The sequence below is a fragment of the Humulus lupulus genome, chromosome 4, assembly GCF_963169125.1.
Source record: "Humulus lupulus chromosome 4, drHumLupu1.1, whole genome shotgun sequence".
Classification (NCBI taxonomy): Eukaryota; Viridiplantae; Streptophyta; class Magnoliopsida; order Rosales; family Cannabaceae; genus Humulus; species Humulus lupulus.
The window spans coordinates 30262640-30334728 of NC_084796.1; the positions used below are offsets into that span (position 1 = coordinate 30262640).

Below are 72089 nucleotides of genomic sequence, written 5' to 3' on the forward strand. Positions count from 1 at the left end.
AAAGTACTACAATTCAGCTGTCATTGCTTCAAGGGTCGAGGAATTCGCTAGTCTAAAGCAAGGAAATTTGACGGTAGCAGAGTATGCTCGACAGTTCGACCGATTAGCTAAGTTTTCATCTGAGATGGTTCCAACTGATTTTCTGAGGGTGAACTAGTTCGTTAGAGGACTTCGACCAAAGATCGAACTAGGGGTTAAGCTAGCAAACCCGGGGAATACTACTTATGCCGATGTTATAGAAACGACAATAGAAGTGGAAAGGCTTCAGGCAAACGTTAGTAAAGAGGAGGCTAGTAAGCCTGAGCCTAAGCAGCAGGGTCAACCCCAGAATGGTCGGAACAACAACCACAACAACAACAACCAGCAGTCCAACAACAATAACGGTCAGAAAAGAAGGCATTCTGACAACAAGCAGTCCGACAACGATAAAAGGGCGTGGACGAACAAGGGAGGAAATAGGCCGGGTTATGTAGAGTACCCGCAATGTGCTAAGTGCCTAAAGAAACATCCTGGTGAGTGTCGCGCAAACACCAAGGGATGCTACAACTGTGGTCAAGAAGGGCACTGGAAGAAGGACTGTCCTCAGCTCAAGTTAGAGGGGAAAAAGGATGATAAGATGGTTCCTGCCAGAGTTTTTGCTCTCACCCAAGGAGAAGCTGACGCTAGCAATAAAGTAGTTACAGGTCAGGTTTCTATTCTCCATAATAAATGTTATGTATTATTTGATTCGGGAGTCACTCCTTCGTATATCTCGTTAGGAATGATAGAGAAATTAGACAAACCTTTTGAAAAATTTAGAACTAGGTTTGTAACAGAATTACCTTCGGGTGAAGTAGTCCTATCATCACGGGTAGTACGAGGTGTACCGATCAAGATAGAGGATGTAGAACTAGAAGGAGACTTGATAGAACTGGAGATTAAAGACTTCGACGTGATACTGGGAATGGACTGGCTAGCAAGGCATGGCGCAACCATCGACTGCAAACGTAAGCAAGTAATGTTCGAGACTCCTGACGGCCAGAGGCTATGTTTTATGGGAAAGGTTTCAGGTCTACGCACACCGCTTATTTCGTCACTTAAAGCTCAGAAGATGATAGAAAAAGGATGTCAAGCATTCTTAGCTAGTGTTACGGATGTGGTAAAGGAAATACCACTAAAGGTCGGAGATGTACGTATTGTAAGGGAATTTCCAGAGGTATTTCTTGACGACTTGCCAAGATTTCCGCCGACGCAGGAAATTGATTTCAAAATCGAGCTAGTACCGGGCACCGAGCCTATCTCTAAGGCACCATATCGGATGGCACCTACCGAACTCAAGGAGTTAAAGACGCAGCTACAAGAACTTCTAAACTTCAGTTTCATAAGACCGAGCCATTCACCATGGGGAGCAACGATTTTTTTTGTGATGAAAAAGGACGGCAGTATGCGAATGTGCATAGATTACCGCGAGCTGAATAAGGTGACGATTAAGAATAAGTACCCACTACCCCGGATTGACGACTTGTTTGATCAACTTCGAGGTGCGACCGTGTTTTCAAAGATTGACTTACGGTCTGGGTATCATCAGCTCAAGGTACGGGAAGAAGACATTTCTAAGACAGCCTTTAGAACTCGTTATGGGCATTACGAGTTTTTAGTCATGTCTTTCGGTCTTACCAACGCTCCAGCCGCATTCATGGATTTAATGAATAGGGTCTTTAAGGACTACTTGGATAAATTCGTTGTAGTATTCATTGACGATATCTTGGTGTGCTCAAAGAACGAAGTCGAGCACGAGAAACATTTAAGGTTAATCTTGTTACGACTAAAGGAGCATCAGCTTTACGCCAAGTTCAAGAAGTGCAAATTTTGGCTTTCACAAGTAGCATTTCTCAGCCACATAGTATCCAAGGACGAGATTGCTGTAGATCCATCTAAAGTAGAGGTTATGAAGGATTGGCCAAGACCAAAGAATGTGTCAGAAGTAAGAAGCTTTCTGGGATTAGCAGGCTATTATCGGAGGTTTGTAGAAGGTTTTTCTAAGAAAGCCACTCCGCTCACCAACCTAACTCGGAAGCAGAAGAGGTTCAACTGGAATGATAAGTGTGAAGAAAGGTTCCAGTTGCTTAAAGATAAGCTATGCTCAGCACCAGTACTTTGTGTACCGACACCCAATGACAAGTTTGTAGTCTATTGCGATGCGTCGAAGCAAGGGTTGGGTTGTGTGCTGATACAGAATGACAAGGTGATAGCCTACGCCTCAAGACAATTGAAGGAGTACGAGCAACGCTATCCAACTCACGATGTGGAGTTGACAGCGGTGGTCTTTGCGTTAAAAATCTGGCGCCACTATATTTATGGAGAACAGTGTGAGATCTATATGGACCACAAAAGCCTAAAGTATTTCTTCACTCAGAAGGAGCTCAACATGAGGCAGCGCGGGTGGTTAGAGCTAGTGAAAGATTATGACTGCAAAATTTTATACCACCCAGGAAAGGCAAACGTAGTTGCTGATGTGCTAAGTAGAAAGAATTATGGAAGTCTAGCAGCGTTAGCTGGAATAGAAAAGCCACTACAGCAGGAGCTGATCAATGCTGGAATAGAAGTAGTCATTGGTAAACTGGCTAACTTGTCCATTCAGTCAAGTCTGTTAGAAGATATACGGAATGGGCAAGTGCATGATGACACTTAGTAACACATATGGATGCAGTTAGAGAAGGGAAGGCCACGGATTTCTCAATATCAAGTCAAGGTTTATTAAGATATAAGGATCGGGTATGCGTGCCAAACGATCAAGGGATTAAGGTGAAGATTCTAGAAGAAGCGCACAATACCCCATACTCAGTTCACCCAGGGTCGACCAAGATGACTCACGACATCAAGGCAATGTATTGGTGACCAAGAATGAAGAAGGATATAGCGGAGTACGTGTCTAGATGTTTGGTGTGCCAGCAAGTGAAAGCAGAACATCAGCGGCCTGCAGGCTTATTGCAACCACTCAGCATTCCAGAATGGAAATGGGATGACATAGCAATAGATATCGTGATGGGTTTGCCTCGCACGAATAAGCAACATGACTCGGCTTGGGTAGTAATAGATAGATTAACCAAGTCAGCTCATTTTCTACCTATCAAGACTTCAGACACGGCTGAGCAATACGCAGATATTTATGTTCAAGAGATAGTAAGACTGCATGGAATCCCCAAGACAATAGTGTCTGATAGAGGATCGGTGTTTACATCGAGATTTTGGAGAAGCTTGCAACAAGATATGGGTACCAAGTTAAGTCTTAGTACAACATTTCATCCTCAAACAGACGGTCAGTCCGAGCGTACCATACAGATTTTAGAAGACATGTTGGGCGCTTGTGTACTTGATTTCAGAGGATCATGGAGTAAGTATTTGCCACTGATAGAGTTCTCCTACAACAATAGCTACCAGCCAACAATCAGGATGGCACCTTATGAGCTACTTTATGGAACGAGGTGTCGATCACCGCTACATTGGGATGAGGTAGGAGAAAGGAAACTACTTGGACCCGAAGCTGTTAGAGAAGCTTAGGATGCAGTAGCGCTGATTAGACAGCGTATGCTCGCTGCTCAGAGTCGTCAGAAAAGTTATGCGGATGCCAAGCGGCGTGATGTGGAATTCAAAGTCGGAGATCAAGTTTTCTTAAGAATATCTCCTATGAAAGGTGTGAAGCGGTTCGGGAAGAAAGGCAAGCTTAGTCCCAGGTTTGTAGGTCCTTTTGAGATATTGGACAAAGTGGGAGCAGTTGCATATAGATTAGCCCTACCGCCAGCTTTAGAAGATAGTCACAATGTGTTCCACATCTCAATGCTGCGTAGATATGTGTCAGACCCATCTCACGTCCTCAAGTATGATACGATAGCACTCCAGAAAGACTTGAGTTACGAGGAACAGCCGGTTAGCATCCTAGATAGAGGGATGAAAGAATTACGGTCTAAGAGTATTCCGATAGTCAAGGTCCTATGGAGAAATAATTCTGAATGGGAGGCTGTTATCCCCAAAAATGGAGATTGATGACGTGGCAATAGAGGTGACAAATGGCAGTACATGGTCCATAAAAGACACATTAAATAGTCAATAAATACATTGACTCCTCGGAGTTGTGATAAAGTGACTCGGTAGACTGGTGAAGAGTTTGGACTGCTTGAAAGATGTCATAACCAAGCCAAGTGCATCCTAGGAGATCCCAAGGGTGTGGTCCGAGGAGACCCCAAGGGGGTGGTCCTAGGAGAGCTAAGGAGAGTGCATCCTAGGAGATCCCAAGGGTGTGGTCCGAGGAGACCCCAAGGGGGTGGTCCTAGGAGAGCTAAGGAGAGTGCATCCTAGGAGATCCCAAGGGTGTGGTCCGAGGAGACCCCAAGGGTGTGGTCCGAGGAGAGCCCAAGAATTTGGTCTTTATACATATGTCCAGCAAGTGCATGGTTGCCCAAATAAAGAGTGCCATGGTAGAGGAGAGATATGGCATGCTAGAGGAGAGTGCCATGTTAGAGGAGAGGAGTGCATGTCCTACCACCATGCACTTGTCCGACCAACAAAAACATGTCCTACCACCATGCACATGTCCGACCAGCACTTGCATGAGTGGTCAGTAGGAGGTGGATCAACTAGCTAGAGGAGGACTAAGTCAAGATTCACAGAAACGGCTTCAACAAGATACGCGGGAATCTCTCATTCTTCCCACGAATGGGGGGTTTTGTTACATTTTGAATGTTTTTTGTAATTTAAATGTAATAAGTATAATAAAATATCTCAATTCTAGGGGATACTGTATGTATGACCCTAAGCCTATAAATAGAGGGCTTCTGCTTCTTCTTTCTAGAGAGAGAAAATTTGGGTCTGAGTATTCTAGAGAGAGAAAGTGCTGGTATTTGAAAGGATTCTTGTATTTTTGCAATCTGTACTGAAGAAACTCAGTTGGCTCAGTCCATCTGATCTTGAGTACAGATCTATAATCACAACTCTAAGTGGATTAGGCTATTACCGACTGATCGGGGCTGAACCACTATAAAAATCTTGTGTGTTATTTACTTTTCTTGATTAAATTGTTTGTGTTATTTAAATTCTCTTGAAGGTTTGTCGTATTTGACGTTCTCACGTCGTTGGCTAAAAACACAGTCAATAGAGGCAATGTGGGAGCTGGAGGAGGACATGCAAGCTCGGTATCCGGAATTGTTTGGTAAGTAAATTTCGGGGACGAAATTCTTTGTAGTAGGGGAGAATTGTAGAGTCCCAGAATGTTTACTTAGTTAGCTAGCTAGTAGTAGTTGTAGTATTTTAAATTTCGTGGATTTTGGTTGAAACCGGAACTTAGTTGAACACTCGTAGCAACACTTATAGATTTTATAAGTTTAACCTATAGTTTAAGAATATTAATTATAACATAAGGTTTGATTAATATAGCTGATTATAAAGATGTTATTTATTATACTATAAGGTTTAGATAGAATTATTAAGATCATGACACTTTTCGTGTGCATGTTTATTTAAGGATTTAATTGTAGTTTAAATAAAAGAAAGTTCAAGAAAGCTCTAGAATCTTCCAAAACCATTAGGAGCATGGCATTTGTCACAATCTTGTTTATTTGTGGATTAGATTGTTATTTAGATAATTAAATATATTTTCCGTAACTTTAAGGTACTGTAGCTTTCGACCTATTTTTAACTCAGTTATGTTATGAATTTCGAAAAATAATATTTCTAGAAAGTTATAGATAATTGAATTATTTTTCTAACGGTATAAAGATGGTCTAAATCGGAGTTCTATAACTCTAGTTACGTTGATTTTACTATAGGTGAGTTTAGAGTTACGAGATTTAGAAAGTTAGAAGTTAGGATTCTATTTTATTTAAATTTAAATTTGGATTATAATTATAATGAAATTAAATATATATTTTTTAAAATAGAAGAAAGATCTAGAAACTCTAGAACCTTCCAGAACCACTAAGAGTATGACACTTGTCATAATCATGTTTATTTAAGGATGTAAATATATTTTTTTACATAGGATAATTTCACTCCTCAAACTCTATAAATAGGACCTAGTACCCAACCCTTTCACTTACTCTTCAGCTGTGATCATACTCCAAGGTGCTCGTGAGAACATAAGAGTGATACACTTGGGTTGGGAAAGAAAAAGCTTTATCATTCTTAAGCTTTATCAAACACTTGGGAAGTAAGGATTAGAGTATTTCGGTATTGGAGTTAGGCCAATCCTTAAGATCAACAAAGGTACCCTTATTCTTAAGTTTAATTCTTTTGATTCCTAAGTTTCTTTAGTTTTCATTCAGGTTCTAACTTTTGTTATGGTTTTGTGGTTAGGTTTTTAAGTTCTTTGAACTTAAGGTGTCTTTTCGGTAAGTTTTCTCTTGGTGGTTTAGTTCTATTCTTTTCATCTTTTTCCTTTAGAAATACTCACTATTCTATTGTTGGTTTTAGGAGTGTTCTACGTCCCGCATTTGTTCTTATGTCCCAGTTTTGGTAAGGAAAATAGGCTAGATCTTGTATGTTTGTATGATATGTTATGCTTTTATGTTATGTTATGTTATGTTTAATATGTTATGATAAGTTTATGTTTTAATATGTTATGTTATGATTTACCCTACCTCAAATATTAGACAGGGGACGTAGATGGGTTATCATACACTACATGTGATCTAACCTACCTCAAATATTAGACAGGGGACGTAGATGGTTTATCACATGTCATAATGGCCATTATTAGTATAGTCTTATATAGTATATGTTATAATATGTTTATAGTATATGTTATGATATGTTTTTAGTATATGTTATGATATGTTTATAGCATATGTTATGATATGATTTTATGTGTATGTTTATGTTGTTAGTAGTTTTTCCTTGCTGTGCATTAGGCTCACTCTTTTTCTTTTAGTATGATGCAGGAAAATAGATGCAGAGGCGGAAGGATTCTTGGAAGCTTGGTGTGTGTATGGAGGTGAATGGAGTGGATGGGCTGCGTATCGATTCGAGGACAACGTTTTTTTTAGTCTCTTTAAAATTATGTTTTTATGTATTTTTTCTGCATTTAGCTTTGTAAACAATTTTATTTAAAGTTATGTTTTATTTTAAAACAATGAGCTCATTTATGTATTACAAATATTGTTTCTTTAAAGTTTTCAATAAAGTTATGAATTTTCTTATGTATGTTCTTTTCAAAGTTGTGCTTATGTCTAGTAGGTTTAATGACCTAAGTTTCATAGATAGTTGGGTCTTTTCAGCCAAGTATGGCTCTTGATCTTTAAGACTATTCGTTCATATCTGTTCGACATATCTTTCATATTTGTATTAGTTATTTGTTTTTTAATATAGTCTATATTATCTAATATTTTATTTTGAAACTCTTGATCTTTAAGACTAGGTTTAATAGTTTTATTAATCTTTATAAATTTTCTTTTTAATATTCTTATAATATAATAGATATTATATTGTATAAGATTTTGTGATTTAGCTAACTTATTTATCTCACAGTCTTTACTGGAAATATGATAAGTAAATATGATAAGTATGACAATGATTAGAAGAATATTTACTATTTTTATCTAATAAGAAATATTTTTTAATTATATTATTTGTATCTGTTTTCATAAATTAATTTTATATTATTAAAAATTTATAAAATCTAGACTTCTTTTCTTTTTAAAAATTGTAAGCTTGAAAATTGTAAATTTGTGGTATAATAAATACGTTCCAGAGTTTATTGGTATACTTTTCTATGTCTCTAGGTACGTTCATATATTCCTGGTATTTTTAGTTTATAAAAACTTCTTATATATAGTTTATAATTGATTATAAAAATAGTTGTTTTTATAGATATGAAAAAGACTTGGGTTTTGATAATAAAATTTATATTCATGTGATAGTAGAGTGTGGATGGAATATTTTACTGAAACTGCAATTCTTCTAAAAAATCTTCTTATAATGTACATTTATTATTTTCTCATATAAAAAGGTAACATATCTATGCATATTCATATCTAGGGTGAACTTCAACATAACTTTTTAACAAGCCTATCAATGGCATAAACAAGTTTAATGAAGCAATGCCTATATCCTATTATAAGCAATAACCAATGCTTTTATCCTTTTGAAATAATTTAAATACTTGGTTGAAGATCTTTGAGAAAGCTTGGAATTTCTGAAAAAGATTCACTATCCCCTTCTACTATCGCAAGGTGTTTAGCAATGGTAACCCATTTTATTAATAAACTTATAAAATATTATACAATATAAGAGAAAGCTAAGTTTGATGGTTTTCAAGACTTAGAGGTTTCTCTAAGTTTAGAGAATAAGATTTAAAAGGAAAAGAAGTGAGTCTACAAGCCAGACTCCTTGGCATATTTATATAGAAATAAAAAAGCTATCCTCTAATATTTTATTAAAGTGATGATAAGATGATAAGGTTCAACACTTATGGTATTTTGTTTTTTCTGAAAGGATAAGATGCGTAGCACTTGGGCGGCTACCTTTGGTCTTTGTGAAAAGAGCATCTTATCTTTAAATCAGACTTTAAATCGTAGTGCTTCCCATAGTAGGGTCCTCAAGTCCAAGTCGGTTGATGGAGTCTTCTGCATCATATGTCCCATCATATTAACTATTCCACTCCTCCATTTTCTGGTCGACAACTTTATTGATAAGAAGTTGTATGTCTTTAGTGGACATGGTTACTTGATTGGCGGTAGGTGGAGTGCTCTGTTGCTGAAGCTGATGTCGAAAGGCATCCACTTGAAGCTTAAGATTGGTAATTTGGTCCCAGCAGGCTTCATTTTCTTCTTTTAATTTGTTGTTTACTAAGTCTTTTTCTATTATTGTTTTATGATAATTAATACAATCGGGGCAATTTAATTCGGTTACTTTTTCTTTCCCCTTATCTTTTGTCTCATCATAATAATTGAGACCCCAATACATAATAGCAGTTTTAGTAGCTTCTTCATAATTTACTTGGCCTTTCCAAATGGCATTATTAAATTTATATACTATTTTCGGCTACTGAATGACATGACTTATATAATCCTGGTTTTTTCTCTCGAAATACTAAATAATAATAAAAAAATGTATTACTTTGGAAGTATTCTATTAGGCACTTTAATACTGCCTGAAAATATCTAGGATTATTAAATAGATAAGCGTGATGAAGATTATCTAATAAACATTGTTGTTCTTTACTAATGGCCTTGTGAGAGATATATTTGATTTCACTATTACCATAACAATGTAATACTAATTCTCCGAAGGATATTACCTCACCTTTCTCCATTGGCTGACTATATATTATTTGGTCTGCTGCTTGTATGTTTGCCATTTGGGCTCTGGGATGTATTCCAGGCCTATACATTCTCAGACGAAATGGTTGTTAGTCCAACTGTATTGTAAATTAATCAAGATAATACATTAGCATAATAATTATCTTTTCCTTTAATATGCTCAATAGCAGGATTAATCAATTTATTCTCATAATGGTTGATTAATTTGGTCATCCTATCAAATAAATGATTTAAAATTCCACATTCTAAATCACTTTGGCTATATGTGTATGGAATGGATAAATCTAGATATGCTTGGTGTCTAAAGTTATTGTTTGTAATATTTTGATTCAAGAAGGAATCAATTTAAAACATAAATGAGAATTTTAGAAACAAAGAGGTTTCTATAATTAATATTCAAGAAAAATGTTTATCTTGGATATTGAAGTATAAAATAGTGAGGGTTTTGATTATAGTATGTTGACTATAGTCAAACTCGCTATTTTAAAGGGGTAACTATTTTAATCAAACTATGGCTAGCAACAAAGTTTGAATAAAATAATGAGAGTGTTTAAGTATGCATACATGAGAAAAGAAATGACTCAAATGGAATCATTTCTACATCTCAAGGGATGAGACTTAGACTCCCTAAAGAGATTCACGATTGATGGTAATCTATCTTAAAACTAGTAACCAAACTAGTGTTAGGTTCAATATGTAATAAGAAGTCAATCAAGTAAATGATAGTAGTACTCAAATTTTGTCTCATCTGAGATATGAGTACTAGTGTGTTACCAAAATGAGGGTTAAACCCGAAAGGTCTTTTTAATAGAACTCGGTCTTGAAAAGATGAGTATTTTAGGGTAAGAAAATATTGTAAGAGTTCTACCTATATAGACCAAGGGGTGGTGCCACCCCTCATGAGAATTGGGAGTCATTCTCAAGAAAAGTCTATGAATGGAATGTGCACATGGTCATTAACGGTGCAAAAGCGAGACATTGAGGTCTCAAGTGAACATAGAAAATGTGTGTGTTATCACCGGTTTGTTATCAATGGATAGTGGTTCAATGCTTCGACAACCAAAATTTCAACAAACTTTGTGATAATTACACTAAGGTAAATTTCAAGTCGAAAGACATTTTACTTTATGCATCAATGCAAATGTTTCTATAGAGAGTCATTATTTAATCAAGTGGGGGAATATTATATTTTGATATAATGTTTGATTGATTAAATAAGTGTTACAAAAAGTGATTATTTAATCTAGTGGATGAATGTTATATTATTTCATATAATATAATGTTAGATTAAATAATGTGACAAAATGTGATTTGTCACGCCTTGTAACATATTATTGAGAGTCACAAAATTGGACACATGTGTGTGCCCAAATGTGACATATTTTGGAGTTATAAAATTAGTTACAAATTTGTAAATCTCAAATATTACCCAATAATGTGTAGATTGTGTGTTACACATTTGAAACAAAGCCATTATGAAATATGACTGTTGGAGACATGTTTTTAACTCCAATTAGGTGTTTGGAGATTACAAAATCATGTGGGAAATGATTTGAGACGTTTTGGAAAAATGACATTTTGTGTTGAAAATAGCATGTGGTCGCGACCACTGACATTCCTTGGCTGCGGCTTGGGGGGACAGAGGCCAGTGGTCGCAGCCATTGATAGTCCTGGGCACGGCCAGTGAGGTTGACAACCAATTTGTTTTTTTTCAATTTTTTCCAATTTGAACGGTTCTAACATCCCAAGTAACTCTCAAATCTCTATTTTAATTCCATAAATGTTCAATTAAATATTCGTAACAGCCACAAGGGTTGATGGAATTTGAAATTCAAAGGGTATCTCAATCTCTATAAATAGGAGGTCAATACTCACTTGTAAGACACATTATTTTCTATCCACAAAACACTTGACTGGAAAATACATCATAAAAGACTTGATAATTCCAGAGATAATTATTTCCTTGACAGATTGCTTAGAGAATATGGGAAATAAGCTTTTGGACAAATATTTTAAATCTTGTTCAAGTTGGTGATCCTCACTACTCTACATTTTGGTTATGTGAGAGTTTGTGTTTTTCATAGCTCTTTTCATTTTTTTTTCTTATTCTCATTTACTTGTATTATCATTGTTTTGATTTTGTAATCTTCTTCTTTTACGTTCTTCTATTTATTTGTATTTTTAGCAATAGATTTATAACACTCGTTTTTTCTATCTTGTGTTTTAAATTATTTTGCTTAGAGTTTTATTTTGATTTTACCATTTTCATCTAGTACAATATATTATATTCTCTAGCATTTTTAAGTTTGGTTTGGATGATTCATCTTAATTCAAATTGAGTTTGCAAAACATTTTGTACAGCCTTACAAAATAATAGTTGCTAAAAATTAAAGAAAAAATTGTTAATCAGAAAGCTACCATTGACAGAGAGTCGCGCACAGCTCGAAAAGGAAAAATAAAGAACAACAAAATCCCCGTCGTCTCTCGTTCAATTTCCAAAGAAAAAAATGGGTATCAAAATTGAGGGACAAATAGAGAAGGTGAATGGGAAAGAACTCAGTTACAATGAGTTCGTGCAGAGATACATGGAGAAAAATCAGCCTGTGGTGCTGACAGGTCTCATGGAACATTGGAGAGCTTGCACAGACTGGGTCACTCACAATGGCAAACCCAATCTCCAATTCTTCGCTACCCATTTCGCCAAATCAACAGTTCAGGTATGAACTTTGTTTATTTATTCACTGTTTTAGTGTTCAAAGAATCAGACGTATAACTGTGAAGGAATGTTGTTTTGGTGTTGGCACTGTTTTGATTTTTCTTTTCTCGCTCAGTTTGTGAAATTTGGCTTTTGGGTTCCTTAGAATATTTGTTATGGTCTTACTAATAATATAAATTATGAATGGTTGGGTATTGTATTTGAAAGATATTTGATAAATGGTTGGAGTTTTGATTATGTTTACATATAAGCTGTGTTGTATAGTATTGTCACTACTCACACACTTATAGGTTGCTGATTGTGGTACCAGAGAATTCACAGATCAGAAGAGAGTAGAAATGTCTGTTTCAGAGTTTGTTGACCAGTGGATTCAAGGGTCTGTAGAGGAGGAGGGCGGAAATGCTTCAACTAAGGTTGTAAGAGACAAGCCTTTGCTGTATTTGAAGGACTGGCATTTTGTAAAGGTATTGGGGTTTTCTTTTTCCTTTGTTGCTTTATATGGTAATTCATTCCTATTGTAGGTCAAGTATTCAGCCCATGGTTTGCTGCTCTCATGAGCTGGGTTCAATTCTTCATGGGGAGGGATCTATCTGGGAATTTGCTAGAGTTTTCTTCCTTCCAAAGGTTGTATGGTTCAGTGTGAAGAAAATTTAAAAACAAAAATAATATATTTTTTTAATAAGAACCTTAATATTAGTGCACATTGTAATCGCAGAATTGAACTTGTTATATTTGCACGAATCATTTTCTGTGATTTGGTTTTTATCTGTATGTTTCATGATCCTATTTTTCCTTGGAAAATGGAAACAAAGAAGAAATAGCACATAGTAAGAAAAATGTCCGCTTAAGCCATTTGAGGCTTGTTCAAGTGGTTGGGTGTGTGTGTGTGTGTGAGGGGGGGGGGGGGTGTTCTAGTTCTCATTGTATCATGAAAAATGTGAGCTTAAAGAGTGAGTTTTTTTTGCCTATTTTAGTTTCTCACGTTACTAGTTCTCTTATTATTTTCAATCTGGTCCCAGGAGTACCCAGAATATACAGCATACACAACTCCCCTGTTCTTTTGTGATGATTGGCTCAACCTGTACCTCGATAACTACCGCATGCATAAGGATCCTGATGTTTACTCAGAGAGTAATGAAATAAGCTGCTCTGACTATCGTTTTGTTTACATGGGAGAAAAAGGTACGAGCATAGCTTTGATCTCTATCTCTAAATCCTTTCAGTTATGATTTTTTTTTTTTTACTTACATTTGATTTCAACTGAAATTCTCTGCTCTTTTGTTCGGTTTAATATTCAATCCACTAGGAAGTACCTGACTTTTATCTTTATGTAGGATCTTGGACTCCTCTTCATGCTGATGTTTTTAGGTCATATAGTTGGTCAGCAAATGTGTGTGGAAAGAAACGTTGGCTCTTCCTGTCTCCTTCTCAAAGTCATCTTGTATTTGACAGGTATGAATGTAATTTCTTGCATTTAAAGCAATCAGAGAGATCCATGTTGATGACTATAATGTCTACTTTATAAATCTTCGATAAATGAAACACATTGTTGGGGTTGGGGTTTTGTTAGGGGGGCTTTGTTTAAACAGCGGTTCATGCCAATGGATTGCTAGCTTTTACAGCAACCTTGTACAAGTTACCACTTTTAAGAACAAGTTGGTTGTAATTTTTCATCAGCTATCTAATTTTTTGACTGTTGAATGCTGTTCATAGGGGCCAATGTTGGCTCTCTTGAAGAATAAATGGTTAAATGGTTGGTTTAACTCTTCTAAGTTTCTTACTTCAGGGTGTAAGAGTAGGTGTAGTGATGTTTTTTTTCTTTTGTTTTGTTTTCCTTTATTGTAACTCCTTTCTGTCATTGTCAGAAACATGAAAAGCTGTGTGTATAATATCTTTGATGAAGTTAGTGAAACGAAATTTCCTGGTTTTAAGAAGGTAAATCAACAATCTGGAGTTTCTTTAAGTTTATTCTGATTCATTGACTAGTTTTTGCAATTGCTTATCTATTGCTTTATTCTTCTTACGTGTAGGCCACTTGGTTGGAGTGTATTCAAGAACCAAATGAAATTATATTTGTACCTAGCGGTTGGTATCATCAAGTTCATAATCTGGTACCTTCTGTTTTTCCTTTTGTTTTGGGTACAACTTTTAGAAGAGTTCACTTTGTTCTTATTAGTTTTCTTTTTCCTAATTAAAACTTCAAAGGCATATAAATGACTGAAAAAGAAGCTTAAAAAAAACTAACCTATTTTCAAAAATTTGTTATCGACAAACAGAATAAAAAGATATAACTTTCCTCATGGAGATGTCATGTTCTTATCGACTCAAGATTAAAAACCTTAAGCCTGATGCAACCCATGGGCACATGCACATCTCACGCTTGTACTAGGTATTGTGCCAAGACCAATAAGTCAAATGAGCTAGCTCATTTTTGGTCTGCCAATTTAATGAATTGAGTCCATCAATTTTTTTTTTATATGTTTGTTCAATTACTAAATTTTCCATAACTAATTTGTTAAAAATGGTAAAATTAGTTCATATGCAAAAACATATTAGTCTACTTATAATGATTAAATAATTTTAATTTTTACAGCTACCAACAAACTGCCTAAATAAATTTATACATAACCAATGCTACAACTATCACAAATTATATACATATAACACAAACATGTATGTGAGCCATTAGGAACATATACAATCATGTTTGAGTCATACTTCTCATGCTTAATGGGTTGTGTTGACCCATGGCGCCAAAACAATGAGCTTGACGTGACCCACCTCTTATGATACTTTCTCATTCTGTGTTGTGCTCAATATGCAGCCCCAGCCCATTTGACATCTCTATCTCCTCATTTTCTTTCTCAGGAAACTCAAAACTCTTTGATTATTTTCTGTTTCTGTATGAACTCTAGATTTGTGGCAGCATAATATGGCATCTGATATGTAATTTGAATGCTTTCAGGAAGATACTATTTCCATAAACCACAACTGGTTCAATGGCTATAACCTTTGTTGGGTGGTGAGTATAACATAGCAACAGCATTGCCGAATACTTGTTTGTTTGGTTTAGAAAATTAGCATTGTGTTTATAACTTATTAAGCAAAATGTGCAGGCACTAACATCTCTCCCTATATGTATTATTTCTTATAGTGGGATCTACTTTTAAAGGACTACAATGAAGCCAAGGAATACATAGAAGACATCAAGGATATATGTGATGACTTTGTAGGTCTCTGCCAGCGTAATCTTGCGGCCAACACAGGTAAACTGCAAGTTCTTAGGACCCTTATAAGGGGAATTGCAGTAGGCTGTATGCTAGTTGGCCTCGTTGAAACATAAGATAAAAAAGTAGAATATTTAAGGAGAGAGATAAGTCAGCTAACTCACAATGAGAAGAACCAAAAGGCTGAACACAAGTAATTTTTTTTAAAATGAATTGCTTTATATCACAATTGAATAAACAGCATGATCCACAGAACAATGTGTTTATAATGGAAACTAAGAGAAAGAAGATTAGTGGTGGGTTATACTATAAAGATTTGTTTGGCAGCAATAAAAAATTGACATTGTGGATCATGCTATAAATTCAATGGTGATGAGCATGGCTCTTTTATAATGACTGCCAATCATTTGTATTGCACCATTAATGCGTCAACTGATTCTATCACTTGAACGATTTTCATTGGTTTCTCCAATATTTGCAGGCATGAACTTCTATGATTTCCTTATTTTCTTGGCACGCATATGCTTTGCCAATTTGGTCCAAATTTTCTATCTACGTGGGGATGGTGAACAGTCGATCTGTAATATGTCCCATATGGCTCAGCAGTTGACTTCTAACCTTGTATCTATTCGAAAGATTGCACTCAAGATGAATTCTATAGAAGGGCTGACAAAAAATCATGCATCCCATTTGGATTTTAGCGAAACTCTCAATAATCCTGAATTCATCAAACTTTGTATGGTTTCAGAAAAAGCATATGGGGTGATATACAATCAACAGACAAGTGATTGCCATTCAAAGGGGCCTCTGGTTGATGATATAAGAGACTTGAATATTATTAAAGGCCACACTTTTGAGGTCTCTACTCCTGAAGATCTTGCTGAACTTATAGACCTTTTTATTAGAAATCTTTTTGGTGATCTCAGCAAGGAAACGTCTAAACCTAGTTGACCTTAGCCGTTCCAAGATTAGAGATGTTTGACTTGAGGATAGCACGTGCAAACTATTTTTCTCAAAACTATAAAATCCACAGGAAACAACAAATCTGAGGCATATGTATACATGTTTGAAGATATTTAGTGTTCATAGTTTGTTCTCATAAGGTCTGAGGTTTGACTCATCATGGATAATATTGGTGCAAAAGCCTGAGGAGAATTAGGAAAATCCATTTGATTTGAAGTTGTGATTTCTTGTTAGGAATCTTAATGTATCATTGCAATGCAATATAATTAGCCTTCTCTCCTCCTTTTTTTATACTTGGTACTTTTTATTAAAAAAAATGGATATTGACTGGTGTTATTAAATTTATGGTGATTTAGCCAGTTGAGCAGTTGACCCTACTTGATAGTTTATTTTTGGAATCTCGCAACATATTTAGGCGACATTAGTGATTGAAAACATAAAGCAATAGTAAAAAACTCAGGTTTTTAAAATTGTTTTGAGATGTTCTTGTCATAGTCATAACATGTCTCAGAATCCATATGGGGCATTATGTCACACGTCTCTAAAGAGTAAAAAAAACCAATTTTTTTTTGTCCAAACCTTGAATCAAGGCAAACAAAGTTACAAAAATGACCAGCTTTTTATTAGAGAAACAACTCTTTCTTTCTCCCTCCAATTTTAAACCATTCGTGTTGCTTTTTCTTTTCTTGTTTAGACCCACAAAATGCTGGCTTCTTAGTCCCTTGTGCCTGGCATCTTTTGCTCAATATTATCTTTGTATGAACTGTATGCAATAAGAGTTTTCTTTGAAAGATTTTACTCAAAATTTCAGAAATAAGAAAGATTCTTCTTGGGATATTTATTACTAAAATATATGAACAAAGCATTAGGAAAGATTGACTTGCTAATAACCATACACTTAGCCAAAGACCCAAGAACCTAACCTCTTTATTATTAATGAAATGTATTAAAATTTTAATAATATTTAAGTACCAAAAGAAGTCCACTTTGAAGAGCACAAACTTGTATGGGAAATGCTGCAAGCCTGCAAGTAAATTAAATGAACTTGGCTTTGACTGTTACTAGAAAGTATTTCTTATGGTTACTGAGATTCTTATTGCACATAATTCTAGTTTTAGAAACTTTGAAACAAATATTTTACTTATTAGTATGGTATTGTTTGGAAGGTTAATTGGTTAGGCCTGCTGGTGCTTTGAAAAACAATAATTTACATTCATTGTTGTGCCCACATGCAAGACCTTAAAGTATGGTGTTTTACCAATAAAGTATAAAACTTTGCATTCTTCTTTACTTTTAAAAACAATAAAAAGAAATTGAGCTTAAAATGACAATAATAACCCATGTAGGGTTTAGTGGGCAAGTTCAAGTCTTCTAAGCCCCACCTCTGTCTAGGTGAGTTCTTTACCATTCTTTTTTTTTCTTTTTCCTGTAAATTATTATTTTTCCTTGGAAAGAATTGGAAAGCAAAGAAAATGCCCCAACACTACTACACAAACCAGTACTATTAACACTTTGTATGTTCCCCAAATTTACAAAGCCCAAGAGGTGGGATAATCAAATGATTATAAATCCCCTCAAAAAAACAAAAGGAAAACATTATAATGGGAAAAATATCAAAATCACCCAAACCATGTTAAAACCTAACAAGGAAAACTAAAACCCAGATTTTTTTTTTGTTAAAATAATAACCAAAAAAAGAAGAAAAAAAAAAGAGAAAAAAGAAAGAAAATGTTTTTTCTATATCTTAATTCTTATGGCAATTTTTATTTCAAGGACACCTTACATTTCTCCCAGGACCTCCATAGTAAAAGTAAGTACCCCATACATTATTTTTTCCTTGTCTTATGTCATAACAATTAGAATGATCAGCCAGGAGGTGAAGATTTGACAAGGGGAGCAAGTTATTGTCCCAATCCACTATTTGTAAGTTTCTGAAATAAGATGCTTTCCCAAAACCTTCTCCTGAAAAATGACCACTGCCCATTTGAGTGGATGTGTGGAAACCAGAAGATCTACTATTTACAATTTCACCTCCAAATTGCAACATGGTTGCATGGCTTCTAAGGTGGCTGAATAAGAAATCTGGCCAATATCCAACCAATAAACCTGACCCAAACTCCAACCACCAATGCCCATGCTTTGGATCCTGATTATCATTATCAACAAAAATAAAAAGAAAAATTAATAATTATAGTGTTAAAAAGTGTTGTTCTTTTCTCTTTTTAAGATCAATAGTTTGTCAAAGATTGAAGACATAATTATTACCAACATGATAATTTTGCCACTCATGGGTAGGCCTCATTGTCTTTATTATCTACTACTAACTACCTGAATTTGTGCAACAGAGAATTTAAAGAGGAAACTTTTTTTTTCCTTTTTTGGGGAATATTATTATTAACTGAGGATGAAATGAATTTGCTTTGTTTTAACTTTTTAAGAGAATAAAGTAAGGCATCAAATGATCTTAAGTTTTATCAAATAAAAGATAGATATATTTATATATTAGTCTGATAGGCATAGCATAGACTATTAGCTAGGCTACAATAATTACAATAAGGATGTTATTATTGGTTTTGTTATAGGTCTAAAACCATAAATATGACTAGCCAAGATCTCATATTAGTTTATTTGTTGAGATTCACACACACACACACATATATATATATATAAATGTATACTTTATTAATGAATTTTTACAGTGGTATTGGTAAGTTTAAACTATTTGAATGTTTAGCTAAAACTCACCTTCCAAACCATCAAACCAATATCAAATTGCCTCCCATTGTAAGATGACCTAGGAGAGATAGCTGCTCCAATAGCTATCTTGTTATTTGTTTGGACAAAGCCAGAGCATAGTAAGTTATAACATCCAGTAGCTTGATATGCATCTGTCTGCAAAATCATTAAGCAAATTTATTAATAAATAAATTGATTAATTGGAAGTCACATTTTCTTTAGCAAAAATAAATAAATAAATAAAAACTTACTGTCCAATATGTAAAGAATCTTGGATAGTTGTCACCATATAGCTCTGGACTAACCTGAAAAGGAATGAATGGAAAGAGCTCATTGGTCATTGCTATAGAAAAGCTGAGTGAAACAAGAAAGAAAGTCTCTAACAGCTGTTCCACATTACTAAAATCTTCTTTTTTTAGTCCTTTTCTGATTATATGTATAATTATATCATCATATATATGTTAAAGGTTCTATTTGCTTGAATCAAAAGTAAAGTATGTATTTTTTTATTTTGGGGGTTAAAACATGCCTGCCAGCCTGCTTCAATGGTGTTTAAATCATTGCCAAATGAACCTGAGATGACCCATAATTGTGATAAGCTGAATTCATATTGATCAGTGACCCTTGGTGCCCAAACATTGAGGTTGGCCTTTGCTCCATAATATTGTTCCCCATTTACAAATACAACTGCATGCTGTCAAAAAAATAATAATATTAATTATGGATTGGATTAGTCATGATATAACAAAAATTTTACTATAGAACTTTTTTTGACAATTAATTGATGTCTCTTCATTACCTGCTTTTTTTCTTATAACTATAACAGATTGATAGCCATGAAGAGAAAAATGAAATTAACTGAACCTTTTTTAAGTTAGTCTTTTCGGTGGAGAAAAAATTAAAAAAAAATTATGAAATGATTGTGATCTCTTTTGTTTTTTGAATAGTGGACTAAATAGTAAAGACAAGAAGAAGCTACAGTAATTTTTTAATTTTTTTTAAAGAAAGTAAATTATTTAGTTAAATAAAATTAAACTAAAATACCAACCTCATGGCCACTGCCAGTTGAGTCTCTCCTAACATGTCTTCTTGGTTTTCGACCATATCTTCCAATGGAACTTGCTCTTAAAATATCTTTCTCTGTGGTTCTTCTCACTGGAATAGTTCCTTCTGGGCATGATTCACCTGACTCAGTCCACTGCTGATAACTCTCTTGAATTGTCTCTTTACTTTCATGGCCTTTAGGCCTCTCTGGTGGATCCTGCAAAAAATTAAGCATCCAATTTAGTAACCATAAGAACCATAATTATCATATAACCAAACAAAAGAGCATAAAATTTGATTATAATTATAAATGAGCAAGCATTACCAATGGCTTCTGCCCTTTAAGCAGAGGATGGTCAAAAGCTGGTTGGAGATGAGCAAGCACACAATCTATCACATCACCATCTGAGCTCTGCACGCATTAAAAATAACCCATAAACAAAAACACCCCAGATCACTCAAAGCTCAAAAAAAGAAGAAAAAACTTTCTTTCATATAAAGAAAAAAGAAGGAAAAAATATGAATGAATGAAGAAAATGCCTGAATTGTCTTGACAGCAGGCTTGTTGATTTTCTTCAAATAAGCATTGACCCTTTTCAGCTTTTGTAGCTCTTTTTCAGGCCGGAATGTTTGGTTGGCCGGAAAAGGGTGATGGGGGAGAGAAAATGCAGGGAAAGAAAGGAAAGAAACAAAGAGGAAAAGAACAAGAAGCATGGGAACGAATGAGAAAGGTTGGTAGGAGTTAGTAGAAGTAGTAGTAGCAGTAGTGGTAGTAGTAGAATAAGCTAGTTTAGAGGAATGTTTTGGCTTAGTTGTTTGTTTTGGTTCAGAAGAAATAACTACTTGTGTTTGTCTTGTTCTGCTCTGAATTTCACAACATGGCCTCAGCTTCCTCTTCTGCTTCTTCTTATCATTCCATTGTTTTGTCTTCCTCCTCATCATCTCGTTCCCCATAGAACTGAATCTTCCTCACTCTTCATGTCCTTACAAAACAACACAACAACAAAAAAATATATTTCTACTCAAATCCTCACCATTTCCAACATATAAACAAAACAATCTCTCTCACTATATATTTTCTCTCACTATATATTTTTGTGTGTGAGATTCTAGCCTCTTGGTTTTTTGTTCTGACAGGTAGAAATTTCAGGGCAGAAGCATATTTAAATTGGACCTGGATAGGTGGGGTATGTACTTAAGTTTTACTCGTATGAAGTTGTGGTCAAAAGACTTCTTTCTTTTTTTCTTTTTCTTCAAGTTTGAATTATAAAAAATTAAAAATATAAATAATAAAATAAAATCTATAGAAAGAGAGAGAAAGGGTAGGTGTGTTTCAGATTTAAGATATCAGTACAGAGACCTAACAATGGCCAACGGTACTGATTCTCTTCATTCTTGTCTCTGATTTTCAAGAGGAATTTCACTACAACTTTCTATATTCTTGAAGTTTTGTCCTTTTCCTCATTTTCTCATATTTTTTTCTTTTTAATTTGGACTAAGTAAATGGATGACTTCAAATCTACATTGTTATTATATAAATGTACGTAACATTAAGTGCATGATAAATTTCATATTCTATATTTCACTATTATGTTATCCCAAATCCAATTCCCACCTACAAATTATAATAAAGTTATTCTCAAAGCTCATGGTACAAGTAGCTAGTAGTCACTATTAGGCCACTTTCATGTGTTTTTATCATTATTTATTATTGTGATTTTCAGTATCATAAAATATTAAAATCATTTTCTTTCAAGGGAAATTAATACCATTTCAAGATATATTTTTTATGCGTGTATGTTCTTCTATATATAATTGTGGACGCGTTTGTGGCGACATGTTGCTATCTCAAAGTCTCATTCTCCTTTAATAATATACATAAATTCAAAAGAAAAACTCTACATAATAATATTACATTATCATAAATTATTAGATATTATTAATTACCATTGTCAAGTTTGAATTGTGTATGATTGTGGGTCTAGCTTGGATCTTATTGAGACTTATTACAATGATGACAATATCTAAATCAATTTTTTTCATGATTTTTTTAATTTAATTTAAGAAAATTGATATGGTAATGCTACTACCACTATGATCTATGAAGTGGAGTATACGTATAGAGCAAGAATAATTGGCATTGAGGAGGAAACATATTGATGGACATGATGAGTAATTTCCAATATGGAAAATTCTTTTGACTATTTTTGTATAATCCTATTGCCTAGTGGTAATTTATATGCAATGATCATTTGCTAGACCAAAACATTTTTTTCTTCTCTTTTTCAAAATAGACTTTTTGAAATATATTTGTCTCTCCAAAAACCCACAAATTGTATTAGTGTGCCTTCTAGTCTGTTTATTAGGTGGTGGTCAAGGCTACCTACATCTCCACCTTTTGTCACCACCAAGAGAAAGAAAATAAAAAGTTCAAGTGGTAAAAAAAAGAAGACAAAAAGCCTCTATTTGTACTAGAGTAAGTTAATTCATGAAATAAATGATAGAGACTTGATATAGATATAAATATTGAGCAAATCTTGATTAGCTTAGCTTATTATATATATGCCATTGTTTTACCTTCTTCACTAAGACAAAGCCATAACCTTTCTTTGGCTAGTGCCATGGACAATGACCAGAATGAAAGGTTTAACTTTTAATCCAAAATGAGTGGTCAATATTGGGTACCACATTTATTGTACGAGATGAAGAAAAAATATATGTAGATGGGTTGAAACTGTACTCATTATATTGATTTAATTTTAAGAGGGTCCCATTTTATGTGTGTGATTTCAATGGTCAAACAAGTCAAATTAAAGACTCATTTGCCGACAAAATTGTTGTTAGTTTGTAGGTATAGAAACTAATCTTGAAATTTTGAGAGTGAAGATCAAGTCTTCTTCATTGGTTAAAATCTAAAAACGTTTACATGTACTTTGATCACATGATAAGAAGAGCCAAAGAGTTGCCAAAGCTCCTTAATCTATTATTTTTTGTCAATTTCTTAATATCACATGAAAATTTCATGTGGCAAGGGATAATTAAGAAACTTTATACCAACTCCAACTCCAACTCCAACTCCAAGGACAATGGTTTGGTTTTGCTTTGAAGAGGGTATTAAAGTATACAAAGAGCTTAAATGGTAGGAGAGTACTAGTAAGTAGTTGTAGTTCCTTAAGTGTATTTTTTTTAATAATTTTTTTTAACTAAATATGAATTAAATATTTGAAAGTTAAAAGAAGATACCCTACCTACCTAGTAATAATCCTCAAGTTTGGCTTAAGCCTAAGTAGTACACTTTCTTGAGACTTATGGCACTTAAATTTTGACAGCACAAGGGTATGGGCCCTAAAGGCTTTTTGTTCTCTTTTTAGGGTTCTGGGCAATGGTGCTTGCCACTTCCATAGACACCCCCACCCCTTTACTCATACCACACTATTCTTTATGTTTTCTCTCTTCTTTTCACAAAGCCCCACTAAAACTCTCAACCACCTCTCTGCAGCTAATGAAATAAAAATTTAATTTTTTTTTATTTTAAAATTTTATTTTTATTTTTATTTAAAAAAAAAAAACCGTTTTGGAATATTGGTCCACAGGGCTGCCACTCTCATCATATACATTAAAAACTACAGCCATTAATTTAAGATTGATTGTTAAGTTCACTTAGTGGAACCATGTACATCACCCTTGTAAAAAAAGTTTGGGTCTCAGGGAATTCCAAACCCCACAATTTACATTGAAAACTATGTATACTTTTTAATAGAAATTCAACTCAAGTTTAGAGTTGATTCTATCTTCTTAAAGTATATGTGTATTATTTTAATTTTTTTTTCTCCTGTATTTAAAGTTAATAAAGGTAACTCATTTCATGGCATAATTTATATACCAAACTTAGGTTACTTAGATTTTGGTAAAGCCTGCAAATGCCATGCTTTTTGATCAGGGAGCCAGCTTGCAAGAATTTATTACCCCAAAAAAATATATTAAAGTTGAGACCAGAAAACAAAAGGGTAGTGGGGGTAGACAACTAATTAAATTTATAGTTGCATGTTGATTTTGCTGGGATTCCACTCAAGTTTGATTGTGTGTTATTTGTAAGAATAAGCATTTAATTTCATTTATGTCTTGGTAGCCTTCAATTCTCTATCCCCTTTCCCCAACCCAGAAAGAATTCAGTAACCCATTAATTAGGTAGTGATTAACTTGACCATACAATTGGGATATCACTTAACTAAAATCAATTGAGCAAAAAGATTGAGAACTTTTTCTTTCTTTTTCATTGTGGTACCAAATAATCATCCTATAAAGATAGAGTGGTCACCATAGGTTTGGTGAGAGGCAATTGGCAATAGATATTAGATAAAAAATGAAAATGAGAATGAGAAATGATGAGTCTTTGGAATGAAAATTTTCATGCCAATAAGAAATGAATAAATCAAATTCCTAGTTTTGGTTACTAGGGGTCTTGTTTTGTCTGCCTTGAAATAGACATTGGTAGTAAATGTTCACTTAATTTTTTGTTTGAAATGGGTTCTTTTGTGGACACATGATAAGGTTTTGCCTAAGTGTTTTTGCTAGTGTAAACAGCAACAAAATTATGGTACCAACAAGCACGCGTTTCAGCACCAAAGAAAAATTTTAAAAGTGGGCAATGCTTGCTTTTCAAGCACATTGTCCCCAGAAGAGGAGTTTTCATCTTCTCTTACTGAAAAATAATGCAGATTCAACTAAGGCCACTATTATATATACCTTGGTGCCTACTCAAAGTTTTTGATTTTGAAGATGGTGATAGGTCATCTATACATACATATATATATATATATATAAATATACTTATGTGTACATATTTTTCAAACTTTGGTTGAGAGTGGAGACCATGTGGTTTCTATCAGCAAGTTTGTAAGATATATCACTATTTTTCACTTGCTTTTTATAAAAAAGAAAAGCTGAAAAATACTGTGGAGTTTTATTAAAGCACCACTATATATATATGTCCTTCAAGCTAGTATTAAATTATCAGATTATTATTTTTTATCAGTAGGCTGTCACATGGGGTATACATATAAGTATGTATATATATTAACAATTGCTATAAAGTTTAAAGGTTTATTGTTGTTATTTTTTATTTCTTGATAAAGTTTGTTTGGAGGTCAAAAAGGTATGTCGCCAATGGCCATTTCTATCCAGAAAATGAAAGATAATTGATATAGTTTAAAGGGTACTCAAGCATTTAAAACTGCTTATTATGGTTCAATTTTTGTCACTAAAAAATGACAAATTAAAGAAGAAATGATGATGATTTGAGCAACACAACGAATCTGTTTAAGCTTTTTTTGGACTTTTCTATTTAAGACACATTTAAAACTTTGACATTGTACCTTTAAGTTGGGCCTCATAACTATTGACTAAAGTAAAGGAAAGAGTACTGTTTGTTAAGTTGTGTGGAAAATGAAATCTGCTGTACATATCTCTGCAGCTTTGTTCTTTGCTCCATTTATTAACTTAACTTTCAATATTTGGCGTTAAAATTATCAAAATTTGAATCAAATTTCAATCTCACTTTCTTTTTGGTAATAAGAACAGAATATATAAAACTACAGGATTGAACTATAGTGATAAGAATTAGAATTGTATTCTGTGTCCACTCTTATTTTTGTATGCTCCAGTTGTTAAACAGTATATGGTTAATAAAAATTGCATGAATTTTTTCCATAACAAATGGTGGAAGAGTTCATCATAAGCAGAGAATCTGCTTTTAATTATCCAGAAGTTAAAAGAAAAAAAAAAAAAAAGAATGAAGAATCTTCACATTCTTCCACAATGCGCTCTTTGTGTCTTTAGTCTAAACTTTAACAAAATAAAGAAAAAGGAACAATGAAGTTGATTGCTACTTTGAATAGTTTACTACCAATATATTCAACTATTGAGCATGAATATGAGCCAAAGAGCCTAATAGTACTATTACTACTACTATTGCTACCACTCCTACCACTTTCTCTGTTTCTTTTTCCCCATCCATGGCTTCTTGTAATGGGATTGTTCGCCGAATGGTGAGCCTTCCGCGAAGCATTTTCGGGGGATTTTCAAGAGCCATGGGAGGAAGAAGATCTCCAACTATACTACCATCAAACCTCCAACAACTACAATATCCACAAGATCATCATAACATACTTGTACCACAGGAAATGGAATTTCTGGCTAGCTTTGAGCACCAATATGGCTTCACTCATCCATGCTTCTACACTTGTCATTTCATGGAGGCTTTAAAGATAGCAAAAGAGAAAAATAAGTTCTTGTTCATGTATCTTCATTCACCTGAACACCCCTTCACTCCTTCCTTCTGTAGAGAAACACTTTGTTCAGAACTGACAGCTGAGTATCTTGATGCCAACTTTGTTTGCTGGGGAGCTTTAGCAGATAAAGGTCAAGGTCTGCAAATGGCTGCCCTATTGGGGCCAGCTACTTACCCTTTCTGCACTGTCATAGCTCCTTCCACTGGGGATAACATAGCAGTACTGCAGCAGGTTAGTTAAAACGGTTGATTTCATCCCCCTTACTGTATAGTATATAATATAGAATATTGTATGTAACACTTCTTGGCTTTCAAATTTCAGTCACATGGGATAGGCCATAAATGAAATTTTAGTAACTTAATAGTGTTAGGAAATTACAACTCAAACTTTCATTTTGTAAGGTTCAGTTTTGGAAACTCATACGTGACAATCACGTGATCAATTCAGTCTAATTTGGAAAGATTAACAGTTCAGGAGCTGTATGTGTTACAATTTCACTATTTGGAGAGAACAAGAGGGTGTGTACTACTGTTCTAGTCAGAACTAAGGAGTAAAGTTTCTTGTCATTTTCTTCATTTTACATTCTCTGTATAAGTTTTTCTGAACAGTTAATAGAAAAAGTACAACTATGCAGGCAATAGTTCTGTGTAAGTATATATAAATAAGATGATACTATTTCAAATATATATCATGATAACATGTTGGCCATATGAGATGAGATCATTAATATGCCTTCTCTTTTTCACACACCGTGTGTTAATGTTGGCTTTATGCACAATACAATGGCCTTTTAGCATGATGAATAGCATGGCACGTGCCACATACAGTGAAGACAGTAATTATTATACTAACAACAGCCATAGAAACAGTGACGATTACTATTATGGTTATTAAATTATGATACTTATCAAGAAAGCTGGTTTTGTGTTCATGTGATTTTAGATTGAAGGGCCAATTTCCACAGCTGAGCTGGTGGAGATTCTGCAGAGAACAATGGAAGAGCAAGGTTTGGCTTTTGGTGGCTCTAAGGCCATGCAGGAAGAAAAAATAAGAGCTGATCGTCGTTTAAGAGAAGAACAGGATGCAGCTTATGTTGCAGCTTTACAAATTGACAAGGTTTGTATATAGATGAGTGTCACTGTATATGTATATATATATATATAACTTCTTATAAGGCTGGCTAATGTTCTTATTTAATACGTATAAAGGAAAAGGAAAGGCTGAAGAATCTAGCCTTAAGAGATCAAAGAGTACAGAAACCAGCAGAAGCTGCAAAAAGAGCAGGTTATGACATGTTCAGAAACAATCCAAGTACAATTAAGCCTTCTACTACCAGAGAAACTCAATCTAATAATAAACAAGCTTTAAACACAGCAAAGGATCCTCAGGCTACTCAGGTAGTAAGATATTCTGACAATGATAAATTAATAACAATAATGATAACATGTGAAACTGAGTTTGCTTATTAATTAGTGAATTGTTACCCCCCCTTTTTTTTTTCTTAATCAGATACTAATAAGGTTTCCAAATGGGGAAAGAAGAGAGCAGAGGTTTTCGAGCACAGAAAAAGTGCAGTCAATTTACAGATTCATAAACTCCCTGGGGTTGCCTGGGGTTGAAAACTACAGATTGGTCTCAAGCTTTCCAAGAAGAGTTTATGGAGTTGACCAAATGGGACAGACTCTTAAGGATGCTGGTTTGCATCCTAGAGCAAGCCTTTTCCTTGAAACCCTTTGACACTAACTCGAGATCAACCACTTTAGTATAACTCATAATCATATATATTTATAATCAAGTTTAGAGATATTGTTAATTAAAAAGTGAATGCTTGAGTTATTATCATCGTCATTTTTCCTATATATATATATATATATTGTCAGTATGTATATTTCTTTTCATAAATATAGGAACTATATATAATATATTGGAAATGACTGAGTTAGGTAAAACTTTTGACCTTCTGATTCAAATTGTGCCAGCTGCTAATTAAAATATTTATATATATATTTAAATAAATAAAAAAGTTGCAGGTGCTGTTTAAAGCTGACTACATCCTGGAATGTTTTTGTTTGTGCCTTTAGTATCAAAATTTGTGTAATGAACTTTCTTGATACAAAAGAAAAAGGATGATGATGCCAAGTGTTTCAATTTAGATCACTTTCTAATTTCCTAGAATGAAAAGAATCAGATTATATATTCCATACCATTAATGGACTCGCTAACAGTTACCCAAAATAAAAAAATAAAAGTTGATTTCTCTTTAAAATGAATGAAAAATAGAAAAGTGAAAAATGGAATCATTATTAGAAAGTAATGGCAATAGCTTAGAGATTACTCCAAAGATTTCTCACCAGATTGTGGACAGAATCACTTTAAGAAATTGACCCAGAATAATAACGTATATAAAGAGATTTTGTATGACTTTCTTTGCATAATTAAAAGGTACATTCACCCAATAAATATTCAAAGAAATGGCATCCCCAAACTATATTTTAAGATTTATTTTAAAGAGTCTTGACATTCACCCCAGCTTGCAAGTTGTGCTTCTTTCTTTCTTTTCTTATTTATTATTTTTACAGTGAGCTGTATAATTCTCTTCTTTAGAGCACCCTCGTTAGAACACTCTTACCAGCTTACGCTCCTCTCTATTTTAGAGAAAAGAAAGTATCAAAATAGGTCAAAAATAGCATACAACAGATGCTCTATTTTACATTTTTTTTTATAGTAGTGAATAGTAACTACTCTATATATATAGAGCATTACTACTCATTGCTATAAACTTATTTTATTAAAGGACTCACAATGGACAAGATAAAATGTCTTATTCTTTATAATATAGAGAAAAAATAATTAAATAGTCTTTCAATGGGTGATGTAAACTTATATTTTTTTTTTAGCTAAATTAATAGTATTTCTCTCTATGTATTAAAACACTATTAATCAAGCTATAAATATTTTATTATTTTTTTTATAAACTTTTGTATATATATATATGAGTGTGATACTATTATATTTAATTATTTTATTTCTTAAAATAAATAAAATATTTTTAAAAAATATAATAGTTAAATGATGTAGAGAAAAAATAGAGAATTTGATGTATGGTATAATATAAAAATTTGATGTAAATTATAAAAAAAAATACTTTGGTAATGTATTTTGTAATATAGAGTAAAGTACTATTGGGAGTGTTATTAGTTTTTAATTATTTTTGTATGTGTTCACATATTAATATTATATATTTAAAATGAATAAAATATATTAAAAGATATAGGGATAATTGTGGCAAAAGTACCCAAAGTTTGGGTTTTGTACGCGGCATAGACCCAAAGTTTATTTTTAGTGGCAAAAGTACCCATAGTACCAAAAAGTGTTATTCCGTTTGGTTCCGTTTGGATTCCTCCGTTAGTTACATCTGAGTGTACACATGTCACTTCGTGATTGGTCCAACTCAATAATATATTAGGGATATTTACGGCATAAGTACCCAATGTTTGGGTTTTGTACGCGGCATAAGTACCCAATGTTTAAAAATAATTATGATTTGGACCAATAAAAACGTGACACGTGTCTGCCTAACGGAGTCTAACGGAGGAGGCTGACGGAATTACAGTTTTACTGACTTTGGGTACTTTTGCCACTAAAAATAAACTTTGGGTCTATGCCGCGTACAAAACCCAAACATTGGGTACTTTTGCCACAATTATCCCAAAGATATAATATTTAAATGATATAGAAAAGAAATATAGACGTTGGATGGTGGTTTGATGTAAAATAGAACAAATTGGGTTTTGTTGATGTATTTTGAAAGATAGAGAGAATATGTTGTTGGGAGTGCTCTTAGCACTTCTACTTTATACTTCAAAATATATCACTAAAATTTCATTTTCTCTATTTATATCAAAATTTTATATTATACCATATAAAATACATTACTAAAATTTCATTTTCTCTATATTGTTGGGAGTGCTCTTAGCACTTCTACTCTATACTTCAAAATACATCATTAAAATTTCATTTTCTCTATTTATATCAAAATTTTATATTATATCATATATCAACTTTTCTATATATTTTTTAACATTATTTAAATATTTTATCTTTAAATATTTTTATTAATTAACATAATAAAAATGAATAAAAAACCAATAGATTTTGAGAGAGAAAGAAAGAAAAATGAATAAAAAAATACTTAAAAGAGCTCTAAAAATTTTATAAGTGTAAAGAATGAAATAAAAAAAGATAGAGGATCTAAAAAATGAAGAGTGAGTTTAAGGAGTTGATAGAGGTGAATTTAATAGTGTTTTCAATTTTTTTTTAAAGTAGTAGCTCCTTTACAGGAGCTACTGTGAGTGCTCACTTTACTGCAAAGCGTGACCAAATTTTGTTGCCGTGAATCCAAGAAAAGGAAAGAAAGTTTTAAAAGTTGATGTAACAAAGAAAGTATTTTATTGAGCCCTTGACCCACTTTTTTTTTTAGCAATTTCAAAGAGGAGGTGTCATATATAAAATGATATGAGGAAATAGTTATAAGAGTTTTAATTGGCTTATCCAAAGTACAAAAGCTTTTGTATTAATTAGTGTTTTTTTCTTTTTCTTTCGACTTTAAGGTTTGTTTATTATATTAATAAATTATTGTGGTCTTTTCATAATTATATATATTTTTTTATGTTTTTTCTTTTACATTTTTACGATCACTACTTTTTTTTCTTTTAATTTTATTATTTTAAGTTTTCAAAAATACGATTTTAAAGTTTCATAATTACAAAAATATTGTTTCAACTAGATATAAACCTCACAACAAATAATATTGAAAAAACAACTTAAAATCAACTAGACAGCAACCCCACAACAATATAGTGTTGAAAAGGCAAATACAAAAGAAATTTTACTTTCTATGTGTAATGGACCCTCTTAAATCAAAATTATGATATCATATGTATATATTACATATTCATGCTAATATTTCATTTATTTCCAAAAATGCCCCTAGTATCGTACCCCTCGATTTTTTCAGGGCGTTGAAAATTCTCTCGAACTATCATAGTGATGTAAAGTGAGATTTCTATCTAGTTTCACTCATTTTTTGTAATAAAAAGATGTTTTGGCTCTATAGTTGATGATGTGTCAATAACACATTAGTGACACATGTGTAATTCAAAATTAAAATAATCTAAAATTTAAAAAAATATATTTTCTTATGAACAATTAATAAATTAAAAAAAATCATTAAACAAAAATTAAATCCCACATTATTTTACTAATTTATTAAGCCTATCAATTTAATTAAAAAAAAAAGCAAAATATAATCATAAATTAAAAAACAAAAACAATACTCAGATCTAAATTTGCTCGATTACCATATGTAAACCTTGGAAACTCTACATTGAATACCTCACAAAGATTTAGACATTAAGACAATAGGTATGCTTGAAACAAAAAATGAATTAACGAACAATTAACGAACCCTGTAAAAAGGGGTATGAACAATTAACGAACAAAAACCCCCCAAGTTTTTTTTTTCATCCAACAAAACCTAGTAAAAAGTGAATGATTAAATCTGAGAAGAGGAAGAACACAATCTGGGTTTCTCAAATATCAAAAGAAAAAGAAATAAGAAGAAAACATTTCTTTCTCTTCAGTCAAAATGATTTGAAAGAAGAAATTGGGGTTAGGTTTGTTGAAGACCAATTGATACCCATGCCCTTTCTTGGAAATGTACAAGATTAATCCAAATATGTGGAGTGCAAAATCCTAATCTTTGAGCTTCAACGCTACACCCCGACATCGTTCATTGTGCATCATTTAACCTCAATGCCCGCTGACAGTCCCAGCCACAGCAGCTCTGTCGACAACTTCCTGAAACCCCATCCCCAGTAGCTTTCGTTGTCATCATCATGCCAGCCATAGTGGCTTTGCCGTTGTCTCCCAAACACTACAAGAAAAAATACTTTCAATAAGACCAAAAAAGTATTATCAAATATATACCATAACACTTTTTGATGTGTTAAGGAAAGCGGTGTTATAGTAGGTCGGAGCACTTTGCATAACACTTTTCCATAGTTATAGACATGTGTTATGGTATAGCCTACGATAACACTTTTGTTGTGTTATTTTAATAGTTAGATAAGTATTTCATTATGCTATTTATAAGTATATTATATAACACTTTTTTGTACTTATAAAGTAGTGTTATGATATACTTTATAATAACACACTTTCTGCATTATAGAAAATAGTTTGCATAACATGATTTTATGCTTATAAACCAGTGTTATTGTAAAAGATACAATAACACATTTTTTGTATTATTCTAATATTTGGATAAGCTTGAATTATTATATAAACCTGTACATTATAATTATTGTTTATTTCTTTAATTCAAACCCGCTTCATTTAATATACTTTAGACACCCTTAACATTGTACAAATATATTTTTTAGTACCGATTATATGGTTCATAACACAGATAACCAAATAATTATGTCAAAATACATACAAGATTATCTAAAAAATAATCCAAAAGTCTTAAGATATTCAACACTGTCTAATTAACATAAACAAAACATTCTCACAATAGTCAACAAAATAGTCTTAAACAGTTGCATATTCAAAAGTAAAGGTAGGAATTCATGATCTTCCAAATGTCAGCACACCAAAGCCTTCCAAGTCAGATTTTCTTTTGCACTTGACTTGTTGAATCTGGTAAATAAAACATAAAAGAAAAACTAATGAGGTCATGAAATATCATATCATTCATCTAAAATAGTCAATAATGCTATCATAATCTTGGATTGCATATCGGTTAATGTTGAACAAGCATTATATAATCAAATAACCAAATAAATACCTCTTGGAATAACCTTTTGAGAAGGCCATGCAACTGTTGAACCAACTGCTTCTCGTATAATAAGCATCACATAGTTAGGACGAAATAAATACGCACCAGGCACAATAGCAACATCAACCCATACACGCATAAAATCTGGTCCAAGAGGAATTCCATGCACCTCTAAGTCTGGATCACTAGAATCCCAACAGCCTTCAGCAATAATTACATCTGACCAATCGAGCAAGTAGCAAGCATTCCATGCTTCTGTAAAGTTATGGCTATTTTTAACTCCAACACTCTGCAAAATTAATTTTGAAAACAGTATATTAATTTTTGTATTTGTTTCCTTAAAAAGAAAGAAAATAATTTGAAGATTTACCTTATGAGAAGGAATATTGTTGGATTGTGGAATATTGTGGGACTGTCCCTCACTTGTTGTTGCTTTACCGCCCTAATAAATGGGTCGTTTACAGGGTTGACTTGCCTAACTCAAAATTACATGTAGAAAATTAGACACATGTTTGTTTATGACTTTGACTTTATGTATTTTTGTGATAGCATTGTATGCTTGAAATTTGTTTTTCTCTCTCAATATATATTAATTTCCTAAACAGAAAGTTAGATTCTTAATCTGAAAGAAAATCAATACAATTGACTATAGTTTTTTATGTCTCCGATATGATAGGATTATTAGTCACTCGTGCATATAATACATGTTGCGATATTTTTGCTATGCAAGTGCACACAGTCGCAAACTTGTAATAAAATGGTAAAACCAAGTATCGTCCTCAAGGACTGATTTATCAATTACTAGTCAATTAATTTCTCGTTCTATTTGATGAATTGAAATTCTTGATTTTTGTAAATACACCAAAAGAAACTATAAATTGCATAAACAATAATTAAAAATTGAATAACAACTAATAGAAAAACTTTTTAATTTAATCACTGAGAAATAATTAGGATATTTAATCTCATCAACTATCCTCCCTATTATTCCCTAATGCAAAGTGTGAATTCTTCTTCTTTTGACCTAATTCAATTAACAAGTTGATATAGCAGCCTATAATCATACTATGAATTATAAACTCAACCTAAGTGACAATTTCCTATATTTCTATGGTAAATTGAACCACACAGATAGCATTAATCTCACAACTTAATAACAGTTACACAATTAATTCAGATACTTTCGTTCTAAATTAGAATTATGTCCAACCACAGCATAATTAAATCTCACTTCTCAGATTTTGACTTAAAAACATATGTAAATGACTAAAGATGGCCAATCAATAATCAATCTATAAGAACAGGTTATATGGAATTGAAGAAGATTGAAGAAGAATAATATAAAAATTGCATTAGTTCATAACAGGGATTCAAATGATTCAATTAAACATCCTAAACAGAAAATTAGTTCCTAGCCATAGTGCTAATCACAACAGAAATTAAAGATAACATCAAGAAGAAGAAAAACATGTAAAAATACTCTAAGCTTGAGCCTTCCAAATCAGTCCTCTCTCCTTTCGTCCGTACCCCTTTCTCTCTTCTTTTTCCCCATCTTAAAAACCTAAGATTTCGAATTTTAAAGAGGCGGGTCGCGGCTCTACATACACTATGCCGCGGCCCGTGTCCAAATTCCTGGGCAAAAAGCCCTTTCCATGCCGCGGCTCTCTGAAGCCATGCCGCGGCCCGCATTGACGATTTCTGGGCAAAATGCCCATCTATGCCGCGGCTCTCTGTAGCCATGCCGCGGCCCGAGGATTTCCTCAAAAATCATTGCTTCTGTTTCCCCCCTAGCCGCGGCTCCACTTTGCTCATGTCGTGGCTCTTAAGGGATTTCTCAATTCTTCAAGTTTTCATCCCAAAATTTAACCAACACTTCCAAATTGTGTTGAGAACCATTCTTTATCAAAATATGATGAAAAACTTGGTTATTTCTTCCCTTTCTTTGGCATTTTCTTCCACATGCTCAATTCTTCCTGATATTCACAAAGACAAACAAACAAAGCATAAACCCGCACTAAATGAAAGAAAAATGAAATAAAAGACTACTAAAAACATCACCAAAACATAACAAAAACTAGACTCAACAATACACATATACTATTTGTTGGAATGAGTTATATATTTATATATATATGTATATGTTATAGTACTAGTACATTTAACTGTTTAAAGGCAGCTAGAATACATAGAATGATCAGTGGTTAAATTGAGCTATAAAAGCATGCATTATATTATAGTAAATATTGTGAAAGATTTTGATGAATTATTAATTTTGGTGCATGAGTTAAAGTTTGACTGAGGAGCTCAATCACTTGCCACTTGGTCCATGCAGTAATCAAATAAATATTGTGACATGTTATCCTTCAGGTTTGTTGTAATTGAAGAACTAATTAACTAATTTTTTAAAACTATATTACTCATATATGAAGGGAATCGTATAAGTCAGAAGCAACTTTTTTATATTATAGCTTAACTACTTACTACTGTACAGTACAGAACTAGAGGCCGGAAAAGAAAAAAAAAGTCAATTTGTCTTTCATGATAAAATCTCTTCTCTAAATAATGTTTCATCATATGATATATCCTCTTTATTAATATGTTTTTGTTTTCTTTTTTATGGGGACCTCTTTCTTTTAGTTAAATTAAACATATGTAATTTCTGAATTCATTAGTATTCTGACTTCACACTACAAAGAAGATCTCCTTTATACTGATGATGATCTTAACAAGGAAAATGAGGATGGGATAACAATTTCGTTTTACCTATAGAAAACATATCCTGGTGATGAGAATGAAGGGGTTTTTAAAGGGGTGATGAGTGAGAGAAGAGAGTTTGAGAAATGCTAATGCATGAGAAGAAGGAGGGACCAAAGGACTTTACATAACTGAACATCACATGAAATGTCAGTTGATAGAATCCAATATTACTTATTAAATTATAATAAAAAAGAGTCATTTTTAAATTTATCCACATATAAACACATCATGTGATGTTGGACACAAAGAACCTTATAATATTTATATGATTTCTAAGAACTATTAAAGAAATTTGTACACAATTTATTCATTCATTTATTTTGTATATATTTAGGGAAACAATACAAAGTTGCAGAATATTATAAACAGCAAGAAAGGCTTCTTGAAGGCTTCAATGAGATGGAGATCATGACTGAAATGGGCTGCTTCCCTAAAAGTCTAACTGAGGTTGTTGCCATCTTAGATTAGTTTTGAGATCAAAATTATTAATTAGTGCAAAGTAATTTTAATTTTCTTTATGTCTCATTTGACAATTATTACTTGAAAATAAAGGAGATTAAGTGATCATTAAGGAATGGACACAGATATATAGCACTGCTTTTGAGTGTATTTAGTTCATTTGTATAAGCACATAATCATTTTATGAGTAAGCCTCAAATTGTGTTAAATGTGACAATATGAACCTATTTTAACTACTGTTACTGTTACTGAACACTTTTATTTATTTGTTTATGCTTGGTTTCAGGATGAAGTGAAGCAGTTAGCAAAGAGTGAGAGGTTGGCAATGAATGCATCAAACATAGCTAACCTAGTTCTATTTGCAGCGAAAGTTTATGCTTCAATTGATAGCAAATCACTAGCTGTGATTGCCTCAACTTTGGATTCCCTATTGGATCTCTTGTCTGGCTTTATACTGTGGTTCACTGCCTATTCCATGAAAAACCCAAATCACTATAACTATCACATTGGAAAGAAACGTATGCAACCAGTGGTATATTTCCACTTCTGCTACTTTGATTTATTCAGAATTAATGTCAGGGCTACCAAATAGTTTGGAGAACAACACTATATGAACTAAAAATAACATGTGATTTGGTATGGTTTCCATTTAGAATAAGCATAATAAAATGTTCATTATCTATAACTAAGTTGTTGTTCTGCTGCTGTTCTGCTAAATGATGCTGAGGAGAAACAATTCACAGAGCCAAATGTGAGGAAGTGGCTTGATGAGATTAAACAAGTACTTTATGATGCAGACCATGTGATGGACAAGATCAATTCTAAAGCTTTGAGACTCAAGTTGGAGAAAGGCCAAACCGGATCAAGAAAAGCAAGTAAGTTGTTGAACTTTTTCCCAACTGTTGTTAGTCTATTTGAGCATAATGTAAAGCTGGAATTAGAGGGGATTCTTGGTGCATTAAACTTTCTTTTAGATCAAACAGTGTTCCTTGGTTTGAAAGAAGTTGACCAAAAAAGACCACCACATAGAACTTGTTTACAAGGAAAGGAGTGTCCAAAGACATTTTGACTTGAAAGCATGGGATACTGTCTCAGTAGAGTTTTATATTTTTAGAATAACAAAGAAAATTTTGGAGTCTGTCACTTTCAAGAAATGTGAGATTGAGGACATACATCAACTTCAAAATGAGCTGAGCAAGGCTTTGACAGGGAAGAAGTTTCTTTTTGTTCATGATGATGTTTGGAATGCGAATTATGGGAGTTGCAATTTCAAGAAAATCAAAATAACAGCATTCTTCCAGCTCTATGGTTAAGCTATCACTTTCTACCTCGGCACCTAAAGCAATGCTTTGCCTACTTCTCAATATTTCCTAAAGATTATACATTTTATAAAAGTGAAAGGGGAAAAAGGTCCAATCTCCACCACTTTTTTATTTATTTTAACTATCAATTGAATTTAAATGACCCTAAAAAAAAGAGAAACAGAAGAGAACAAAAGAGAGAAGAAACAAATTTGTCAATTTCAGTAATGGGGTTGAAGCTATATAACTCTTTATGGCTGTTATGGTGTCCACAGAGGCAAATATTGAAGAAAAAGAACTTAGCTGGCACTTAGCAATGTGTATTCATGGTTTGTCATGGCTCATAATGGGGTTATCAATGAGTATAGGATGGAAGATCAGCATATTTCAATGGTTAACTATTCGCTTTGTGATGGCACAACAGAGAGGAATTCTAGTGGTTGTTTGATCATTTCATTAGTTTATGAAAATGGTGATGATTTCTATGAGATAAAAGGACTAATGCCGACTTCAATAACCACTCGAAGGGCTATTGCTATTGGTCTAAATGGCTGTGAGTTGCTGTGCAGGAGCAATTATTCATGTGTTGCATATGCTTACTCAAATGGTCATAGAGCTGGATGTGAACTTTACTATGGAAGTAAGGTGAATCTTCTGAAAATGACAAGGGAGGAAAACTAAGCTATTGTTTTGGGTAGTTATATTTATAATGTTTTGGGTAATTATGTTTAACTTAGAACTCATGGAGGCATTATCAGATTATGCATTTTTCCAATCACAACTCATATGTATAATGTTTTATTATTCAAACCCTAAGGTTGGGGACGTGAAAACTACCCTTATTCACACCCCAGGTGAGATATCTATCAATATAATCAAACCAATTCAAGCAAACACAATTTATTTGTAAGAAGATAATACATAATTCTAGATAAAATCTGACATCGTTTCACATATAAAAGCTTACCTAACCATCTATCAATACCAAGTAAAAAAGTTCAAACAACACACAATAAGTTTTCTTCCTTCTATCACTGCAACACACAAACAAATTTTCCAGAACCTACTTCTCTAAGACACACAAGTTTTCAACCTTTCATTATCACCGCAACACACAATTTTAATCTCAGAACCTACTTCTCTACGAGTGAATATTTAAGATATTCAAACTCCTCTAACATTTGTATGATATTAATAAAAGAGTTAAGAGAACAAACTTCCGTACCTCTTGCAATTAATAATTAAGTTAATTAACTTTGTAATGCTCCTCGCCAATTCGATCCACAACCTAAAGAATATAATCAATACCTAAAAGATTAATACAAAATTAAAATTAAATGATACAATAAAACCATAAAATTCATGAAATTACTTGTTACAAGTCTTAAAATCATAAACTATATTCATTAATGGTTCAAACTTAACATAAAGAAACATATTGCAACTCAAATGTCCAAAAAAATCTTCATTTTCATAATCATCATCATTTCTGCTCATTCTATCTTAAATTCAGCTACTAAAAAACTAAAATAAACAATATTTCAGCAACTTAAAAACAATATGTAACAAAAAAAATAAACAAAATACAATCACAAATGCAAAGCCAAGGACAATCACAAATGCGAATACAAAAGCAATGGAAATTCCCTCTGATTTCTCTTTTCCAAAAAAAAAATTATATTAAACTTTATAATGTATTTCCAATCTCAAAAAAGTCAAGGACCCAATTTAATTGAACACAAAAATCAAATCCCTTTTATAAAGAATAAACTAAGCAACATTGATGATATAATTGTTTCACAAGTACTATTTTTCTCTACTGTATGCACACAAAGCTTGATTAATTAATAGTAAGAAATCAATTATTTAGAAAGCTCATTCAATAGAAAAATCAGAACAGCAATTTAAATGCAGATAATTTTCTCACCCAAAACTCTTTAAGAACGAATGAACATTCTCTTTAAAAATTAAGGAGTCAGAAAATTTCAACAGAAGAGAAAGTGTCCAGCACATGTAGTCTCTTATCATTTTTCATAATTCAATCATGCACCATTAATTTTAAAAGAGTCACTCCCAAAACATAATCAGGTCTTGCTTAAAAATCTTTCCACAAGTTTTATGGAAAAGTATTAAAATAAGAACTTTAAGTGACAATTACTTCACTTTGTTGTAGTGATTATCTACACTTAATTGTTAAATTATGTAGTTTAAAAAAAAAATGCATATCTAGTATCACACACAGACAACATTTAATTCAAACCATTTGTTTTTCCTCAATAACCAAAAGCTCATCATGAGAAAATCCATAACAGACAAAAAGCTAGATATCCTAAGTAGCTAACCATGGCCAATAGGCCTAATACCAACACTAAATATCAATATACCAAAGATTCTCATATAAAATCACTAAATTTTATTAAGTTATCAAGTCTATCACTAACCTAAACTATTCCTGGATCCCATACTCCAAAAAAAAAAACAATTTTGAGTTTACTAAACATTGTTTATAATTAGTCATTCAACATAAAAGTTGAAAATTGCAGCAGTGAAAGAAGCTGTAAAAACAGAGGAAACCAAAGCACATGCATATCTAGAATTATCAAAGGAAGTACAAATGGAATGAACATAGATGAAGCAAACCTAAATGTACCATCAGATGCAAGAGAAATGGTAGACATAACAACATCCATAAAACTAGAAGCAGAACAGAACAAGTCTGGCTTTCCTTTTCTAGCTAATTACTGCAACAAGCTACAACACCAACACAAACCAGCCAAAAAATACATGCTGCGAGCAGGACTTTGAGAGAGATAAATATTGAGAAATAACACGTAGTAGGACTTGGAATTATGAGCAATCCTAAATTCAAAAAGCTTTAAGAATGAAAATTATTTTTCTTTAAGTCATCTTTTAGTGAGAAAAATGAATTATTATTTTGAAATCATGAAAGTAATATGCTCGTGTCAAATAAAATACATGTAACCTAACCAATCTCTAAATACCTCAAATTTATACTCCAACCAAATCAAAGGAGCCTTATAAAATCTATTAATTGAAAGTTAAAAAACTAAAATGGGGAGAAGACTTAAGCATTAGAGATCTTTGAATTGTTATCTTTTTATTCTAATCTAAGCAAGGAAGACGGTGGTTCAATAACTAACACAAAATTGGCATCGAACTTGTTATTTGAATTAAAAATAAAAAGTTGTGATAGTGTTGATATATATACATATACATATAAACACACCATACACACAAATAATAAATCCATAATTTAAAATAAATATATATAAGTTCAAAAGATTACCTTTCATGTAAGATAGTTGAGAACCACATTTTACAGTTATGTCATGTCTCATGTATTATTAACAGATACCTAAATAGAAGAGCCAATTATAGTGATAGCTGAAGGTGTACTGTTGAGCTCCTTTTCCAAACCATGTCCATTGTGAAGCCCCCAAGATAGTCCCATCGCTAGAGAGAGGGTCTCGGTGGTATCTAGTATCTAGAAGGATAACCTAATGATCCATTTTAGAGAATAAAAAGATGAGTTACATTTACGATTATGTAATAAGAGTAATGAAATATAAAGAAAAAAACATCTGGATCCCACAAATACCAAAACTAAACATGCATTCAAAAATAGTACATGCATAGAAATGCGGAGAATGTTGGATAACAGAGTGCAGAAGTAATATCGCTCAGAGAAGTAAAGGAAATGCAGAGAATGTTGGATAATTTAGCCCAAACCGATGGAAGATATAGGAGATATACTATAGAAGAGATTGAAAAAACACAACAATGCTGATATTTACACTAGTCAATAACAGTGCTGCATGAAATAACTACCTAACTACATTGTTCAATAATTAATGTGTTTTTATATGAAATAATTATGTACAGTACAAAGTACAATGCAGACACTACTTGTTCTCTGTTCTTCTTGATCATTAATAATATCCAGAAAACAAACTCAGCAGCAACAAAATCAACACAACAGAAAAACCAACTAATTAATAGATAAAACAAAACATAAACAACACAATCAATTGTGCATGGTTCATCCAAAACTAGATCACTGGCATCCTTCACTATCATCATCAAGTTTACAAGATATATATATATATATCAAGTTAACCTGCTTACACTCAAGCACCACAATGTCTCACAGCTCTCCTTCTCTATTGTATTTCAGAAAACCATCTGATCTTAGTTGAGTTTTGGTTAAGTCTGATAAGAGAATTCTAGTAATGACTTGGTTAAAATTTATATATAAAACCGTAATAATGATAATCGGTTAATATAGTAAATTAAAATTTTAATGCCTGAAATAACATTGTTATATAATTTAGTCATATCATCTTCATTGCAAACTCATATTCACAACAACAATTTAATTGCCTTTCTTCTGCATATGTGTGAAAAAAGGTCACTAGTAGAAGAGATAATTGGAACAAGGCTCCAAGTGGGGGGGCTATGTTAACAAAATTACATTAGCTACTAAGTAAGCTCTTAATTTCAAGAAAACTTGAGTGAACAAAACTTATAGTAGACTAAACTCCAAGTTATTATCACTAATAGATTTCAATCAAGCTAGAATGCATGTTTAATTTCCAGGACTAATGAATGACTTATGCAAAGTAAAACTCCATATCTCTATGGACCAAGACCAAGCATTTCATAATATTTTTTATCTTCACTAAGTAAAATAAAATGATTAGTGAACTTTTTTTTAACAATGTTGGTCTCCAGAGCCTCAAGGTTTTCATTATCTTAATGCCATCATAAAACATATAGTGCATGGCATCCATAAGTCCTTAAATTTTCCTATTCCTTTTTTTTATATAAGAACTATTTCAAGAAGAAAGCAGAACAAAGCTTCAGATGCAGGCTAAGAACCAAGAACAATAACATCCCAGAACATATGTTCTGTAAGTTGAGTAAAAATGTTTCAGATTGGAGAATAGTAAATTGAGTAATCTTCTTAATCTTTGTTGAAATAAGACAGAGAAATAAGGGAGCCAAGAAGCCTAAACCGAAAAAAAATTGGAAGCTATATTTTAGGCACAATTTTAGGACATTCATAAACAAAAATATTGAGCATAACAATACATTTTGGATATTTCGATTAATAAACAATCACTTTTTCACAGAATAGTTGCAGCTGTGAAATTTGAATTTTTTTTGCATGAACTCAACAAATGTAACCAGTCCAAGACAGAGAAAAAAGAGCTAAAGTGAGTGTAATGGGATGATACAAAAACACACTAAAAACAAAAACTAATGAGGAAAAACATCTGCCCTGTTGATCCCAAAAGAGGGTGTTTTAATATTTAAACTCGCAAGTGCACGAATCGTTTCGGAATATAATGTTCATATAAGTACGAGGTCGAACCCATGGGAGTTGACTAACATCAAAAGAAACTATTTCAAACAAAGCAAGAATATTCTAACCTAGTTCCAAATATTTGATGAGATTTTGTTTTAGAAAAATAAAAGACAAGTAATAAAAATATTAATGATAAAAATGGTTTTCAAATGAGATATGTAAAATAAGATTATTAAGATTTTAGAATCCACAAAATGCAAGTTCAATAGTATTTATAAGTATATTGATTCCCAAGTTTAGATATGGTTGAAATAAATCACACTATATTTTTTCAAAATACATTTTCTATTCAAGCACAAGTTACTTTCAAAAAGGTAAGATTTTTCTTCACTTATATAAGATATAATTTCTAAGCATTAGTTGTGTTACAACCTAATGAAACTACAAAAAATCAAAGAGATTATGTTTAGGCAATATATGATACTTATGCTCTAAGAATTAGATGTGAACAATTTAATGAAAAACATTTAATCAAAGAATATCATATTTTTGCATAATGAAGAACTAAGTGTAATATGCTTTAACAATCAATAATAGATGAAAAATGCATATCTTTGATAGAAAAATCCATAAACAATGTTGTACAAATGGGAAATCAACATACAACAAAAAAAATACTATCTAGTTATATTTTGCTTCATCATCATCTTAATAACCTTTGAAAAAGATTAGAAGCTCATAACTAGATTGAAATAAAAATTACAAAATAACATACTTGACATGCTCTTCAAAAGATGAAAATGGTAGAGAGAAAATAGTGAAAAGAAGAGAGAAAAATATATGTAGAAGATGTTAAAAAAATGAAGAAGAAGAGCTCCCCAAATGGTCTTACAAGACTCTATTTATAGGCAAAATATGGAGATTAAATTAATCAAATTAAAATAAATAAATTGATTAATGTAATTGTGTTGGGAAGTGGTAGAATAAATAGAGTAAGTGTAAGAGTATTGGAAAGATGAAATGTTTGGTTGGGTAAAAGATTAGTGAAAAGCTAGGGTAAAAAAATGAATTAGGAATGTTTATTTAGGTAAGAAAAATAGGGAAGAGTGAATTGATATTTGAGTGAAAAATATTGGGAATAAAAATGTGGTTTTTGGCCTTTTGGTGGCTATTGGCAGCTTGGTCTAGGCTGGCATGGGGTGCAAATTGGGCTAGGGAGATTGGGGACTTGCTGGTTGAAGAGGCCCGAGTGGCTGGCAGGCCAGGAGGAAATGGCAACAGCTTGGGGTTGGCTTCATGAGGGAGTGGCATTAGGCCTGAGGAGGCAGCAGGCATGTTGGGCCTATGTTGGGCTTCGGTGAGGGAATGCTGAAGCTGATGGAGGCGTGTTGGGGAAAGCAAATCTCTTTGGTTTGCTGCTTCTTGGAGGCGACAGCTGGCGGCATTTGGGCAGGTAGAGCTGAAGCAAGGAAGTAGCAATATTGGGATGCTGGGCGTGAGGTGTATCAGGCGTGAGTGTTGAGGAGAGTGGCTGGGCTCAAGTGGCAGGCGTGGGCCTAGCTTGGGCCTGGAGAGAAATGCCACATTCCTTGTTTTCCTTTACAGAAATGACATTTTTTTCACAATTCTTCTTGCTTCTCAAGAGCAAATAACATACAAAAAATTCCCTATAAAACAAACATAAATTAAATTAAAACTAAATATTTTCAATAATGAAATATACAACAAAATTTCAATGAAAATATTAATTAAAATTTAATTTACTTAAACATTTAAGCTCAAAATTGCATCTTTTTACTCCTAACTTAACAATATTAATTTTAAATAATTAAGCCATAACATTTTACAATAATATAACAATAAAAATACACAAAAATCTATAAAATTAAAATAAACCAAATAAATTCAAAATTACTTAAAAACTTAATAAATCAATTAAAAACTCAAGAATTAAGCAACAATTAGCACATAAAAAGTAATAAAATAACTCTATTTTGTAGAGTTATCATGCCCAAAAAGGAGCAACTCAAACCATATTTTGAACAACTCAAATATTAAGAAACAAAATTTGGGAATAAGAAACTAAAACTATTATTCTTGCATCAAAAAGTTAAAAATTTCAGAAGCCCCTAAAATATACAAGCAATCGTAGCAATATAGGTAGTAACAAAGAAGATAGCTCAATAAGTATTTTATTGGGAATCATGATAGCACTAGAGGATCAAAAAATATGTATAAATATAAGATTATTGTAGCTAAGTCATCCCAAACGGATTGATAAGGAATGTAAAATCAATTAAAAATAAAGAGCAAAACCTTTTGTCAAAGATAGATACGATAAGACAAGGAACATCTATATCTTCATGCCAATTCAAACACAACAGCTCAACGAATGGGGAAAGACTCACCTAGTCTTCCATGTTCTTTCCAGCAGTGCCAACGACTCTGAATTCGAAAAACAAGGCTAGTATCAATACCTGGCACACATTCATCAAGAGAACAAGTTACCCCAACGTGAAGCCAAACTCAACCATTTGAAGCAAAAACATAGATAGATAAAAACATAAACAACACAACAAAATCATTTGATACTTTTCCAATTAGCTTATAGTCATGTATTATAGAAAGGGGTATTTGGTGTAGTGGTACCCCTTCATTTCCAGGCTTGTTTTAATTTAAGCTTTCATTTTTCTAGCAAAAATATAAATAAAAAATCATATAAGTCCCTTCAAGACATTTTAACAAACATATTATGTGCAAATTGGGACAGAAAGAAAAAGTAGCTATTTTAACATAAAAATCATATCAAAAGGACAAATCACACAGGTATTCTTCATTGAGTTGATGCCTACAACAGTCATTAATTTCCAAATGTTTTATAAACTAAAAATAAAAAATAAAGCAATGGATTGGACCCAAGGACATCCTTTTGCTTCTTATTGAGTTCATAAGTATAACCAATATATTCCACTGTATCCAACCAGTACTAGATTTCCAATACCTAACTGGGACTCAAACTTAGTTTCATCATATCATAAAAAAGACGATAAAAATAAATATAAAAAAACCTTTTTTAAATATCTTTATCTTGATTACTAGGTCACTCATTAGTCATGGCGACCAATAGTGATCTAAGGCCTCTTTTTGCTCTAGACAAAAACATGTACAAACACTTCTGTTACTACCCTAAAACACAGGTAAAAAGGTCCCATTTTTGCAGGGGAAAGGCATAGCAAATATATAAAAGTCTATTTCAAGAAATGGGATTTTAGTATTCAGTGTCTTTTTAACTAAGAAAGAAACCAAACCCTATACATTTCTTGCAATTTTTATTCTTATTACATGGAGTTGAAAAGTCTAAGAGACCAAAAAAAAAAAAAAAAAATGAAGAAAAAAGTGGGAAATGTAGAGAGAGATTTAATGTCACCTTGGTCTCGCAGTGGCTTACAGAAAATTATTTGTTATTGTCACAAAATGTATATAAAGGCCAACATGGGTAAGGGAAAATTTTCTAAATGTAGCTCTTTTCCCTTTTTCTTTGTGCATGAGGACTTTGACTAACATAAATAAGTAATGATCATAGTTGAGAGATTGAGATTTTCCTAACATAATTTTCTGAAAAAAGAAATGCTAATATTTTACTAAATAAAATATATATTTATATATAAATGTAACATTAAATAACAAAAGGGCTACAGTCACATGTTAGCATTTTCAGGTGATGCGAAGATTGACGTGAATGAATAATATTTTAAAAATTCCAAGGGTTTTAATTTTATCATACTTTATTATTATTTAGTAGGAAAAAAAAAGGGTTGCTACTGATCATCATTTTGTATTCCTTCCAGCATAAATGAAGGAAATTATACTATTTTTTTTTGGACAGGTAATGGAAGTGTACTGTTAACATCATGTGACCTACATTTTCAGAATTCTCACTTACTATAGCCAATAAAACATACATCGGAAATCCCATAGAAAATATGAGGTTCATTCATCTAAACACGCTAATCTGATAGGATACAGAGTTAAAGAAAAAAAATGGTAACAGAGTGATCAAGTGTTGCACCTTTAATATATTTTGAGCCTCGATTTTGCTTTTTCCAGATTTAACAAGCTCCCTGAAGCAAGTATTATACTGATTGTTTATGTGGCCTGTAAAATCACAAGAACGAAATCTTAAAGATAAAACAAGCTTTCATTGTCAATAACTTGATCAAGTTATTAACTTCATAGATATAACATAGTTTTTTATTCTTATTTATTTATTAACTTCATAGAAAACTACTAATTCAAACTCATAATACAAATTATACTTCAACATATTATATTCTGATTTTTGTTCTTTCCCCACATAAACAATGTTATTTTTTTAGCAATAAATTATCATCAATATTCTAATAATACTTAAAACTAATACATATATATAAACTAAAAAAAATGATACGTATATTAAAATAATTGCTTAAATGAAACTAAACAACATAATAAAACTTAAATGAAAACATATATATTTATATATAAACTTAAAAAAACTAATATATATAACCTTAATCGTGTGCTCTGTTTAGGATGTCGGCAGAGCAACAGAGCTAGCAACAACGGAGGACTAGGGCGGAGCAGTGGGTCGATCTAAGAGTGAGAGAGAGAGAGAATCGGTGAGGGAGAAAGATAGCTATTTTTTTTTACAGAATGAAGAATAAAATAAAATTAGTTGCATATATATAAGCGTGAGAGAGAGAGGCAGCTGAGTGAGAACTGAGAAAAACACCACAAAATAGGAGAGAAGGTGAAAGAACAGACATAAAAAGAAAAGAAAAAAAAATTAATTACATATATATGTATATACACACCTGAGAGAGCAAAGATAGAGAGATGAAGGGGAGAGAACCTTCACAGGCGGGGTGAGCATCCAGGCGGCATGCATGAGGCTGCAGAGTAATTTGGGGGAAAATGAGTTTTAGGGATTTGGGGAAATGAGAGAAACGGGGATTTGGGGAAACCCAAACGCACCTCTACTGAGATCACGTCACGACTACTATGAGTCCACCATGCCACTCGCAGCGAGAGAAAGAGGGGTATGGGGAAAGGAGAAATAGAGGTCAAACTTTGGGCTAGAGAGGAAGATGTCGAAGGCTAAAGATGGGAAGAAAGTTCGTAAGAGGGATTCAAGCAGGGAAAACTTTGAGAAAAGATAAGCTTTTGATTGTTCGGTTTTGGGGTATTTAGAAGGGAAATGACAAAAGAAAATTGGGGCTCATTTTTTTTAGTGAGAGAAGAGGCGGATACATTTTAAGGTTCGTGCCTTTACCTTTTCTTATGCTAAGAAAATATAATACTTTTTCAATAGTATTATATTCATCTGTTGTGGAAAGTGATTTTTTGTGTAGTGAAAGTTGCAGAGGAAGAAGCCAAAGAAGAATAAGAGGGAGAAAGGTTGAAGAAAGCATATGAAACCCTAATCCTAAGTGTGTAATAACCCTAAAATCCTTCATTTTGATTTACTAATAAATTCCTTCGTTTTCTTACTTTTTTTTTTATCAAATTCTATTTACCCTAATTAAAAGGACATGTCAGATGGTTTTACAATCCCATACAGATGGTATTTTGGCCCACGTGTCAAGCCAAGTCATAGAAAAAAAGGTTACATCATTTTTTTGTTACAAAAAATTAACTAAATTTGACGAAAGTCATCACTATTAAAAGTTCAGAGGGAATTTTTAACTGTTTGAAAAAATTGGAGGACACGATATGATAATGGTAATAATTCGGAGGACAAAAATCATAAATAGCCTACTTAAAATATAATAAGGACAACTAAATATAAAACTAAAATAAATTACAAAATAACTAAACCCAACTGCAAAAAAACACACAGTTTAATTAAACAAAAAACCAAAAATCAACTCAACATATACTTAAAAAAAAACTTAAATCTACTGTATATTAAAATGTGCCAAAAAATACCCAAAATAAACCTAAGAAAAACTAAACATATGTTCAAAATAAACTAACACAACAATATCAAATAACTAAAACGATATATATTCTCAAAATACACAAAAAGTATACTAATAATCTACTAAAAGTAAACTTAAATAAAACTAAATAAAAAAACACTAAAAGTACCTCAAAATCAACTAAATATCAATCAGTACATGATAAATTGTGAAAAAAAAAATCTTAAAAAATATTACAGACAAAATAACATGTATAATTTTATCTCTCTCTCTCTCTATATATATATATGTGACAGTCATAATCCTGTGATCCGTAAGGGGAAAGATCGGGTAAGCTGTGCAATCCCACACTGCCTGGGGAAGGTCAAGTGTGATGATACTAAGACTGTGTAGGTATGGGACTACACAGTTGAAGAGGGCTTAAATGGATTGATGGGTACTACCTATATCAACAAGATGCATCTTTTTTCGGTAGCCCATCACTTGAGAACTCCAAAGTTAAGCGTGCTTGACCTGGGGTAATCTAGGGATGGGTGACCTCCTGGGAAGTTTTCCTAGGAAGCATGTGAGTGAGGACAAAGCACGCTAAAAAAACTCATGTTGGTTTGTAGGGCCAGTCGTCATTCCAGAAAGCAGCCATAGTGACGTGGGGCGTCACAAATGGTATCAGATCCTTGACCCAGCTAGAAGTGTGGCCGACGGGGACGTCGGGCCCGTAAGGGGGGGGGGGGTGATTGTGATAGTCAGAATCTCGTGATCCGTAAGGGGAAAGATCGAGTAAGCTGTGCAATCCCACACCACCTGGGGAAGGTCAAGTGTGATGATTCTAAGACTGTGTTAAGACTGTGTAGGTATGGGATTACACAGTTGAAGAGGGCTTAAATGGATTGATGGGTGATACCAAAATTGTAACGCCCCAACTCCAGGGACTGCTACAGTGCACGTTGCAAACAGTGCTAAACTCGCTAATCGAGTCGTTTGGTCATAAACGTGTAACTAAGTATGATTAGCGGTTTAGGGATTACAAATTTTGGTTAAGATATAACGTTTCATTAGAACTTTTACCATATACATTGGGATCCCAAAAATATGATTTCAAAGTCTATTACAAGAAAATATTTACAACAGGCCGTTCAAAGCGGAAAAACAGGGTTTAGCCCTAGTTCCTCTTTCAAACCTTGCCCAAGTATTGGTCGAGCAGCTGCATATGTACACGTTATCACCTAAGCTCTCCAACTCAAGAATGGTCCAGCTTCCTTTTGCCTTTACCTGCACCACATAGCACCCGTGAGCCGAAGCCCAGTAAGAAAACTCATATGTTCATAAACAGTCATATCACGATACCAAATCATATCTGGCATGCCTAGCAATAATAGCTTTATTCAAGCATGGAAACGAGTTCAAACAATGTGGGGGTATCCAGGATAAGAAATCCTGCCCTTCTGATTGGAGGACTATCAAGTCAATCCTAATCAGATAAGTGTCTCAACACTTGAGGTTCTGGTAAACCATGCTGAGTGACTGACAAGCACGTCACTGCGGGGCCGGTGCCCATAGCCATGCGTATGATGATCAAAATGATCATACAGAGCTCATAGCTCTGATCAGATGAGTGAATATCACTTGAGGTTCTGGTAAACCATACTGAGTGACTGTCAAACAAGTCACTAGGGCCTCAGTGCCCATAGCCGTGTAACGACACTGTTACCTGGGCTTTCCTGCAATGGCTCTTATCAAATGAGTGACGGACAAGCACGTCACTGTGGGGCCGGTGCCCATAGCCATGTGACCTAACAGTCATGGGGCTCACTGGCCCTGGCTCTAAATGGCTAGCCCTTGGCTAGACAAGTGCTTTTAATATTGGCATTAATGCTCTTTGAGTCATTCAATGCAGAAAGTCGATTAGATCTAATCTTTGTTGGCTTGCGTGGAACACGCTAAGGCCGTCCTGACTAGTGAGTCAGCACAATGTGACCAGTGCCCAGTACCACTGCCGAACCTGATTAGTGAGTCACAGCTTCACAGTTGATACTGACACCTTTGCCAATTCTGTCTAGTTAGTCAGAACCATGCACAAGTAAGCAATGCTATCAATATGTCATTTATCCAAGAGTAAAACATTCAGCTTGCTTACCTAACAGTTGTGAGCATAATATTGATCATGCACAAACACAGAGACTCAAGCTCTGACCAATCCCATATTCGTCATTCATGGCATGCCCTAATCACATGTTTCTCGTGCATCACATGTATCACACTTAACCATCCAGCATGCCTCAATAATAATCATATGCAAATGAGCAAGATTGCTAAGCATTCATTATGCTATCAATGTTTACATTTAAACATCCAACATGCATCAATAATAGCCATGCATGTCATACATGGGGTGCAGTTTTCTTACCTTCGGTCCAAGTACAGGTTACCAACAAATGAGCCACAAGCACGATCCCAATTCCAAGCCCCTAGTGATAACCTAGTCACAACCATAATATAAAACCTCATCAAAATGAGTAAATAAATACTTCCAAGCCCAACCCAAGCCTCCGGGACAACAAATCCCACTCAACTAGGTAGTGGGATAGATCCCAGGCCCTTAGAGTTAAGTTCCCATGCTCAAAGCATTAATTTGCCCAAAAATGACAACAAGCGTCGCGACCCTCCCGGCAAGCGCCGCGACCCTTAGGCAAAACAAAACCTACACCTGTTTCTTCAAGCCTGGGCTGCGGCGCCCAAGAATAGGGCCGCGACCCTACCTTGAACCAACCATTTTTTCTCGTTTTCAACCTTTTAAAACCTCCCAAAAGCATATCCAAACATCTCCAAACTCAAAAATCAAAGTTCCCAAACATCCCCATCATCCAAAACCAACAAAACCCAAGTCTCAAATCACCCAAAAACTCATCAAAACACAAAGTCTAATTCAAGCTTAAAAACTTTAAAAACTTAGAACTTAAAACTTGAACCACCTCTGATTGAGTTGTTTCCAACTAAATCTTTCGGCTAATAAGCTTCTAATTTTCCTTAGGATTGCTATGCCTTGATCCTCGCTTGAATCCGAGTCCTAGAACTCAAGTTATCTTTGATAACGCGATCGGGAGACGAAAAGGAAACTTTTAAGGAAGGAGAACGTACAGAACGTTCTTTTTATTTCTTAAAAGGTTACTTCAAGCTTAAGTAGCTTCCAATAAAACCTAATGCTCGGGGTCCCGAAAACACCCCCGGGGACATTATAGTCAAAACTTCCAGAATTTCCCCCTGATCTTACTAACTCCCAATTTATCACCAAATATTAATTCCCATTACCCAATAACCCGGTAATGCTCTAAATACCCCTTGACTTACTCCAAGTCAAGCCTAAATCCCGTTATGACTTTCCCACTAGCTTACCTCCTAGGATCATCTTGTGCTGGGTAACCCTGGCATAACCAAATAATAACAAAGCACCACGCCCATTTCACATATATGCCAAAAATGCCCAAAATGCCCAAAATATGAAAATCACCCAATTAATCACAAATGGGTTCACATGCATATTTAATACACCTAAACATGCATATTATCATTAAATAGCATAATAAAGCAATTATGGCCCTCCCGGCCTCCTAATCAAGGTCTAAAACCTTATTAGGAAATTTGGGGCATTACAACTATCCCGTCCTTACAGAAATTTCGTCCTCGAAATTTATCTGAACCGCCCGGAACATGAATTCCACACAACTGATTCCAGTTTCCCAGGTCATTCTCTCGACCTCACTGTTTCTATAACATTACCTTAACTCAAGGTACACTTTGTTCCTTAGAACCTTTTTTTTTTCTGCCACAATCTGAACTGACTATTCCTTAAAGGATAACTTAATTTTAGTTCCCAGATTCTCATAACTCAACTCATGAGTTCTTTCAACCCATGTCCACTGCATGGAAATACATAACACAATGTACAACTGTCAGAGCCAAAACTATGGTCCAACAAAAGGTAATCTGACCAGTCCTATTCATGACTTAAACTGTCAAACTAATCTAGGCTCAACTTGCCTTTACTTATCACCCTTTTCCATGGTGATTCACTTAGGATGACACAACTTCCTACGTGGAACTCCATGCTCCCATTTTCCAATTCAGTAGCACTTTTCTACTTACTCTGAGAAGTGAGCATCCAAGCTCCCACCTCTAATAATCTCAATGGTCCCCTGAACCATCTCATGACCCAGATATAACATCTCACCCATCTCACTCCAATGAAAGGGTGATGAACATATTCTACCATACTTTATCTGGATCTGTTAATAGGTTGAGAACTTTATCATGCATTCCATTATGCCCCTCTCCATCTCAGGCCATCACCATAAAGCTTTCATACTTTGGTATACTGACATGATGCCTGAATGAAGAGAAAAAGAAAGTAACATGAGATTCATCCAGAATCTCCCATTAATCCCAGTGTCCACCAGACCCCAAGTCTGATCCTTATATCACAATAAATTCATACCTGACACTGTAACACTCTTAGCTAACCCAGCTAAGACTTCCATTCAATCTTTCTTATCTGTGATTCGCTTAGTCATCTATCCTTTTGATCTTCTCTGAGATAGTAATCTCAAGTACAGAACTGGCCACTTGGCCCACCAGAACCCTACTCCAGTTCTAGTCAAATCCTTTTAACCAACATGTTGCATAATCAATCATTTCTCTGTATCACCGAGGTGTCATAACAACTTGTCAATTGATTCTGATCTGTAAAAAAAAGAAACTCAGAACTCTTTCCACAAAACACATACAATACCATGCCCGTCCAAGGTCACTCCTACTTCTAAGGTGCCAAATTTCCACAGAGAATACACCATAATACCATCGTCCCAGATGATCACAAATCCCCATTCAAATAATCCCTTGAATGCTCTGTTCATCTGATCCATAAACATTTAGCATTAAACAAATTCTCAAAATATAATCCAGCACTTCCTAGTGCTCTTATCTGATGAAAACACAGCCTCCTACATATTCTTTTCCCCTGATCCCTAACTGGTACTAACCAGATCAAAGATCAACTTTTGAGAATATGCAAAAGGCTGTGTTTATATCAGATAAGAGCACTAGGAAGTGCTGGATTATATTTTGAGAATTTGTTTCATGCTAAGTGTTTATAGATCAGATGAACAGAGCGTTCAAGGGATTATTTGAATGGGGCTTGTGATCGTCTTGGACGATGGTATTGTGGTGTATTCTCTGTGGAAATTTGGCACCTTAGAAGGCAAGAGTGACCTTGGATGGGCATGGTATTATATGTGTTTTGTGGAAAGAGTTCTGAGTTTCTTTTTACAGATCAGAATCAATTGACAGGTTGTTATGACACCTCGACTACAGAGAAATGATTGATTATGCAACATGTTGGTTAAAGGATTTGACCAGAACTAGAGTAGAGTTTCTGGTGGGTCAATGGCCAGTTCTGTGTTTGAGATTATTATCTCAGAGAAGATCAAAAGGATAGATGACTAAGTGAATCACAGATAAGAAAGATTGAATGGAAGTCTTAGCTGGGTTAGCTAAGAGTGTTACAGTGTCAGGTATGAATTTATTGTGATATAAGGATCAGACTTGGGGTCTGGTGGACACTGGGATTAATGGGAGATTCTGGATGAATCTCATGTTACTTTCTTTTTCTCTTCATTCGGGCATCATGTCAGTATACCAAAGTATGAAAGCTTTATGGTGATGGCCTGAGATGGAGAGGGGCATAATGGAATGTATGATAAAGTTCTTAACTTGTTAGCAAGTCAAGACAAGGTATCAGGAATCAGTAAGGTCATTGCGGCCTTTGAGTATTTCGTAATGGAAATAAGAAAGCATCGCGATGGGTTTCGCGGTGGGGCTACCCAGGAAAGTGGGTCAGCATGATTGATTTGGTCTATTGTGGACCAGTGTTGTGAATAAGTTTATTTTTGTCTGTAAGAATAAGTGGTACAACGGATCAGTATTTAGATCTCTATGTGAAAGAGATAGTGTGCCTTCTTGAGAATTCAAGGTCTATCTTATCAGATGAAGACTCTATTGTTACTTCTAGGGTATGGAGGGATGAAGGGAAGGTGATGGTTATATAGAAGGAATTCAGTACAGTACATTATACTCAGGCTGATCATAATCAGAGAGAGAATTGTCCAGGGTTGAAAAGATACCTTATGAGATAAGGTATGGTAAAATGTGTTCGTCACCCTTTCATTGGAGTGAGATGGGTGAGATGTTATATCTGGGTCATGAGATGGTTCAAGGGACCATTGAGATTATTAGAGGTGGGAGCTTGGATGCTCACTTCTTAGAGTAAGTAGAAAGTGTTACTGAATTGGAAAATGGGAGCATCGAGTTCCAGGTAGGAAGTTGTGTCTTCCTAAGTGAATCACCATGGAAAAGGGTGATAAGTAAAGGCAAGTTGAGCCTAGATTAGTATCACAGTTTGAGTCCTGAATAGGACTGGTCAGATTACCTTTTGTTGGACCATAGTTTTGGCTCTGACGGTTGTACAATGTGTTATGTATTTCCATGCAGTGGACATGGGTTGAAAGAACTCATGAGTTTAGTTATGAGAATCTGGGAACTAAAATTAAGTTATCCTTTAAGGAATAGCCAGTTCAGATTGTGGCAGAAAAAAAATAAGGTTCTAAGGAACAAAGTATACCTTGATTTAAGGTATGTTGCAGAAACAGTGAGGTCGAGAGAACGACTTGGGAAACTGGAATCAGTTGTGCGGAATTCATGTTCCGGGCGATTCAGATAAATTTCGAGGAAGAATTTTCTGTAAGGACGGGATAGTTGTAATGCCTCAAATTTCCTAATAAGGTTTAAGACCTTGATTAGGAGGCCGGGAGGGCCATAATTGCTTCATTACGCTATTTAATGATAATATGCATGTTTAGGTGTATTAAATATGCATATGAACCCGTTTGTGATTAATTGGGTGCTTTTCATATTTTGGCCATTTCGGGCATTTTTGGCATATATGTGAAATGGGCATGGTGCTTTGTTATTATTTGGTTATGCCAGGGTTACCCAGCACAAGATGATCCTAGGAGGTAAGCTAGTGGGAAAGTCACAACGGGATTTAGGCTTGACTTGGAGTAAGTCAAGGGGTATTTAGAGCATTACCGGGTTATTGGGTAATGGGAATTAATATTTGGTGATAAATTGGGAGTTAGTAAGATCAGGGGGAAATTCTGGAAGTTTTGACTATAATATCCCCGGGGGTGTTTTCGGGACCCCGAGCATTAGGTTTTATTGGAAGCTACTTAAGCTTGAAGTAACCTTTTAAGAAATAAAAAGAACGTTTTGTACGCTCTCTCTCCTTAAAAGTTTCCTTTTCGTCTCTCGATCGCGTTTTCAAAGATAACTTGAGTTCTAGGACTCGGATTCAAGCGAGGATCAAGGCATAGCAATCCTAAGGAAAATTAGAAGCTTATTAGCCGAAGGATTTAGTTGGAAACAACTCAATCAGAGGTAATTCAAGTTTTAAGTTCTAAGTTTTTTAAGTTTTTAAGCTTGAATTAGACTTTGTGTTTTGATGAGTTTTTAGGTGATTTGAGACTTGGGTTTTGTTGGTTTTGGATGATGGGGATGTTTGGAAACTTTGATTTTTGAGTTTGGAGATGTTTGGATATGCTTTTGGGAGGTTTTAAAAGGTTGAAAACGAGGAAAAATGGCTGGTTCGAGGTAGGGTCGCGACCCTGTTCTTGGGTGCCGCGGCCCAAGCTTGAAGAAATAGGTGGAGGTTCTGTTTTGCCTAAGGGTCGCGGCGCTTGTTGTCATTTTTGGGCAAATTAATGTTTTGAGCATGGGAACTTAACTCTAAGGGCCTGGGATCTATCCCACTACCTAGTTGAGTGGGATTTGTTGTCCCGGAGGCTTGGGTTGGGCTTGGAAGTATTTATTTACTCATTTTGATGAGGTTTTATATTATGGTTGTGACTAGGTTATCACTAGGGGCTTGGAATTGGGATCGTGCTTGTGGCTCATTTGTTGGTAACCTGTGCTTGGACCGAAGGTAAGAAAACTGCACCCCATGTATGACATGCATGGCTATTATTGATGCATGTTGGATGTTTAAATGTAAACATTGATAGCATAATGAATGCTTAGCAATCTTGCTCATTTGCATATGATTATTATTGAGGCATGTTGGATGGTTAAGTGTGATACATGTGATGCACGAGAAACATGTGATTAGGGCATGCCATGAATGACGAATATGGGATTGGTCAGAGCTTGAGTCTCTATGTTTGTGCATGATCAATATTATGCTCACAACTGTTAGGTAAGCAAGCTGAATGTTTTACTCTTGGATAAATGACATATTGATAGCATTGCTTACTTGTGCATGGCTCTCACTAACTAGTCAGAATTGGCAAAGGTGTCAGTATCAACTGTGAAGCTGTGACTCACTAATTAGGTTCGGCAGTGGTACTGGGCACTGGTCACATTGTGCTGACTCACTAGTCAGGACGGCTTTAGCGTGTTCCACGCAAGCCAACAAAGATTAGATCTAATCGACTTTCTGCATTGAATGACTCAAAGAGCATTAATGCTAATATTAAAAGCGCTTGTCTAGCCAAGGGCTAGCCATTTAGAGCCAGGGCCAGCGAGCCCCATGACTGTTAGGTCACATGGCTATGAGCACCGGCCCCACAGTGACGTGCTTGTCCGTCACTCATCTGATAAGAGCCATTGCAGGAAAGCCCAAGTAACGGTGTCGTTACACGGCTATGGGCACTGAGGCCCTAGTGACTTGTTTGACAGTCACTCAGTATGGTTTACCAGAACCTCAAGTGATATTCACTCATCTGATCAGAGCTATGAGCTCTGTATGATCATTTTGATCATCATACGCATGGCTATGGGCACCGGCCCCGCAGTGACGTGCTTGTCAGTCACTCAACATGGTTTACCAGAACCTCAAGTGTTGAGACACTTATCTGATTAGGATTGACTTGATAGTCCTCCAATCAGAAGGGCAGGATTTCTTATCCTATATACCCCCACATTGTTTGAACTCATTTGCATGCTTGAATAAAGCTATGTTCGCTAGGCATGCCAGATATGATTTGGTATCGTGATATGACTGTTTATGAGCATATGAGTTTTCTTGCTGGGCTTCGACTCACGGGTGCTATGTGGTGCAAGTAAAGGAAAAAGGAAGCTGGACCATCCTTGAGTTGGAGAGCTTAGGTGATGACGTGTACATATGCAGCTGCTCGACCAATACTTGGGTGAGGTTTGAAAGAGGAACTAGGGCTAAACCCTGTTTTGCCGCTTTAAACGGCCTGCTGTAAATATTTTCTTGTAATAGACTCTGAAATCATATTTTTGGAATCCCAATGTATATAGTAAACGTTCTAATGAAACGTTATATCTTAACCAAAATTTTTAATCCCTAAACCGCTAATCATACTTAGTTACACGTTTATGGCCAAATGACTCGATTAGCGAGTTTAGCATCGTTTGCAATGTGCACTGTAGCGGTCCCTAGAGTTGGGGCGTTACAATTTTGGTATCAGAGCACTAGACCTAGCCAGAAGTGTGGCCGACGGGGACGTCGGGCCCGTAAGGTGGTGATTGTGACAGTTAGAATTCCGTGATCCGTAAGGGGAAAGATCGAGTAAGTTGTGCAATCCCACACCGCCTGGGGAAGGTCAAGTGTGATGATTCTAAGACTGTGTAGGTATGGGACTACATAGTTGAAGAGGGCTTAAATGGATTGATGGGTACTACCTAAATCAACAAGATGCATCTTCTTTTCGGTAGCCCATCACTTGAGAACTCCAAAATTAAGCGTGCTTGACCTGGGTAATCTAGGGATGGGTGACCTCCTGGGAAGTTTTCCTAGGAAGCGTGTGAGTGAGGGCAAAGCACACTGAAAAGACTCGTGTTGGTTTGTAGGGCCAGTCGTCATTCCAGAAAGCAGCCATAGTGACGTAGGGCGTCACAATATACATACACACATATACGTAAATCAATCATATTAATTCAGAAAAATGAAAAAGTTTGTATTCATATCTAGGGCTGTTCATAAAATTTGTAAACCGCGGTCCCGAACCCCAAACAATCCAAACCAAACCGCTAGAATCTGGATCAAAAGAATCCGTCGTCGGTGGTTTGGTTATCCGGACCGTTTTCTCCTTCGTGGCCCGGTCACAATCCCTATATTTCTCCCACTGGTCTAGTCTGGACCAAACAGTTCTTATAACTTTCTTTGTAAAAATAATAATATATATAGTAATAGTAATAAAAGTTTACTAATCAAATCAAAATGATTTAATATGATCATTAATATGAATATGAATGGTTGTTCAATGGTTACCTATTTTTTATTTTGATACCTTAATTGTCTACCCCGTGATTCATATTCAGGATTATAGCTTTAACTTTTTAGACGTATATACACAGTATAATGCTCAACTTTCTCTCTCAACTTGATCATCTTTCTCATTCTCACTCTCAGACTTCATTGTCGAGTCCGACCACGGCCAGTCAGCCACCTCTTTTTCTCTCTCGTCTTTCTCATTCTCACTCTATCTCGAACTTCATAGTCGACCACGAACACCTTGCTCTCTTGCTCGTCTTTCTTATTCTTGCAATCATCTCTCAAACTCACTCCAGTCACCAGTTGCCACCAACGACCACCATGCCATGGCCAGTCAGCCAGCCTGATTTGTTTGTTTCTTTTTTCTTTTCTATATAATAAGTGTCTAGATAACGAAAATTCTTAGTTTTAACGGTTTATTTTGTTAACTTTAATAGAGTATTCTAAATATTTAACGGAATATACCTTACATATATAATAATTATATTAATATAAATTTAAATTCAAATGTTATAAAATATTGTTATTATAATAATATATAATACAAGACTAGATATTTAATAACTATATTAATATAAATTTAAATGTTATAAAATATTATTATATCATAATAATATTCCTATTTTTTTTACTAATTATATTAATATGAATTCAAATATTATAAAATATTATTATTATAATAATATTTAATATAAGACTATTTATTTAATACTTATATCAATATAAATTTAAATATTATAAAATATTATTATAATAATAATATATAATATATAATCTTAATTTTTATTAAAAAAAGTTATCATTTATGCTTAAAAAAGTTATCATATTATGTATATATATATATATTTTAAATGGTAAACAATGTTTTGGTTTAAATTTTCATTTAATATATTTATGTTATTCTTTTATATATAATATTGTTTTTTTATTTGAAATATTTATATGACAATGATACAAATTTAATAAATATAATTAATAAATTATATAAATAAAACTAAGCAAACATGTATTACACGTTGTTTGTATGTAGTATATATATATAAATATACTAGATAAAAGCAACGTGCATTGCACGTTTGCTTAGTTTTGAAATTATAAATATTATTTATAATTTTAATAAAAACTAGTTCACTATTTTCTATATATATATATAATAGAATGAAGTATAGTTCTATAGTATATATAAATATTTATATCATTTATCTTTACATATGTAACATCTAAACATAACGTTGACATAGATATATATTTACATGACATAAAATAATATTTTAAAAAAATTAATAATAGAAATAAAATAATTATAGAAAAATGCATTTTTAAGTTTTCACTTATGAAATTGAGATTTGCAAGAAGAAATGGTAAATATGATTTGCTCATCTCCTTTTAATATATTTGAATAGTTTATTCAAATTTTTATGCCACAAATCATATTTTTGTCTTGTTTTCAGGAACGCATTATTCAAGAAAAGAAAGCAAGACATATGTCTCATGCATTCTCCCTTGTGTATATTATCTCACTATTTTAGTCCCTCAAACTCTCTCACAGTATCATTCTTAGACGTTCTCACTTCTCACTTGTCGACCAGCCATAATCAGGTTTGTTCTTTTAGATTGAATTATGAGAATACCAGAGAAGAAAAGAAAAAGACACACAATGATTGTAATGCTCAGCTCACCAAAAAAGTGGTGCTAGCTAATTCCTTTTATATATAAAATGGCTAGTACATTCTAGTACAATTGAAAAATATAGGGAAAAGATTTTTACATAGAATTACAGAAGGAATATTCCTAACAAACTTTTGACATCCAGTACAGTTTGTTATTCCAGGGACCACTCCTCTCTAACGGTTCAATGACAGCAATGCATTTTTCTATAATGAGGATTAGTAAATATAATCCCTGATTAGCTCATTTCCTAACACCCCTTCTCAAACTAAGAGGGGTTTCGACTACTCCAAGTTTGTCACTAAGGAAATGGAATCTGTGGTTAGTTAGACTCTTGGTTAGACAGTCCGCAACTTGATCTTGGGAAGGCACATATCTAATTTCCAGTTGTTTCTTTAGGACTTTATCTCTCACAAAATGCACATCTAACTCAATGTGCTTGGTACGTGCATGATAGACCGGATTTGTTGCCAAAGCACTTGCTCCCATATTATCACACCATCTGATGGGAACATTTTGAATTGGAAATTTGAATTCACTGAGCAAGGCTTGAATCCAAGATATCTCTGTAGCAACATGAGTCAGAGCTCGGTACTCCGACTCTGTACTTGAGCGAGAGCACTGCTTGTTTCTTTGAAGACCATGACACAAGGGTGCCACCTAGATAAACACAGTAACCAGCCACGCTTTTCCTGTCATCTGGGCAGCAGGCCCAATCTGCGTCTGAGTAGCCAGTGATATTGAGTTGATCTGAATACTTGATATGAAGGCCATGGTTGATTATACCCTTTAAGTATCTCAGTATCCTCTTTGCTACTGACCAGTGAGTTGTTGTGGGAGCCTGCAAATATTGGTTGAGTTTGTTTACAGCAAATGAAAGGTCTGGCCGAGTATGAGTTAAATATTGTAGCCCTCCAATAACACTTCGATAGAGAGTAGGCTGCTGCAGTAAGTCACCATCAGTTTTCGAGAGAGCTTTGCCAACAGTCATGGGAGTAGAACACTGTTTGAGGTGTAACATCTCTGTTCTTGTGAGTAATTCTTTGATATATTTGGCTTGGCTGAGATAAAGGCCTGTTTCATCTCTGTGAACCTCTATACCGAGAAAATAATGAAGTGGCCCAAGATCTTTGAGAGAGAAAATGTTGTTCAATTGAGTGGTGAAATCCTGCAATTTCTTCAAGTCATTCCCTGTGACTATTATGTCATCCACATAAATAAGTACCATGATAATTAGAGTACATGTTTTATAAAAGAATAAAGAGGAATCAGCCTTTGAGTTCTGAAAATTCCAGCGTGTAAGCGTGGACTTTAGTTGATCATACCATGCCCGAGGTGCCTGCCTTAAACCATAAAGGGATTTGTTCAATTTGCACACAAAATCAGGTTTAGACTCATCAACGAATCCTTGTGGTTGGATCATAAAAAAATCCCCCTCAAGTTTTTCATTTAGGAAAGCATTATTCACATCTAACCACTATAAGAAAAAACAGTATTCATAACACTTAAAAAATGCTAACCGGGAGTATTGATAACGCTTCTGAAAATGCTAACATAGCCCCTGTTATTAAAAGTCCTATCTTTTCTATAACAGTATTCAAATGTTATGCTCAATGTTATCTTAAACTATTCAATAACACATTTTTAGTTGCTATAATATTCAAATAATAACATTTAGTTAAAATACTTAGTTATAAATTTGAAGTTTAATCTTATACTTTATGCATAACACTTTCCAATTGTTATGAAAATTGTTATATTTGATCATTTTATAACATTTTTAGTTCATTCTATTATATAAATCATAACTTTTTGTCCCAATTATAATATATTATACAAAAAAACCATAATTATTGTAAATTCTCCCAGTAATAACATTTTGTTATTTTGTAGTGTGCATTTTTAATTATTGTAAAAAGTTTTTATTATTGTATTTTTATTTTAAAAAATCACAATTGCTCACAAGTGTAATATTAAATAGATCAAAAAATCTAAAATATTCAATATATATGATAAACCATGAGTATTTTTACATTTGAAGACGAACTACTTCAAACCATGACACTGTCCACTTCAAAAGTTCATAGTTCTAACTTGAGTTTGAAAGCATACATAATAAAATTCTATAGTCTTGCACATCTTTTGCTTCAAAAGTAAAAAACAGAAACATAATAAGATACACAAAAAGTAAACCATGAAGCTTGCTCCACCCTCCAATTCATCATCCATTCAATTGTGCACTTGTCTTTGTTGTGAGGTTGATTTGCTTAGCTACACAAGAGTTTAAATAATTAATGCTTAAACTTAGTTAATAGTAAACTTAAAGAGTACAAAAAGAAAGAAAGTTAATAACCTCATTACGACTTTATAAGATGGCCACGCAATTACACTAACTACAGCACATAGGCATGAAATATTGAAGATTTATGCTTCGTAAAATACTCATTAGAAAAGTTAGCTCAAACACTTTATAATTATGAAATGAAAATGCAAATGATACACCAACCAAACATATAAATATATATATAAACAATACAACAACTAATTTATAAAGAAAACCCAATAGCATAGACACATGAACTAGAATTAAATCAAATATAAAGTTCCAAATAACAAGAGTAACGAATTTGCCATTTTTATTGTATATTTCCAAATACTATCTTCAGGGACCCTTGAAAACTCTACTGTAATATAGAATATCAGTTCAGTGGCTTTAGGGACCCTTGAAAAGGGTATATGAATAAACCAATTCCAATCATGAAACCTTTTTACTATAAATAAACCAAGCACTTAGGTTCAATTTCTTCGTGTTCAGCCAAGTGTCATCATATTGTATTCTACTAAAATATCTTAAATTAAAGAATGCTAGTAGTCATCACCCTCTGCCACCATACTTTTTAATCACCCAAAAATGAAAAAGAAAAATGCCTTGGCACTAAAAGGAAAGGTTCGGAAGTCCAAAAAAGTGCTACTGCCCAAGTAGTATGAGCACATTATGACATTAGAAGAAGAAGACCAGAAAAAAGTAAAACAATCAGAAATATATCAAAATAGCAAGTTCCCTAAATCAATGTAAAACACAATAGCAGAAGAAAAAATTTGAGCATAAGACATGAGCAAGTAAGGATCAATAAAGCTACAAAATTACTAGAATCTAGGCTACACTAAGCATCATTGTAAAAATCATTCCCAAAATATTAAAATCCTGCTAAGTAGCAATAAACTGTCATGGTAGAATATTAAGTTATTACCTGGGCAGGATGACTTTGGATAGTATCCACTACATATTTTTCATGACCCCGCTCAAGATGGCGCCTTGCACCAATAATTAAAGACATAAGCACCCTTGAAAGCTATCGCATGCTAACAACAACCATTAGATAGGTACTTATCTCACTCAGCATAAACAAAACTTGACAACAATCTCTAAAGCATCACTCCGTTAAGGTGTCTTTTTCATAAAGTGAAAATAGAATTTAAAGCAGCAACTTAGTAATTTGTCAAAAAACTAAAACTTCACAATTCAAAATTGCAACTCAGTCATTTGTCAAAAAACTAAAATTAACAATCCACTAAAGATTAAATGCCTTTCATTTAATGGTAGGAATCAAATATATAATAAGATCGATTGAACACAGGGAAAAAATTGTTTCAACTTACTTTAAATGGTAATCCACGTTCTCTTGCATCATTCAGATTCTTTACAACTTCAGCATAGACAGCTGCCTTTTTCTCAAGGATAGGATTGTTAGCAAGAGGTACAAGCTGCATGCTAGAAGCACCAGATGAAGCTTGAGGGCTAGAAGTCATCGATATTATCTGACCAGAGCAAGCACCCCACGACTGCTAACTATCATGTTGGTTCTAGGTAATGTGGAAATTTGACTCAAGCGTTGAAGACTATCTCATTTTTCTATTTAACAATCCTCCTACAGAGCATTAAAATTTAAAATCCATCAAGATCAAAGCTCAACAACAATGATAATCACTGCATAGAATATATTTATGCACACATAATCTATCTATAATTTGTTCATTATTCAGCTCAATGATATAAACACCTTATAAAACATCAAAAGAATTTAAAATATATTAGATTAATAACCAAATATTATTCATCACGTATGCGCTCACAATATCATTGATTGATTAGGGCAACATTCTGCATATCCCGTGTGTCATACTAACCTCCAACACTTTCAACATGTAATCATTAAAACTTCTGAGGTTATCCTTTTGAGCTTCTTGGACAACTGAAATAATTTCCATTTCATGCACCTGGTGCATAGGTATGATTAAGAAATCATTATCAGTCACAAACATGGCCAAAGTATATCAAGTTGTTAGAAGAACAACTATTTTCTCATAATCAATTAAATTTTCAGGCTTGCTTGCAGCTATATATTGAATGATTCTCTATTCTTAACAAAATATAAATATATATTATAGAGGAGAGTGAGATAGAGAAAGAGACTATAAAACTAATTCACATGCCAACAGTCAGTACCAATGGCTTGAATAAACACTTGTATTTTAGAAAATTCGAATAATTGTTTTAAGTAGCTAAAGTAGTTGAATTTGGATCCAATACTTTTGCAAAAGGTTATTGAGCTGAGGAAACGATAACTGAAGAATAAAGGTACAACAACAAACTTATTTTAATTAGTTTTATAAGTCCAATTAAATTTTTGAAAGATACAAAATCTTATTTGAGATTTAAAGTTGAAATGGTGCAACTTTTTTTGCAACTAATACTTGTCAATAGTTAAACAAGTTTGAAACCACCTTGACAAAAAAAAAACTAGAACCCATGGAGCAAGATTATATACACGCATACACATATCATCACAGCAGCATCATCAACACACAATACTTCAATATTTTTTTACTTAATTTTGCATCATATGCTACAGAACCCTTTTGACCTTTCAAAAAACAATATTGTATACTCAAATACAATAATGTTTTCCATTATTGTAAATGCATTATTCGCCTAGTTTTCCATTATGTACTAGTGCATTCCTTTCATCAACAACAACCATATACTTCACACTAGTTAAAACAGAACATTTCACAAATGACAAATATGGAATAGAATATAGAAATAAGTTGAGACAACTGCAGTTATATAAATATATATAGAGAGAGAGAATCCATTGATGCTTCTGCTGCTTCAGCAACGCCCAAAAGCTTTAAACACTCATTCCAACACTCAGCACCCCTCCATAGAAGCTTAGCTGCAAGACCATAATACCCAACATCATTAGCTGCATATGTATATAACAACATTGGTGCTCTCAAAAGTTTCTCTCTTAACACATAAAAGATCTTTGGTCTTTCTTGTATTCTAATGCTTACAACCTCTCTAATTTTTCTCACTATATCCTCTCCATTAGAAACAATTCCAACACAAACAAATATATGTATTGATATATTCAAAATGTTTCTTGATATTAAACTAAAATCTAAAAACATCAAAAGAAAAGAAAACTCACAGACAAACGGCTTCTTGAGCAGCTGGGTTGCTTGGGTTCTTGCTTCAGCAGGGGCATCATCATGTGTGCTTCAGCGGCTCAACCAAAGAGAGTGACAAGAGACTAATAGACTGTATTTCATTTCATTGATAGCTCATCTTTTTTGTACTGGCTTTAGCTGCATTGCAAATTTAAATTGTATGTATGTTAGTTTAGTGAATCTAATAGACTGTATTTTATCTTTGATATAACTGCTTCTTTATTAGATAGCTCATACTCAACCTACAAATTTGCACACTTGTACATGTATCAATAGTGGAAAAAACTTGTTAGACATATGACAAATAAAAAAAATAAAAAAACATGATCGAAGCTTCTGAGTGGTGCTTATTGCATAATATCACTTAATATCTGAGTGGTGCTTCCACAACAAGCAGCAATAATTATATACAACAACAGAACAATCAAGCAATGGCTACTAGGTTCAATGTTATTCATAAAATAAAACTACATTTTAAAGTAATGAAATTAGGAAAATAAGTTTTACCTGAGCGAATATAGAGTTGACTTCAGAAATTTTCGCTCAACTCTATAGACAATGAAGCTCAGGGAGGAGGTTTAAGCTCAGTATTACAGTATATCTATATTCGCTCAACTCTATAGACAGATGTAACTCATAAAAGTATATCTCAGAAATAGTATTACATGTATATACCTGAGCGAATATAGAGTTGACTTCAGAAATTTATTCAAAAAAAATCTTAATAAATGAAGACCTGATGCCATGAGATACTGAGGTGTTGTGCCTACTGCTTGCTGCCATCTGGCTTTTGAGAAGCTTTGAGGTGTCCTTCCGAATTGATGCCATGACTAGTGAGGTGAGCTGCCTTGAAGACCTGGTGTCGTGAGGTTATGTGCCTTGCGTGAAAGATAAGATTTGTAGTGCATGAAAGATGAGAATGCCTCTTGCTTTTTGTCTTTCATAAATCGAAAATCTTGGACTCTTGGAATATTTCTGTACACAACAAAAATAGCACAGAAATTTTTTAAAACAAAATTGTACTTAGAATAGTATTCAAAATATGAAAACTAACAACGGCTTCGAGTACTTGAACTAATTAAGGAAATGTTTCCATTGGTAGTCTTGAAAACAAAATCAAAAACTAGACAAGAACAGAACAGAACAGAACAGAACATTGAGAAGAAAAAATAATACATAAAAAGATCTAATAACCACCCTTGAGATCGTTGACAACATCATAAGGAATGGGGGTGACAGTTTCCAACTGAGCTCCTTCGACCATGAAACCTGGCTTGGGACCCTCTGGCTACCTCTTGGTGCTGATGGCCTCACCCTTCAACTTGGCCTCGGCCTTGAGCTTATCGTTCCTTAACTTTCTGTTTTTGAACTCCTCAGTGCATCTAGAGGGCTGGACATGCTCCACACGAACATGAATCCTCTTCTTAATGATGCGGTTCCCAACCTGCTTATTAACCTCCACACCAATAGCGCGCTTGGTGATGTTCCAGACACGCCCAATTCGGCCATGGTAGAACTTGTGGGGCATACCCTTGTGAATGGCGCCGTTAAACTTTCAAATCCATAAATCAACACCAAAAAAAAAATCAAAATCGACAGGCTCAGTTACCTTAGTTTACATATAAATCATACTTCATATATCATAAATTAAAAAAATGGGTTAAAGTTACCTTACTTCACATAATGGACAGACTCGGTTGCCCATCGCCCATGGAGGAAAGGCCTCTGGTTCGCACTAGGGAGAAGAAAGGGTCAAAGCACTTTGGGGAGCATCTGCTTCGCCCCTTGTTGCATCTTTTCATCATCGTCCCAAAGCCCTTTCCTGGGACCCTTCATCATTGATCCTTAGCACCCACATCTGAAAGAGAATGAGAGAGAGAGGTCGGTGAACGATGGTTCCAAACCAGAGAGAGCGAAAGAGAGAGTCACTGTGAGTAGGATGAACGAGAGATTGAGAGAAGGCAAGAGAGTGGAGTGTGTGTGGCTATTTTTAGAGGGAGAGAAAAAGAGACAGAGAGGGGAACGCGGTTAGGGTTGATTTGCGAAGAAAAAGATACAAGAGAGAGAGAGAGAGATACTTTAGGGCTAATAGAATATTAGAGGGGGAGACGAAAAAGCTAGTGGCGGGCTTTAAAATTTACTGTACCAAGAGCGCGCCTGATTTTTCTATTTAACCATAGCGTTTTTTTAAAATTGTGATTTTTAGGTGTTATATTAGGCTAAAATTCTTGTAGTGAACTGACATATATCCTAACCTTTTGTGACAACTATTGTGAGGATGATTCTCACTATTGATGGTTTAATAACCGGACTAGAGGTTTCACCAAATTCAATACTTGGCCTTTGATTAAAGCCTTCAGCAACAAGCCGTGCTTTGAGTCTCTCAACAGTGCCATCTGAATTTCTTTTCACTTTGAACACCCATGTGTTTCCAACTATGTTCATACCATGTCGTCTTGGTACAAGAACCCAAGTTTTATTTTTCTTCAGTGCCACAATTTCAGTGTTCATAGCCTTGTTCCAACCATCATGTCGCAGAGCCTCTTCAACTGTGTTTGGTTCTTCACCATCATCACACCAAGTTGCTCGACCCATATAAACTTTAGGTTTGAAGATGCCTGATTTTGCTCTTGTCATCATGGGATGAGTAGGGGCTAAAGTAATGGTTCTTTCCTGTTGGTTTTCTGATTCATTATTACTGTGATGACTGCTGGATTCTGCAGTACCTTCCTGAACAATATTAGGCAGTATATCTAGACTTTGATGAGATAGTTCAGGTTCAGTGTCAACTACCTGATTTGATCTGGATGAGCTCCCTTCAAAGGACTGTTCGATATTATCTATACCAGCTTGATTATTAGAGTGGTGCGAAGGATTTGTGTTTGCTGAAACGTTTTGTTGAAAGGATTGTGAAAAGGGAAACGTGGCTGACCAAGATGGGACAATGACTGAGACTTGTTGTTCCACTTTGTGAGTATTTAGAAATCCAGATTTAAAGGGAAAATCACTCTCATTGAAGATTACATTCCTGGATATATACAATCTACCAGTTGTGCTAAGACACTTGTAACCCTTGTAGCTATCACTATAGCCCAAATTAATACACTTAACTGAGTGGAATTGAAACTTGTGTGTTTGATAGGGCCGAATACAAGGGTAGCAAGCAACTCCAAAAACTCTGAGAAAGTTATAGTTTGGTATCTTAGAGTATAGAACTTCATAGGGAGACTGGTTTTTGAGTACTATGGAAGGCAATCGGTTAATGAGGTAAACAGAATTTTGAAATGCATCCCACTAGTATTTGAGTGGCATGTAGGCTTGAGCAAGTAGTGTTAACCCCATCTCAACAATGTGCCTATGTTTTCTCTCTGCCCTACCATTTTGAGCTGATGTATGTGGGCATGAATGTTGAAAATCTATGCCATTTTCGGTGACACATTTTGCAAAGGTCTGAAATTCTCCCCCCCCCCCCCCCCCCCCCTTCCCCAGTCAGTTCTAAGAGCTTTAATTTTACGGTCAAACTGGTTTTCTACACAGGTTTTGAACTGAAGAAAGGCATAATTTGCATCAGCCTTAGTTTTGAGAGGATATATCCAGGTAAAACGGCTATGGCCATCTACAAAGTGAATGTAGAACCTATAGTTTGTATTGGATAATACAGGTGCAGGTCCCCATACATCAGTGTGGATAAGATCAAGTATATGTGTAGCTCTACTATTGCTCAAGGAGTAAGGTAAGGCATGGGCCTTTCCAAATTGACATGCTTCACAAAAAGAGGATTTCTCATTGATTGAAAGAGGCTTTACATTAACACGATTTAACACAAGTTGTAAGACTCGATTGGATGGGTGGCCTAATCTCCTATGCCACTTATCCTTGATTGAACTAGACTGAGACTCAGCAACATGCTGGCTCTTTTTTTTTTTTGAAACTAGACTAGAAACTAAATAGACTTCAGAGGATGGCAGAGGAGTTTGGTGATGGTGAGACTCGCGGTTGTGGCTGCCCAGCTGGTATAGACCTTCTTTGAGTGTCCCTTGAAGAAGAGCTCTCCTTGTTCCCATGTCCTTCACAACACAACAAGTGGGGAAAAATTCAACAGAGACATTATTGTCTCGAGTTAGTCTAGAAATACTGACTAAATTCTTAGCAATATGAGGAGCATGTAAGACATCTCTAAGCACAAGTGTGTTATCATCATTAGAGTTTAGGAAGCTACTACCAATGTGATGAATTGAAAGCTTGTTTCCATTACCAACTATGAGTTGTTCCTTACCATGATATTCAGTTTTGTGAGTCATAGTGCCAACATCAGATGTCACATGGTTTGTAGCTACACTATCTGCATACCATGCTACATCATCCACCATTTCTGGTGAAGCAATGAAGGCAGTTGCTCCTTGATGTCCCTTGTTGGGGTTGTGTGAGCCAGCACCCTGTGGTGGTGATCCCATGAATTGTTCATCGTACTTATTATAGCAAATAGCAGCTAAGTGGCCATATTGGCCACAAACTTGGCATGTGGGCTTTGAGCTGCTTCCACTGCGACCACCCTGGCCCCTTCCTTGATTTCTAGTGCCACCTCTATAGTTTCTAGAATTTCCATGACCTCCAGATGGATTATAATTTGAGCCTCGGCCTCCTTGAAAGCCAGATGACCGAGAAGCAGCAAGATTAACTGACAGTGTTGGCCAAGATTCAGTGGCAGGTGTCTTGTTTGTTCCAGAGATGGCACTGAGCCTCTCAAATTTGCTGTCAAAGCTAAGTAAAATATCTTGTAGCTCCTGCCAAGAGGTGGATCCACGTGCTTCAACCTAAAGAACAATAGGTAAATATTCTATATCCAAACCAGAGAGAACATTAGATACCAACAATTTCTCAGGATATGGATCTCCAGCGAGAGTTATAAAGTCCACCCATTGACGCTTCTGTCGAAGATATTCAGTCATATTCATACTTCCTTTTCGTGTGGTTTGGATTTTGGTACGATACTCATCCATTTTTGCTTTGGAATGAGATCCAAACAGGGTTTCAAGTGAACTCCAGAGATCTGCAGAGGAAACGCACCCCATCACCTCCATGGCTATGCCTTCAGACATCGAACCATAAAGCCAGCCAAGAAGAAGTTGGTCCTGCACTATCCAGGTTTCAAACGCTGGATTTGGGAGAGGAGTCGGATCTCCTGCAACATTTTCGTTTGGAAGGAACTCATCGGGTCTGCCTTTGGCACCTATGAGATATCCATCGAGGCGATGACCTCAAACTATAGCAGAGACTACATTCTTCCACAGAGAGTAATTATTTCTATCAAGCTTAAGAGCAAATGGTTGAGTTAAGGTACTCCCTACCTGAGGAGTGAGTACGGCTGGAGTCTGAGTAACTGGACTAGGCACAGACTGCTGTTGTTGCTGGTCTGCTCCATTATTGTCGAATGATGCTTGTGTGCTATTGTCATCCATTGAAGACACGCGTCTGAGAATGGGCCAAGATTGAATTATGAGAATATCAGAGAAGAAAAGAAAAGACACACAATGATTGTAATGCTCAGCTCACCAAAAACGTGGTGCTAGCTGATTCCTTTTATATATAAAATGGCTGGTACATTCTAGTACAATTGAAAAATACAGGGAAAATACTTTTACACAGAAT

At 34.2% G+C, this 72089-nt stretch overlaps 5 protein-coding genes and 1 long non-coding RNA gene across 8 annotated transcripts; 2 read left to right on the forward strand and 4 right to left on the reverse strand.

Annotated features, from left to right (window-relative positions):
• The first annotated feature begins 11636 nt into the window (after window positions 1–11636).
• On the forward strand, window positions 11637–16487 carry LOC133830273 (arginine-specific demethylase JMJ20). 2 transcript variants are annotated; one of them, XM_062260207.1, is made up of 9 exons: window positions 11637–12007; window positions 12297–12470; window positions 13026–13188; window positions 13341–13458; window positions 13872–13941; window positions 14037–14117; window positions 14972–15028; window positions 15161–15272; window positions 15715–16487. In XM_062260207.1, exons 1-9 carry the CDS (start codon window positions 11798–11800, stop codon window positions 16182–16184), a joined length of 1455 nt encoding a protein of 484 aa, XP_062116191.1. In that variant the 5' UTR covers window positions 11637–11797; the 3' UTR covers window positions 16185–16487. The 2 variants fall into 2 exon arrangements, with proteins under 2 accessions (XP_062116191.1, XP_062116192.1); XM_062260208.1 differs by having other exon boundaries at window positions 11801–12007; window positions 12317–12470.
• Window positions 16488–17680: 1193 nt separating this feature from the next.
• LOC133830274 (protein neprosin) lies at window positions 17681–21153 on the reverse strand. The gene is made up of 7 exons (XM_062260209.1): window positions 20517–21153; window positions 20302–20388; window positions 19981–20193; window positions 19462–19626; window positions 19184–19237; window positions 18942–19088; window positions 17681–18342 (listed from the first exon to the last, which is right to left on the reverse strand). The coding sequence occupies exons 1-7, from the start codon at window positions 20928–20930 to the stop codon at window positions 17965–17967; spliced, it is 1458 nt and encodes a 485-aa protein (XP_062116193.1). The 5' UTR covers window positions 20931–21153; the 3' UTR covers window positions 17681–17964.
• A 4729-nt stretch (window positions 21154–25882) lies between these two features.
• Window positions 25883–28119, forward strand: LOC133830275 (plant UBX domain-containing protein 10-like). Its single transcript, XM_062260210.1, has 4 exons — window positions 25883–26497; window positions 27209–27382; window positions 27475–27663; window positions 27776–28119. Exons 1-4 carry the CDS (start codon window positions 25991–25993, stop codon window positions 28001–28003), a joined length of 1098 nt encoding a protein of 365 aa, XP_062116194.1. The 5' UTR covers window positions 25883–25990; the 3' UTR covers window positions 28004–28119.
• A 12628-nt stretch (window positions 28120–40747) lies between these two features.
• LOC133828901 (uncharacterized) lies at window positions 40748–48228 on the reverse strand. Its single transcript, XR_009891373.1, has 4 exons — window positions 47503–48228; window positions 47023–47108; window positions 45270–45430; window positions 40748–41142 (listed from the first exon to the last, which is right to left on the reverse strand). It is a non-coding gene; the product is annotated as an uncharacterized LOC133828901 (long non-coding RNA).
• Window positions 48229–61461: 13233 nt separating this feature from the next.
• On the reverse strand, window positions 61462–62154 carry LOC133832044 (uncharacterized mitochondrial protein AtMg00810-like). Its single transcript, XM_062262435.1, has one exon. It carries the CDS (start codon window positions 62152–62154, stop codon window positions 61462–61464), a length of 693 nt encoding a protein of 230 aa, XP_062118419.1.
• Window positions 62155–62936: 782 nt separating this feature from the next.
• LOC133828902 (nuclear pore complex protein NUP93B-like) lies at window positions 62937–64744 on the reverse strand. 2 transcript variants are annotated; one of them, XR_009891374.1, is made up of 3 exons: window positions 64587–64744; window positions 64178–64289; window positions 62937–63197 (listed from the first exon to the last, which is right to left on the reverse strand). XR_009891374.1 is itself a non-coding variant. In XM_062258954.1 (3 exons), exons 1-3 carry the CDS (start codon window positions 64734–64736, stop codon window positions 63156–63158), a joined length of 294 nt encoding a protein of 97 aa, XP_062114938.1. In that variant the 5' UTR covers window positions 64737–64744; the 3' UTR covers window positions 62937–63155. The 2 variants fall into 2 exon arrangements, 1 of the variants encoding a protein (XP_062114938.1); XM_062258954.1 differs by having other exon boundaries at window positions 64178–64279.
• Between the last annotated feature and the right edge of the window lie 7345 nt (window positions 64745–72089).

Coding starts and splice junctions, on each gene's coding strand:
- LOC133830275 (XM_062260210.1), top strand. CDS start 25,991: ATGGCTTCTTGTAATGGGATTGTTCGCCGAATGGTGAGCCTTCCGCGA. Junction 26,498..27,208: donor ACATAGCAGTACTGCAGCAG/GTTAGTTAAAAC, acceptor ATGTGATTTTAG/ATTGAAGGGCCAATTTCCAC. Junction 27,664..27,775: donor AGGATCCTCAGGCTACTCAG/GTAGTAAGATAT, acceptor TTTCTTAATCAG/ATACTAATAAGGTTTCCAAA.
- LOC133830273 (XM_062260207.1), top strand. CDS start 11,798: ATGGGTATCAAAATTGAGGGACAAATAGAGAAGGTGAATGGGAAAGAA. Junction 12,008..12,296: donor TCGCCAAATCAACAGTTCAG/GTATGAACTTTG, acceptor ACACACTTATAG/GTTGCTGATTGTGGTACCAG. Junction 15,029..15,160: donor GCTATAACCTTTGTTGGGTG/GTGAGTATAACA, acceptor TATTTCTTATAG/TGGGATCTACTTTTAAAGGA.
- LOC133828902 (XM_062258954.1), bottom strand. CDS start 64,736: ATGACTTCTAGCCCTCAAGCTTCATCTGGTGCTTCTAGCATGCAGCTT. Junction 64,280..64,586: donor AACGTGGATTACCATTTAAA/GTAAGTTGAAAC, acceptor AGCATGCGATAG/CTTTCAAGGGTGCTTATGTC. Junction 63,198..64,177: donor TCCAAAGTCATCCTGCCCAG/GTAATAACTTAA, acceptor ACTCTTGTGTAG/CTAAGCAAATCAACCTCACA.
- LOC133832044 (XM_062262435.1), bottom strand. CDS start 62,154: ATGGTACTTATTTATGTGGATGACATAATAGTCACAGGGAATGACTTG.
- LOC133830274 (XM_062260209.1), bottom strand. CDS start 20,930: ATGGGGAACGAGATGATGAGGAGGAAGACAAAACAATGGAATGATAAG. Junction 19,238..19,461: donor CCATTGAAGCAGGCTGGCAG/GCATGTTTTAAC, acceptor ATTCCTTTTCAG/GTTAGTCCAGAGCTATATGG. Junction 19,089..19,183: donor GATTCTTTACATATTGGACA/GTAAGTTTTTAT, acceptor ATGATTTTGCAG/ACAGATGCATATCAAGCTAC.